This window comes from Pogoniulus pusillus, chromosome 21, assembly GCF_015220805.1.
Source record: "Pogoniulus pusillus isolate bPogPus1 chromosome 21, bPogPus1.pri, whole genome shotgun sequence".
In the NCBI taxonomy this organism is placed as follows: Eukaryota; Metazoa; Chordata; class Aves; order Piciformes; family Lybiidae; genus Pogoniulus; species Pogoniulus pusillus.
This window is the reverse complement of record NC_087284.1, coordinates 15,792,174-15,864,262: the sequence shown is the minus strand read 5'-3', so window position 1 is coordinate 15,864,262 and position 72,089 is coordinate 15,792,174. Positions and strand designations below refer to the sequence as shown.

The 72,089-nt window shown below is 41.7% G+C and overlaps 2 long non-coding RNA genes across 2 annotated transcripts; both read left to right on the top strand.

The window, feature by feature from the left end:
* Positions 1-19,224: 19,224 nt before the first annotated feature.
* LOC135184880 (uncharacterized) lies at positions 19,225-26,351 on the top strand. The gene is made up of 2 exons (XR_010306248.1): positions 19,225-19,292; positions 26,038-26,351. It is a non-coding gene; the product is annotated as an uncharacterized LOC135184880 (long non-coding RNA).
* LOC135184879 (uncharacterized) lies at positions 22,307-25,639 on the top strand. The gene is made up of 2 exons (XR_010306247.1): positions 22,307-22,485; positions 25,215-25,639. It is a non-coding gene; the product is annotated as an uncharacterized LOC135184879 (long non-coding RNA).
* Positions 26,352-72,089: the final 45,738 nt, after the last annotated feature.

Genomic DNA, 72,089 nt, shown 5'->3' with positions numbered 1-72,089 from the left:
CTGCTAACTCAAAGTCAGTCATTGGCAGACTCTAAAATTGCCTGTCTACAATGACTTTCTCAGTCCAACTCCAGAGCACATTTTCTCCTCCTCCATACAATCAATGAAGAAATAGGAAGTTGGCCAAATAGAACAGCTGAGAGTACAGGTAGGAATTACTCCCTGTGTTCACATCAAAGCTTTTACATTGGAAGACACAGAAAGACCTGAGCTTATTTTGAATGCTGCCTTGACAGATCATTAGTAGAATATTTCCCCACACCAATTTAACACCAGCATTTGAGGATCTCTTCTCAATCAGCCATAAATCCTACTCTGTATTTGCTTGGTGCTACCTTAGGGATACACTAGCTACCTTGCATATGGGCTTTGGAACAAAAGATTCAGCAGCAGAATAGACTCTAGATCAACTGAAGGTTTACACCAGCATACAGGGAGCTCAGAATAAGCATAACTCATGAGAGCTGAAAGGTTATTGAGTTTTGTGGAGTGACTTTTTGATGCTTTTCAAACCCAATCAGCATACCTTTTCATATAGCTAAATTCTGCTTGGTATGGTGCTCCACTACAGCATGGATGCCTGGGAATCTACTATTAATTAAGCATTATTTAAAATTATTAATTAAGCATTATTAAATATTAATCTCAGAATTATCAGGGTTGCAAGGGACCTCAAAGATCATCCAGTTCCAGCCCCCCTGCCATTGGCAGGGGCACCTCACACTAGATCAGGTTGCTTAGAGCCTCGTCTAAGCCTGGCCTTAAAAACATCCAGGGATGGGGCTTCTACCACCTCCCTGAGCAACCTGTTCCAGTGTGTCACCATCCTCATGGTCAAGAACCTCTTCCTAAAATCCAGTCTGAATCTACCCACTTCTAGTTTTACTCCACTCCCCCTAGTTCTATCGCTACCCAATATCCTAAAAAGTCCCTCACCAGCTATCCTGTAGGCCCTTTTCAGATACTGGAAGGCCACAATAAGGTCTCCTCAGAGCCTTCTCTTCTCCGGACTGAATAATCCAAACTCTCTCAGTCTGTCCCCACAGGAGAAGTGCTCCAGCGCCTCTTTAGATCCCAGCTCTGAGATTGTTGCACTGTTACAGAGAAGACCTTCAGGGCACCAGCTTTTCCTTTTGGGAAAAGTATCTTTGGGGCCAAAGTTCCTGAAGTCACAGAAGTGATACTACACACACTACACTTGATCTTAGCCAAAAGGCCAAGAAAAAGGAGTCATGGGCACTGCAGAGACTGGACAGAAGTGACACAACTTAAACCAAACAAGTATCGGACCCAATGGTTTAACAAACATAACTTTTGCTTCTTACAGCTAAAAACTGCCACCCCAGGGTAGCACTGAACAGTGCCACTCAGGAAGCAAGAACTGAAAAACAGCAGCCAGTTGGAGAAGCTGAAGCAGAACATCACAACTACACTTGTTCACATCAATAAAATGCAGAGCTGCTGGAGATAGAGAAAGCATTATCATTAGGGCTGAGGTTTCAGTCCAAACACCAGGCAAAACTTGATATTTCACTGAACTTCACTTCAAAATAAACTAACTTCAAGCATGGACTCAAACCAAAACAAGCATATGCCAGTGAGCAAAAGCTGCAGAACTGCATGTGGGTCTACATACAGAGCCATGCTGGTTACTGGCCAAGACATGAAGTTCCCTACACTTCGTACAGAATACCAGGAGATGTTTAGTGACCGCAGGGTATGTCTAGACACACACTGCCATGGTTTAGAGACACTCAGGTCAAGTCCCAGAAACAGTTTCTCTTCACTCTACAGAGCCCTTCTCTAGGGTAAAATACCCTCTAAGAGGTTTTGTGTGACAATAGCTAAAAACCTTTGGTACTTGATGGCCTTCTTCAAAGCCATCTTCTGATGTTGCTACACCTGAAATGAGGACTGAAATACTGCCTCATACAAAAGCAATACTTTGGTTGTCTATGCAGTTAAAAAATGGCCACAATTCCACCTTCTGGTGATTTTCAGCTGAATATGCCAGAACCCTTCCAGATCATCTTAGTGAATGTATGTCAGATAAATGGAGAAATGCTGCTTCTACATTTTCAGCACAGAGACTTGCATCACGAGAAACTGGTGAAGCAAGGTTCTAGACTTTTCCCTTGCAGTCATCTGCAATCAGACCAATTTATTTGAATTCAATGATTATTCAACACTACTCTGAAAAAAATCCCACAATAATTCTATGTTATATGGAGGCATGATGGACAGTTTATTGCAATTAGCCTCCCAGATTTTCATCTGTTCCATAGAGGACAGCACTGACCACACACATTTGTATTGGGTCACTCTTTAATTTGAGATTTTGCTTCCAGTGCTATGCTTAATAGATGAGTGGGTTTTTTTCTCAATATTCAATATTTTTTCTCGAGGTCATAGCATCAACCAGGTTGGAAGAGACCTCCAAGATCATCCAGTCCAACCTATCCCCCAGCCCTATCCAGTCAACTAGACCATGGCACTAAGTGCCTCATCCAGTCTTTGCTTGAATATTTGATCATTGTATGCTAGAAAATGACTATGCACTTTAAAGGACTAAGTCTACACATCCTAAGCCATGTTGTTGGATCCTCACAAACCATGAGAAAGGTATGAGAAAGGAGACTTCAGTACCCGTCATTCATTTGGAGCAGAAGTAGGGGAATTAAATAGGGTAGGACATGATGCATCCATGCAAATGCAACCAAATTACAATCAACACTAGGTAAAAAAGACAATTTTCTCTGTATTTGTGGAAGCTTCCTAAGGTTAATATTCCCATTATTATTCTGATTTACTGAAAACTGTTTCCTCCAGTTAAGATAGCCCTGGGGCCATGCTCTTCTCATGGTTCAAAGCAACCGACATGATGTATTTGCCAGTGTAAAAAGGGTCAGGACATAAGTTAATGTAGAGTACTGTAATTATTGTAATGATGTAGAAAGAAAAGAAATTTTGTACAGAGGATTTGGAAGTGTGCATTAAAACACATAACACTTCAACATGACTTGTAGGAATCAGGAATGCTTCATTAGCCTACTCTTCACTTAACTCCACCAATTGCAGTTGGAACAGACCTTAAAGATCATCTAACTCCAACGCCCCTGCTATGGGCATGGCCACCTCCCACTACCTTCCACTCTTCTTCTTCCCTTCTAGTTTGCTGAAAACATATAAAAACACTGTTTTGCCAAAATGATGGAACACGTAACTGCTACAAAACACATCACCTAACTTTTATTACCAAAAACATGACCACTGAAGTGCACCACAAACCTTCCATCAGATTTACATTTATTTTGCATCATGACTTTAATTCTGTAACTTGAATAGTTTGGGTGGGGTTTTTTTTAATAGTAAACCTGCACTTCAAGAAGAAAATCTAGTCTGAACACACAAATTCCTCATCTAAATAATCCAATTTCCTCAAAGAGCCTTACAGTCGTTAGTATGAGGTTGATGAACACCAGGAAAAGTGAAGCAAATTCCATAAAACCAGCGAGCTGTGTGATCTATGAGTTCTTCACACAAACCAGTCTACAAATCCTGACATGCTTTACCACCTTATGAGAAAGCTGCTAGGATGTGTGAGTAGTAGTTACATGCAGGTTAGAGCTGCATGTGTAATAGCTAGAGGTCCAGGAAAGGTCCTGAACTGCTCAGTCAATTAATACCATACCTATATAAAAATTAAATACCCAACAGATCAGGGGTTTGTGCCTTATTGTATGTTTGTTTTACTATCATAAATTATATGCCACACAAGGAAAAACACACAGAAACACATTTCGACCAACTCCTTAGTGAAACTGCTGATAGAGCAGTCAATATTTGGTCTTGGGCAAAAGATTGGTTTCCTTTTGTTGGCTGCCCAGTTTTAGATGGGTATTTGACATGAAACACATTACAAGTTCAAAGTGGAGGAACTATGTTTTTTCACCTGTACGTGGTTTCAACTTAGACTTCAGCATTACTGTAAGGAAGTCAGCTTTTCCATGCTTGTGACTGTAAACAAGGATTGTATGGCATGTCTCCAAAAGTGACAGAAGGTCAAGGACTAAACTGCAAGAGTGACAAACTTCTTCCAGAAAAATAAAAGCACAACACTGTACTGAGAAAAAGCACACATTTAAACCCTGTTCAAGGGTCTCATCACTCAGTTGCTTGAATAGCACAATGAATGCATCCGAATACAACCTCATATACATATCTTAGATACCCTCTCTGTTTTTGGTTTTTTTTGTTTGTTCATTTTATAGCAGTTGCTCTATCACCTGATGATCTCTCCCCAGCAGAGAAGGGGGTTAGGAGGAGAGGTGACCTGTGGATTGAATGAAAATCACAGAATCACAGAACTTTAGAGGTTGGAGGGGACCTGCAGAGATCAAGTCCAACTTCTCTGCCAAAAGCAGGACCACCCAGAGTAGTTCACACAGGAACACATCCAGACAGGTTTTGAAAGTCTCCAGAGAAGGACACTCCACAACCTTTCTGGGTAGCCTGTTCCAGTGCTCCCTCACCGTAAAGAAGTTTCTTCTGATGTTGAGGTGAAACCTTCTCTGTTTCAATTTGCAGCTGTTGCTCCTTATCTTATTGCTGCTGGCCAGCAAAAAGAGATTGGGCCCATTCAGTTGACAGCCATGCCTCAAGTATTTATACACACAGATAAGATCTCCTCTCAGTCTTCTCTTCTCCAGACTACACAGCCCTGGGTTTCTCAGTCTCTTTTCACAGGGGAGATGCTCATCTCCCCCAGTCATCCTTGTGGCTCTCCACCGGACACCAGGCAGAGATAAAAATACCACACTGTTTGCATGAGGCTGTGAAACCCTTCCACGACTGCATACCTTTGCAGTTTGCACATCTAGGCTGCACAACATTTCTCAGAAACAAGTATACCTTAATGAACAAACAAACATGAAAGAGAGCAAGTACAGTTTATAGTTTTTCCACTAACACTCTCAACCCTTTTTTCTTTATTTCCTATTTTGAGGTTTGGCCAAATTCAAAGACACAGAAACGTCCTACCTCTTTTGGTACACAGGGGCCCCAGTAGGAACAGAGCCCACTCTATTTTCTTCACTTACATAAAGAACAGCTGAATTTGATCCCCTGCCCACAGTATCTGCAGAAAATACATGCATCCAGCATAGAATCATAGAATCAACCAGGTTGGAAGAGACCTCCAAGATCATCCAGTCCAACCTATCACCCAGCTCTAACCAATCAACTAGACCATGGCACTAAGTGCCTCATCCAGTCTTTTCTTGAAGACCCCCAGGGACAGTGCCTCCACCACCTCCCTGGGCAGCCCATTCCAATGGGAAATCACTCTCTCTGTGAAGAACTTCTTCCTAATATCCAGCCTATACCTACCCTGGCACAACTTGAACAGCTACATGGATCCTCAACTGGCACCTGGTATAAACACATGCCCACAAGAACACGTGAAATTTGCATGATCTGGTGAGCACACTAAATACTTGTCGATGATAATGTCTGGTTTTACAGTACATCTATTTAGAGTGTTCTTCCTGAAGATCAAAATTCAATTAAAACTGTACATGGAAAAGGAGAGACAAAAAAAAAAAAAAAGGCAACTTGAATTACCCCTGCCTGAGAAAAGACTTTTAGAAAGGGATACATGGATTGGTGCTGAATGAGTGGCAGTACAGCATTCAGCTGTAATTTAAATCTAGACTATATTTAATAAAACCAGTGTGTTCTCTTGTCCTATTAAAACTGCATTCTACCTTTCTAGGTCTGAATAATTTGTATAAAAATTGATTGCTACAGTTCTTAGTAAGAGCTCTAATTGCATTCCTAGTATAACTTAAAATGATAACCTTATCTTAATTAGTAGCATGCTACAGAAATGCTTCTGAAAGCCACGGAGGATTAACCTGCATTTTTAAGCAGAAGCCTTGGGGCTGGTTTGTTGGTTGGGGGTTTTTTGTTTGGTTGGTTTGGATTTTTGCTATTGTTTTTGGTGATTTTTTTTTTTTCATTTCATCTCTAACACATGAGTCAGTGCTAATTTATCATAAACAGAAAACAGGAAATGTTCAGATTTAGGGAGAATGCACAACCTTGCTGACACCTCCTTTGCTCAGCCTTTGCTCAGTACAAGCTTCCTTGCATGGCTTGATCTCTGTGTGCAGGCACACATGCTGCTTGAGGAGCTCCTCTGCTTGGAGAGCGAAGGACCTGCTTATACACAGGGCATGGGTATTAGGAAGAAGCTCACTACTATGAGTGTGGTGGAACACTGGACCAGGCTGCCCAGGTAGTTGGTGAAGGTGCCATCCCTGGAAACATTCAAGGCCAGGCTTGATGGGGCTTTGAACAACCTGACCTAGTTGGGGTAGTCCCTGCTGAGTGCAGGGGGATTTGGACAAGATGACCTTTAAAGGACCCTTCCAACTCAGCGCATTCTATGATTCCCTATCTGCCCAGCACACAGCACTTTCATCTTGACTCTCAGGAGATTTGCAATTGCTGCAAACGAGCTGTGTGTGGGACAGGAGTGAATGAAGAGCTAGGACAAAGGGAATATACCCAATTCTGGAGTCCCCAGTACAAGAAGGACATGGACCTGTTGGAGCAGGTCCAGAGTGGCACAAAAATGATCAAAGAGCTGGCAGACCTCTTCTACAAAGAAAGGCTGAAGCACCTGGGGTTGCTTGGCCTGGAAAAGAGAAGGTTCCACAGAGATGTTATTACAGCCCTTCAGTACTTAAAGGGGGCCTGTAAGAAAAAGGGGGACTGTCTTTTTAGCAGAGCCTGTTGCAACAGGACAAGTAAAATGTTTTCAAACTAAAAAAAGAGGAGATGGAGACTAGATATAAGGAAGAATTTTTTTACAACGAGAGTGATGAAACACTGCCACTGATTACCCAGAGAGGTGATGGATGTCCCATCCCTGGAAACATTCACGGTCAGCTTGGACCAGGCTCTGAGCAACCTTAGCTAATTAAAGATATTGCTGCTTAATGCAGCAGGGTTGAATTAGGTGACCTTCAAAGGTTCTTTCCAACCAAAATCATCCTCTGATTCTATGAACTCTGCCCTTTGAGAGCCCTGGGGGAAAGCTTCACATGTATGCACAACCCAGCACATGTGGCAGAAGAAAAAGAAATATTCTGCTCAATTAAAGATTAAATTAAAATAACGAGAAAACAAAACAAAACAACCCAAACAACCCCAAATTCAAGCATGACACTATCCCAAAACAAAACTAATCCAAAACATTCACATGGACAGCGTTCTCCAGATAGCCCATCAACGGGGCCTTTGATGACATAACCAGAACTAAGTCCAAATCTGCAAGTACAACCGCCTGCTGAGCTCATTGGCCAGCCAGATGCTGTCCAGCTGATATGACCCTTCACAACGCAGCAAGGGACTGGCTGCTTTGTTACTCAGATAAATTCATGCTACTGTTTGGTACCAAGTTACTAAAAGGTCCTTATGCAAATGCTGCTTTGCACTGTGTTTAGGAGAATGACAAAGCAGTTGGCCTTTTGATATGAAACTGTAATTGACACTTCAGCGTTTTCTTTACATTTTACTGATGGTACAGAGTGGAAAGCGAGGTACTGAATGAAAATCATCAGTTATCCAACACTGACTGCCTAATGTTTCTGCTTATGGCAATGCACAAGCAGAACAATCAACCTTGCCTTTGGTGTGATCCCAGCCAGTCTGTTAGTTAGTCCTTATAAATCCATTCATCACCCCTATGAAAGTCACTGCCTTCCTTTTACCAAAGATAATGCATGTTATTGGGATTATACCACTGCATGCAGGGCCATTAAAGAAAGATAGACCACAATTTATGATGGAGCCTGTGGACAGAAGGACATTATTTTAACCATAAAATCACAATCTGCAAGGAGAGTGGCCAAACCAGAGGAGTCATTAAAGACTTATAATTAGCATCAATCAATGTGACACTACTGTTGACATCTTTATTACTTTAAATACACTAATCAAATACTTCTGCATTCAGATAGAAAGACTGATTGGCAGACGGACACAGATAACGTCCCTACAGAGAGCAATTTTAAATTATCTATTCACAAGGTAACAAAAAAATAAGCACACCAGCATAACCACATGGAAATGCAAAGCACTGACTGAAACTGTTTTCATTCATTCAAGATACTGGACATGGAGTGATCAAGACTGCACATCAAATACACCAAATCTGCTCTGAAAAAATGCATACCTGCACGTCTCAGCCGTGCAAGTTGACTACTGACTCTCCTAAACTGAGGGGAAAAAAAGTCTCACACATGAACCTTGCTTTGAGTTATTTGGCATCAGAAAAATAAATGGCTTGGTAACTTCACAGCATGGCTGCATTTTCCATCTCTACTTTTCCCTACATAGGAGGTTAGACAGAAGAATATCCTGATATTATTTCCATACCTACCATTCGGACTGTCAGTATTATCTAATTGCATCCACCTGCAGTTTCAATACTGTGCACACACCAATATACACTTACTACTGCTGTCCATGCAAACATTTCAGTATTCATGAACAAGAAGCTGTTTCATCTTTCCTCTCAGTCCACATGCTCTTGTGCCTTATTGAAAGCATTTTTAAGGCCCAGCTACTTTCTATATAGAACATCCATTTTGACCTTCACAAAAGGAGAATTCTTGAACAAGCAAGAGGAATCACAGAAACACATGTCAGTTCTTTTAAGAAAATGTGTTTTGGAAGAAATCAAATGACAGTAGATAAGCTTTTAAGAATCTGTGCTTATTTTTCTCTTTTATTTTGGGATAATAATACTTCTTTTAAAAGAAAGGAAAAGCAACGTAACTGCTGCATTCTTATTTAGACCCTATTCAGTTGTAATTAAAAGCTTGCTGGAATACAGAAGGTGACTTTGAAAGGACATGCACTGATTCCTGTCCCCCCAGACTGGCAGTAACCATTGCTTTTGCTTATTAGGAATCCCAGAAGGCTACCCTATATGTAACATGAGAGGCTTTACGCTGTGCTTATCCTGGTGAGCGCCTTCTTACAGAGAGGTCACTGGCAGCCTGCCAATCATCTCGTCCATGCAATGAGCACGAGGATTAAGTAAGCCTGTGAGAGCACACTGGAAAATGGCAACGCCCTTTCAACAGCAAGCCAAGCAGCCTCAAGCACTGAGCTGCACAGCATCTCTGTGCTACCCAGTTCCCTCAACAGCCAGAAAGCATCTGCAGTCAGTGCTTTCACTCATCCTTCTCAACTCCATTGCAGGGAACTGTATTCTCCCTTACATTATGAAAGCTTTATAGAACACTAAATAATGAGAAAAATGCAGTAGTTTGTATATCGAAAATCCAATTAGTTTAAGCCAATATTTATCAGATCACTCTCCTGAAAACATTTTACTTCAATTTTAAGTGAGTTACACTAATTTGGATCAGACTATCCTCTAATGAAACTGCCAGGCTTTTCAGACACTTTAATTCATATCCAAACACAGTGGAGCCCCATAAAACAAGCAGAAAGAGGCTGCTAAATGTACATGGGGTTCCAGCGCATTAAAACAAACTAATGTATCAAGTGACAAAACGTAATGAAAGCTTTTACAAGGGGAGGAATTCAGACTGGGGCCTGAGAGGACACTTTGCAAATCGGGCAGATGGCCATCTGTCTACCAGGATCTCCTCCGCATCCTGCTGTAAAAGCGGCTTCTGCCCAGTTCCCCGCCGTCCGCTTGAGACATTCCCGGCCGTCGTCATTTACTGACTCAGTGGGAACACATGTACCCTAACTCAAGCAGACGATTGTGAAAGATCCTGCAACTGCTTTTTTTCACTGGTTTTTCTTCCCCTTGTGAAGAACAGAGCCACAGAAAGTTTAGTAGCTTCGAGTCAGTGATGGGGCAGGTCATATCAAAGTCCAGGCAATGTGTCTGAAAGCAGCTGGCAGTAAACAGGAGTGGAGCGCAGGGGAAATGACAGCCATCAGGGTGCAGCCGCTTCCTGATCCCAGCTTTTGGCCTCTGCCAAAACAAAAACAATACTTAAATCTGAGCAAACATCCTTAGTGACAAAGGGGCAGAGTACAACTCATATTATGGTATTGTTCACAAATATCCAGCTCACTCAGCATCCAAGTCTGAAAGTGGCTGACGTTATTTTCCACAGACAGATAAATTTACATAATCACAGACTTGCTGAACTGTTGAGATTGGAAGAGCCGCCTGAGATCAAGTCCAACTGCTCACCTTGAGCTCACAATACCACCACTGTTGCCAAGCCACTATCACAAAAACACGTTCCTAAGCACCACATCCACATGGCTTTTAAATACCTTCAGGGATGATGTAGAGAGTGAAAAGCTCTCCCCTCAGCCTCCTCTTCTCCAGACTAAACAACCCCCATTCCCTCAGCCACTCATAACAATACAAGCACCAGGTTTTGTACACTTAGCAGTATACATTACACTCAACACTATTGTGTATCATAGAATCAACCAGGTTGGAAGAGACCTCCAAGATCAGCCAGGCCAACTTATCAAACAGCCCTTTCCAGTCATCTAGACCAGGACACTAATTGCCTCATCCAGGCTTTTCTTGAACACCTCCAGGGACGGTGACTCCACCACTTTCCTGGGCAGCCCATTCCAATGGCAAATCACTCTCTCTGGCAAGACTTTCTCCTAACATCCAGCCTATACTTCCCCTTGCACAACTAATTTTTGCATGCATTAGAGCTGTTTTGAATCATCATCTATGCTCTAAAACTTTGCAAGTGTTTCTGTCTGCGTTTGAGAGAGGACCCCAAGTTGCAAGGGCAAAGGCACTTACAGAAAAGGGAACTTGAGATGGCATGGGTGGACAATATGGTGGAACAGAAAGTACTAAAAGGAAAGGTAGTTGGAGAGCAGGTGAAAACTGGTGAAAGATGAGAGGAGGAGCAGTCCTAGAAAACTGAATGAGGAATAATTAGCGATCCTGTAATACCTTTGTGAATTTCTGATTCCTGTTCATGATTACACTTATGTACCTTGAACATACATGAGTAGTTCCACAGATTTAACTTTGTCATTGCCACAAAGCATGCCTGCTGCACTCCCCCTGCCTAAGTTTTTGTGTGACCCTACAGTTAGCTCAGGTTCACTTTCTCCCTCGCAAAGGTATGCTTTCCAGCAAAACCTGGTGGAAACTATGCATCTTGTCTGCTCTTCTTCTTTACCTAAGGGCACCAAATGGACTTTATCCTGTATTTTTTATCTCCTCCTGGGAAGCTTTAGGATGCCTGCAGCTAATAGATGTTGCAGAAATGCAAGGCATCCACACAATGTGCTCTCTAGTCAAACCTGAGCTCTGACCTGGTGACAGAGAAAACATGAAAAAATTATTTAGTGCATGACACCTTCTTTCTTCCTCTCAACTCTCTTCCAACCTTCACTGCCACTCCACAATGTGATGCATATCACTACTGCCACAGCAGTGCAAAAATGTATGCAACTACAGCATTGGCCTTTTAGAATTGTCTGAGGCAAAGGTATTAATCATCAGCTGGGATTTGAAAATCATAACCAGGAGACAGCAGTCGCGACAGCTCTACAGCACACTGACAAAATATGCAGAACAATGTGGAAGAGAAGAAGGCGCTCCCTGTCTGTTAGTCTCTCTGCAGTTCTGAGGCATGTTAATAGGCATGTTCATTTCAATGGCTTTTACTGTAACAATAATTTTCTTGCTCTGCTGGATTTTCCTATTATATTCCTTAGAGTAATAATATTAATCAAGATACTGCTACATGGCACTGTCAAAGAAAAGGAAAAAGCAAATCCTGAGTCAGTGTGCCTATAATGGAATCAGTAGTGAATGCTTTGGGATTTAATGCAGGCCACGAGATCATGTGTACCCATGCATGCATGTGCACACACATTTGGACATAGCTAGGGACAGTAACTGCTTCTTTTATTTAAAGGTTTAAATCAACATTTAAAGCAATCAACTGAATAATAAGACTCTCCATAAGAGAGGCTTCCTTTGAATAATACATGGGCCAGAAAGATTATATTTAACTGAAAACACATGTGCTGGGGCTTTAGCAGCTCTGTGACTCAGTGCAATAGGCTACATTGAGAAGAGTGTGACCAGCAGGTCAAGGGAGGTTCTCCTTCCCCCTCTACTCAGCCCTGGTAAGGCCACACCAAAAGCACTGTATTCATTTCTGGGCTCCACAACTCAAGACATGGAACTATTAGAAAGAGACCAGTGGAAGGCCATGAAAATGATGAGGGGACTGAAGCATCTCTCTTATGAGGAAAGGCTGAGAGATCTGGGGCTCTTTAGCCTGGAAAAGAGGAGGTGACTTATGTAGGTATATAAATATCTAAAGGGTGGAAATTGTGAGGATGTGGCTGGGCCCTTCTTAGCGATGGCCAGTGACAAGACAAGGGGCAAAGCATACGAACTGGAACACAGTAGGTTTCACTTGAACTCAAGGAAAAACTGCTTTACTTTGAGGGTGATGGTACCTTATAGAAAGCTGCCCAGTGAGGCTGTGGAACCTCCTTCTCCGGAGACTTCAAAACCCACCTGGACACGTTCCTGTGTAACCTATCTAGGTGAACCCACTTCAGCAGGGAGACTGGACTAGATGATCTCCAGACATCCCTTACCACCACTACCATTCTTTGGTTTTATGTTTCTATGATCTTCTGAAGATCTTTTTTTCGAGCCTGTGTGTGTGCACAGAGCACGTGTGTGAGCTTTCACTTGACACGCAAGTACAAGATCTTGCAGAAACAGTGTTACACTTTCAGTCCCTTCGCCTGCGCACATTAAGCCCTCTCTAGCCAGCAGCAGTCCTGCAGGCTTGCACTGCTTGTGGTGGTGTCTGCACACCCCAGTACTTATGCACGTTTGAAATTTTCCAAGTTCTGATGAAATACACACGTGAGAGAAGGTGACCTTTTGAAAACACAAGCCCCAGCTTGCTGCACACAAGCCCAGGAGCCCACGGACCAGAGCCCTGGGTGGCTGCCGGGCGCTCGTTCCCACTGCTGCTGGCGCATTGCCGGAGTCAGGGCCGGAAAGTGACCTGGGAGAGTTCAGCGCCGGGAGCTGCTCTGGCAGCCTCACCCTGTCCTCGCTTTACCCCTCGGGCTTGCCAGCGATGATGACAGCTTTGCTAGCTTTGAACTGTCTGACAGAGCAGGAGGGCCGAGCTCAGCTGGCTACTGCGCAAGGCACAGCGCGCCCTGCCTGCACCACAAAGAGCTGTGGCAGCCCAGCCACTGACTTCAAGGGCTGCGGGACCACGTCCCTTGGAGTGACTCCTTGTGTAACCAACTCGAGAAACAGTTTGTGGTTTTCCTCAAGGGCCATCAGAGAGTTTTACACAGTTTTCTGTCTAGAGCTTGAAATACTGGTATCTAAAGCAAATCCAAAGCTTCATTGCAGGATACATTTTTGTCCAGGTTTAAAACTTGCTAAACTAAACTTTCCCAGCAAACAGGGCAAACATTATGCAGCACAAAACCACTCAGCTAATCATATCATATATGCCTCCAAGAAGAGGCAAACAGGCAGCTTACAAATGAATAGCCTGTGGAGAGATGCAAATACCTTAATTCCATGCAGTTTCTAAACAGTTGTTTCAATATGGTCTTTTATGGCTTATTTCATACTTAAAAAAGGGTCGCAGAACTGCTTACTGATTAAAGGCAGAGAGTGAACTCTGTCTTTCATGCTTTCTATTTTGTTCCACCTCTGTTTATTTCAGGCCAGTGCACTTGGCATTAGAAGTTGTAACATAATTTCTCATATGAACTGCAGTTCACACAGTTGTAGTTCTTTTTTTTTGTTGTATAATACTCTTACAGCTGCCTTGGAGAAAAGAAAATGTAGCTTATTGACTGAATGTCTCTTGTTCCATCACCACTGGATAAAAATAAAACCCCCAAACCCTAGGCATCTTCATTTTAGCATCTGGAAAACATGTGCATTAAGATGTTTTGACACATTCCAGAAAGGATAAATAAACACTGCCAAGTTCTTTCAGGGGCCTACAGTAAAAGCCAGCAAAGACAAAAACAAAACAACAAACAAAAATGCACCCTGGTTTATATGCCAGCTATCCCATGTAACTCAGGCTTGGAGAATTTAATAGTAAGCAAAACTTCATCTCTACATCTATACCCTTTGCACAGTAACAGACTCCAGTAACAATCTGTCCTGTTTTGTCAGATGTATTTCTAAAGCATGACATAGATATGCCACAACATAAAGCTTAGGACTAAAGCTGTCTGTGGTGCACATAAAACTGAGGGCTAAATGTGCTCCCCTCGGCCATCACTCTGGCCCTCTCTACTTGGGAAGAGGTCTATGTGAGGAAAAAGGGCCTTAGGTCTGCTTAGAGATATTTTGCAAGTGAATGGTAAGCCTTGGGATGTGCTTTTCTCTATTAAAAAAGCTATTTCAAACTTTGAGTTACTTCTTCTACAAGCAGTTTGTGTGATCATGGTTTCATTTTGTCCTGCCTATACCAGTAAAAATTACAGTTTCTTGAAACTCTTCTGGAGTAAAGGCAAAAGCCAACTAGAAAAAGAAATCATTGTAAGCTTTTCCTATCTGTTAACAACAGAGTTGCTATGTTGTTGTGGTTAGGCTTTTTTGAATGTTTTCTTCAAGACAATGTCTGATACATGCAGGAAGAACTTTAGTGACATACTGCTAAATCTATTCAGGCAACAGCAACTAAGTAAACTTGGAGCATTCAATTGAAGTACCAGCAGTGGTGCTGGTGGCAATGTTGCTGACATAGCTACAGTGTTGCTGGGGAGAAGAGAGAGTTGTTCAGGGTTACCTGGCATGGATACTTAACTACAGACAAGTCATATGACAATACACACTTCAATATCACTGAAGAGCTTGGAAAGTTAGGAGAAAATAATGTGTAGCAGCACCACTGCAAGCCTCCTTCCAAGAGAGGGCACAGATTGAGGGGTAAAATTGGCCTGACATGCCTGCGTGAGCTTCCAAGTAGCCAGGGCCACATGGAGAATTCACCTTGTTGCTGAGTTTGTCTCAAGTTTAGTCTGAATTACTCCATTTCCATAGCAGCAAGAGGCCATTTGCCACTTAACTTAGGACACTGAAGTCTATTTACAAGCACGAAGAATTAGACTGAAATTCCTTTTATTATTATTCTGACATAAGTGGTGTTCTTGTCTTTGCACAAGTACGAGGAGCATGTGGTGTGCAGACCACTCCTTTGGAGGTGTAGAGCTAGCTGTACAGGGCAAGGCATCAATAGAATGCTGCTTTGCACAAGGAGTAACAGAATTCCAGACAGAAACAAAAATTTGGGGCTGTCAAAGAAATCATTAGCACAATGGCAAGGATCAGGGCAATAGGTTATTGTATCACAATCCCAGGAAGGAGATGTGTACTAAGGACTATAATTTATGACAATAAATCTCAGTAAGAAATAATGGCAAGAAGTTTTGCTAAAGACCTTGAAATTGCAAGTAAAGCATGACTCCTTAACATTAATGTAAGTAACAAATTGCCAGAAAAGCCTATCAACAGGCTTCAAATAATGCTGGTTGATAAATCAACTTCAGACAAAACTGGTGGGGTTTAATTTAGTGCAGGAATTATTTACTTAAGTTCTTTTGTATAGACAAATCAGTCTTTTCAGAGTGATTTTCCTTTGCTTAAAACAACATGTAGAATTTTGAATCAGTTGGCCAGGTTCACCCACTTCTTTGTGGAGAAGTAAATGACAATTACCATAATTAAGAGTCTACTGGTGTTCTTATGAGGGAAAAGATGAAGTCTGAATTCAACTCTGATAAGATTTATGTTTGAGCAAGATGTTTTAACTGGACACATCAAGAGAGATCTTTATTTGTTTCTTGGCAGATGAAACCACACAAAACACTGCAACAGGCTGCCCGTGGTGGGGTTGTGGAGTCTTCCTCTCTGGAGATGTCAGGAGAATTACCTGAAAGCATGAACAGGTATAGATGAAATTGTTTTGCCAGTAGGGCTTGACTGGATGATCTTTGAAGGTCCCTTCCAGTCCTTAACAATCTGATTCTCCACTACATCTCACCTCTCTAAAGCAGTCCCTGCTTCCCCTACACTTACCTCCTTACCTCTCACTCTGCTTGAAGAGCTCTTCTTCTCCACCTTCTGATTTTCCACTCTCCTGGTTTTTGTAGTCATCTTGGAGCTTGAGGCTAGAGACTCAAACAGCTAAAACACCCTACAAACAAAATCAGCTCCAGCAAAGACACACACCCAGCACCTGTGCACAACAATGTTGTAATGGTTGCTGAGCCTGAACCTAACCCTAACAGCCGGGGGGCCAACCAGGCCCCCCGGCCTTTGAAATCCTCCACCAACACCCGGTGCACACCATGGGGACTCACCAGGGATGCCAGGCGGAGGATCCCTTGGCCCACAATGGGCCGAAGTTGGAGCTTCTGGCTCTCCTGGGGCAGATTATAAAGGGGAGTGGACAAAGAGAGTAAAGTGGCCACACCTGGGGTGGGAGGAGACAACAACAGAGTCCAGGTGCTCTGGGAATTGGAGGTAATAGGGGAAAATGGTGCAGGTGGGGTGGAAAAAGGGGCAGAGGTGGTGTGCCAGTGTGATGTGTTCCAGTGCTCTGGGAGGGGAGCTGGACTAGAAGATCTGTCAAGATCTCTTCCGCCGCCTAACAAGATGGAGATGGAGATGAAGGGAGAAAGATGGAGGGAAAGAGAAAGAGTTAGTAGGTTTAGAGAGGTTCTCCTGCCCTTGTGCTCTGCCCTGGTGAGGCTACATCTGGAATATTGTGTCCATTTGTGGACCCCCTGGCTGAAGAATAACAGAGATCTGTTTGAGAGAGGCCAGTGCAGAACAAGAAAGATGATGAAGGAAGTGGAACATCATCCTTAAGAGGAGAGACTGAGGGAGCTGAGGCTCTGCTTCTTGGAGAGGAGATTGAGACAAGAACTCGTCAATGTTTATACATATGTCAAGAGTGAGTTCCAGGAGGCTGGAGCCAGGCTCTGCCCAGTGATGCCCAGTGACAGAACAAGGGGCAATGAGTGGAAGCTGAGGCGTAGGAAGTTCCATGGAAACAGGAGAACTTCTTTCCCTATGAGGGTGACAGAACAGTGGAACCAGGGTGGGCTGTGGAATCTCTCTCTCTGGAGATATCCAAGAGCTGTCTGGATGTGTTCCTGTGTAATCTGCTCTATGTGACCCTGGTTGGACCAGATGATCATTCGAGGTCCTTTCCAACCCTTAACATTCTGTGATATTGTGAAACCTCACTCCAGTACTGATACCCACAGAAAATCCACAGAACTTCTCTTCTCATTGATAAAGTCACAGTGGTCCAGAGAGCAAGCTAATGTCACTGCCTTCCAGTCTTGTGAAAACAGGCTCTGACATACAAAATTTCCCCATCATGCAGATTAGCATCATGCCTATTAGCCTGAGTAGGCAGCAGCAGCTTAGGTCTGCACAGAAATCCCAAGTAGGATTGAAATAGGAGTTCAAGCTGTTAGGTTTGTCTAACTATAAAGTGGCTATATGCAGTGAGGCATGGTCACAGGAGTAAGATGACTGAGATCAGCATTTTTCCTTACATCTGATCTTGGAGGGTGACATTCTCATGTGGCAGACCAAAAGCCATTTCTCAGCAATCCCTGTCCTCCAGACATGACAATTCTCAGAGCCCCCAAGTCTTAGAGGTGACATTAGGACAAAGCAATGCAGCAGCATTTATCTCTGGAGATTGAAAGAGAATTTGTTCATGTCTTTTGCTGGTTTTCCACTTTGTGCTGTGAATTCTAAGCAGAATCACAAGCAGAGAAGTCCCTCACTTTTTTGTTTCTCACTTACATTTTCACACTCAGAGCATACTATGACAAGTTTGGCATGAAAGTGTCAGGATCACAAAATTTACTATAAATATCTAGTAAATATATTTGGTAAAGACTTCTTGCTGTAAATGCACAAAGGTAGAAATAAAAAGAGAGAAAGAGAAAAAAACTTCAGTGACTTTGAGTTTCTTTTCCCTGCTATTTTCACAGGCGCACACGTTCCAAAGCTCAAACTGCCACTGAATGTAGCCAAGCTGCCAATGCAAGCTCAGACTTGATGCTCTTAGGAAACTTAGGGCTCTAACTATACAGTGACCTATATTGTTTCAAAAGTTTCTCCTGGGATGCACAATTTAAGGATGATTAAAGACATCAAATCTGTATAAGTTCAAAATGCTTTTTCTATGAAGCATGGAATGGTTTAGGCTGGAAGAGACCTCAAAGAGCATCCACCATGGGCAGGGACACCTCCCACTAGAACAGGTTGCTCAAGGCCTCATCCAACCTGGCCTTGAACACCTCCAGGGAAGGAGCATCCACAACCTCTCTGGGCAACCTGTGCCAGTGTCTCACCACCCTCACTGTAGAGGACTTCTTCCTAACATCCAGTTTGAATCTCCCCTCTTCCAGTTTAAACCCATTATTCCTCATCCTGTCATAGAATCAACCAGGTTGGAAAAGACCTCCAAGATCATTCAATCCAACCTAGCACCCAGCCCTGTCCATTCAACTAGACCATGGCACTAAGTGCCTCATCCAGGCTTTTTTTGAACACCTCCTCTGTTAACACAAAGGGTATTTTCTCAGTGACTGTATTTCATCAGGAACTTCAACAGATAAATTAAATGATGTGCTTTAGCCATCATTATTTGTTCAAGTACATATCTTCACTGTGCTATTTGGTCTGGGCATAATGTAATCAGATTTGGTTACAGATATTGCTATCATCTGTTGCACCTGTAATTCATTAATCACCATTTAATTCATTTCCTATTGTAACACATCAGTTGCCACCATGTGATGCCATTTACCATTAGCTGGCTCCTCCCACCCCAGATGTGGCCACTTTGCTCTCTTTGTCCACTCCCCTTTATAATCTGCCCCAGGAGGGCCAGAAGCCCCAAATCTGGCCCATTGTGGGCCAAGGGATCCTCCTCGAGGCATCACTGGTGAGTCCCCATGGTGTGTACCGGGTGTTGGTGGAGGATTTCAAAGGCCGGGGGGCCTGGTTGGCCCCCCGGCTGTTAGGGTTAGGCTCAGCAACCATTACAACATTGTTGTGCACAGGTGCTGGGTGTGTGTCTTTGCTGGAGCTGATTTTGTTTGTAGGTTGTTTTAGCTGGTTGAGCCTCTAGCCTCCAGCTCTGAGATAACAGCAAAAATGGTGGTGGAGAAGAAGAGCTCTTCAAGCAGAGTGAGAGGTAAGGATATAAGTGCAGGGAGGAGCAGGGACTGCTTTAGGAAGGTGAGATGTGGTGGAGAGTCAGATTGATAAGGATGGGAAGCAACCTTCAAATGTCATTTAGTTAGGGTTGACATCAAAGGCCATTGCCATACCATGCACGGGTGATGGATGTGTGTCCTGTTGGAGCTGGGCTTCTGTGGCTGATATTTTTGCTGGTTGGTGTTCTTGCCTCTAGTTCTGGGTGGGGTTGAAAATCGTGGTGGTAGAGCAGAGCTGTTTAAGCAGAGTGAAAGCAGGGGCTGCTTAGGAGAGGTGAGGGGTTGGGTGGGAGCAAGAGGTGCTATGGGTAGGTGAAGAGTAGGGGAGCAACAGAAGGAACTGTTTTGGGCAGGTGAGAGGTGGTGGAGGAGGAGTAGGAGCTGCATAGAGACAGTGAAGGCTGCAGATACTGTCTGCCTAGGCTTTCCAGAAGTCTTTGACACTGGCTTCCCCAGGATTCTTGTGGACTAAGTGGCTACTCCTGGCTTGGAGAGGCATGGTTGTGCTGGATAAAGCACTGGCTGAGTGTCCAAAGAGTGGTGGACAGTAGAGTTAAATCCTTAGATCTCAGTGGAGGGACCACTTCTGTTTAACATCTTAATTAATGACTTAGATGGAGACATAGAGTGTGTCATTGGTAAGTTCAGAGATCGCATCAAGTTACATGGCAGTGAGTCCATCTTTAAGCCATGGGCATTGTCCTGCCTGCACCACAACGAGCTGTGGCAGCCCAGCCACTGACTTCAAGGGCTGCGGGGGGACCACGTCCCTTGGAGTGACTCCTTGTGTAACCAACTCGAGAAACAGTTTGTGGTTTTCCTCAAGGGCCATCAGAGAGTTTTACATAGTTTTATGTCTAGAGCTTGAAATACTGGTATCTAAAGCAAATCCAAAGCTTCATTGCAGGATACATTTTTGTCCAGGTTTAAAACTTGCTAAACTAAACTTTCCCAGCAAACAGGGCAAACGTTATGCAGCACAAAACCACTCAGCTAATCATATCATATATGCCTCCATGAAGAGGCAAACAGGCAGCTTACAAATGAATAGCCTGTGGAGAGATGCAAATACCTTAATTCCATGCAGTTTTCTAAACAGTTGTTTCAATATGGTCTTTTATGGCTTATTTCATACTTAAAAAGGGGTCACAGAACTGCTTACTGATTAAAGACAGAGAGTGAACTCTGTCTTTCATGCTTTCTATTTTGTTCCACCTCTGTTTATTTCAGGCCAGTGCACTTGGCATTAGAAGTTGTAACATAATTTCTCATATGAACTGCGGTTCACACAGTTGTAGCTCTTTTTTATATATTATACTCTTAGAGCTGCCTTGGAGAAAAGAAAATGTAGCTTATTGCCTGAATGTCTCTTGTTCCATCACCACTGGATAAAAATAAAACCCAAAAATGCACCCTGGTTTATATGCCAGCTATCCCATGTAATTCAGGCTTGGAGTATTTAATAGTAAGTAAAACTGCATCTCTACATCTATACCCTTTACACAGTAACAGACTCCAGTGACAATCTGTCCTGTTTTGTCAGGTGTATTTCTAAAGCATGATATAGATATACCACAACATAAAGCTTAGAACTAAAGCTATCCATGATGCACACAAATTGGAGGGCTAAATGTGCGCCGCTCCGCCACCACTCTGGCCCTCTCTACTTGGAAAGAGGTCTATGTTAGGAGAAAGGGCCTTAGCTCTGCTTAGAGATATTTTGCAAGTGAATGATAAGCCTTGGGATGTGCTTTTCTCTATTAAAAAAGCTATTTCAAACTTTGAGTTACTTTTTTTCTTCTTCTACAAGCAGTTTGTTTGATCATGGTTTCATTTTGTCCTGCCTATACCAGTAAAATTACAGTTTCTTGAAACTCTTCTGGAGTAAAGGCAAAAGCCAACTAGAAAAAGAAATCATTGTAAGCTTTTGCTGTCTGACTGTTAACCACAGAGTTGCTATGTTGTTGTGGTTGGGCTTTTTAAAATGTTTGCTTCAAGACAATGTCTGATACATGCAGGAGGAACTTTAGTGATATACTGCTAAATCTGTTCAGGCAGCAGCAACCAGGTAGACTTGGAGCATTCAATTGAAGTACCAGCAGTGGTGGCAGTGATGTTGCTGACATAGCTGCAGTGGCTAGCCTCTGGCTGCTCCATTTCTATGTATGCAGTGCTGTACAAACCATGTAGTGATCAAGTTTAATTACATATGCATTGCTATGATACTTAAATTGCTGTATAAAGAGAGGGAGCACATGAGTTAGGTGTTGTTTAGCTGTTCAGCTCTCAAAGGGGAAAGGCAGCTGTACTAGCCACCTCTTGAATGAACTTTGAGAATACATCAGCCTAGGGACTGCCATCTTCACTTCAGGGAGTCTCTCATGGATATTGGGGCGAAGAAAACAATACTGGAGGCTCTCTGTGGGGAGATACAAACAGCACTACACACTGCAAAAGGTAGATTGGGCAGCTGCTCTGGGTGGCCACTCTCCTTAATTGCACCAATCCAGCTTTGCTTCCAACATCACAGAAAGAAGTATAAATATGAGCAAAGCTTCAATTTGTCTCTTTTATGAGCACTTTAGAGATCTAGTGTCAACAAAGACATGGCAGTTACACAGCAGATGCACACATCTATATCTTTAAACATGCCATATCTCATGTTGGATTTAAAGCAGAATAAAACATTGTTCTAGTGGAAATAGATATTGGAATAAATCAACCTGGTATAAACACTACCTGTATGTCAACCATATTTAACTATGGCACTCTGCCACTCCCTGTCACTGAGGGCACCCTTATAATAGCCCAACCCTACAGCATGCCAAGCGAGCCTTGGCATGGGCCCAGTCTTACCGATCTACATTTCTTGCCTGACTGGAGTTGAATGTGCACTTGTGTCAAGAGGATGAAGAGGACCTAAGAAACAAGTTTAAATGACTGCAATGTTCACATACATAACTAAAGACTCTGTTTATCCAGAACGAGTGGTAGTACAACAATGTCTAAACACTGGCAGCAAGGTGCTGGCAACGCCTGCTGCCAGCAGCTGCCTACAGGCATCCTGCAAGGACCAGCTGAACCCCATGGCTCCTCTTGCAGAAGATGGAAAACTTGTAATTAAGCAAGGTAACCACAGGGCCTCCACCTCGCTACGCTCTTGGAACACAGGTATGGTCTTGCTGCAATATGTCATTTCTATGTCACAATAATGGGCTCATGATATTTCCATTCCTTTCAACAGCAGTTGGCCACAGACTGTGTTAAGTGGCCTTGTGACTATGCCAGTAAGTGGATGTAAGTAGAAATCTTTGAACAATCCACTTTAGAAAAAGTAAGTTGCATTTTGCACCCAGAAACATTTGCCCCAACAATTCAAGAAATCATATGTACTTTTTTCATCACAAACTGTAGTTGCTGAGCAGGGAGGAAAAAATTGTTTTAAAAAGTTATGTCAGGAGAAAGTGATTAATAATCAAAGCAAGCAAACAAATACAAAACCCAAAACTAAACAAAATACAACAACAACAAAAGCAAACTAAGACGAGCAAATAAAAAAACCTCCACCAAAAAAACCCACAAGTATCAACCCAAACTCAAGAGCAATGGTCTAGCTCTGGCAAAAGTTATCTTCCACTTTTCAGCCTCAGCTCTAAAAACTTACTTTACAAACACAGATGTGTATGGAAAGGGTCTTGTCTCAGCAGGCAGTTATCTTGTGCAGTTATTCACAGGCAGTTTTTCACAGCAACATTTATTCTATTGCCTTTAGCCTGAAAAAAGATTGAGAGACCATATCCATCCAAGTAGGCTATAAATTGTGGTGACCAACTTTACAGCTTTTAAATCCTATTAGGCTCCCTTATACATTTAAAGCTCCTCTATGGAATTTATCCCTAGAAACACACTTGTGCACCACATGGAAGACATAAGGATTTCTCTTGAAGTATTTGGTCCTCCAGTCACATTGCAAGTTCCCTGCATGTCAGTTTAGCAGGGCAAGATCCAAATCCCAGTATTCTAACAATTGTAAATTTAGGAACTGTACTGACTGCAATTGAAAACACATGAACACCACAATGATCTGATATTTTCATAGGGACTCCTTAGACATTCTGAACACTCCACGTGCAGTAAATGTGACTTTAAAACAATGAGCTGAGGACATTTCCTAAAGAAAACTAAATGGCCCAGATATTATTGGGGATAGGAGAAGAGAAGAAAGCTTCCATGAAAGAAATCTCATGGTGTCTCACTAAAAGTAGCAGAGCTGAGCTTAATAAACAATTTTCATTGTAAGCTCTTCTTTCAAGAGCTAATGACTTCACAACTAATACAGGAATAACCCAGTTCATTTCTGAATTCAGCAGTTCTAATATATACATGTGCACCTTAGGAAGTGCAAGTCTTGGTTCAATTATGCCCAGTTGGATTTTACTTAGTTGTAATGCTTGACAACAAACCCTTTTCCAATAGGAGTTCTTTTGTAGCAGATGATCCTTTTTCTACTTTCTAAACATTCTGGATCATTAAAGTAAATGTAAATTACACAACCACAAGTAGCAGAAAGTAACAAAAAGTCAGCAGTGGGATAAACACACACGAGAGCAGAAATTAAATCTTGTCAGTTACATATGACAAATGTAAATAGGCAGTGAAGTGATTATCCAAATAAGTGCAAGTATAAGCTTTCTGTCATTGATATCGTGCTGCAGTTATCATAGATGCTGTTATTGGAATTATATTGCATTTAACAGGATTAATATGCATAGGCATATTTATCATTTCCTGATGGCACTCCCAAAGATGGCAAATTAGATGAGCTTGTAACACATGAACAACTTAGAAAACAGTGTGTTAAGTTCACATACCAATTAAACTATAAGACTAGCAAATCTGCTAACAGGTGTAGTTTTAAAAGCATATCCTAACCACCCTGCATTGCTCCAATTTTGCAGCCAGTGTTGCTGGGGAGAAGAGAGAGTTGTTCAGGGTTACCTGGCATGGATACTTAACTACAGACAAGTCATATGACAATACACACTTCAATATCACTGAAGAGCTTGGAAAGTTAGGAGAAAATAATGTGTAGCAGCATCACTGCAAGCCTCCTTCCAAGAGAGGGCACAGATTGAGGGGTAAAATTGGCCTGACATGCCTGCATGAACTTCCAAGTAGCCAGGGCCACATGGAGAATTCACCTTGTTGCTGAGTTTGTCTCAAGTTTAGTCTGAATTACTCCATTTCCATAGCAGCAAGAGGCCATTTGCCACTTAACTTAGGACACTGAAGTCTATTTGCAAGCACAAAGAATTAGACTGAAATTCCTTTTATTCTTATTCTGACATAAGTGGTGTTCTTGTCTTTGCACAAGTACGAGGAGCATGTGGTGTGCAGACCACTCCTTTGGAGGTGTATAGCTAGCTGTACAGGGCAAGGCATCAATAGAATGCTGCTTTGCACAAGGAGTAACAGAGTTCCAGACAGAAACAAAAATTTGGGGCTGTCAAAGAAATCATTAGCACAATGGCAAGAATCAGGGCAATAGGTCATTGTATCGCAATCCCAGGAAGGAGATGTGTACTAAGGGCTATAATTTATCACACAAAGTCTCAGTAAGAAATAACGGCAAGAAACTTTGCTAAAGACCTCAAAATTGCAAGTAAAGCATGACTCCTTAACATAAAATGTAACTAACAAATTGCCAGAAAAGCCTATCAACAGCTTTCAAATAACACTGGTTGATAAATCAACTTCAGACAAAACTGGTGGGGTTTAATTTAGTGCAGGAATTATTTACTTAAGTTCTTTTGTATAGATAAATCAGTCTTTTCAGAACAATTTTTCCCTTGCTTAATACATGTGTAAAACAACATATAAAATCTCCTTGTAATCTGCAGCTTTGATCAAAGATGAAGCCGAGGGTCTGCTACTGAGGTGGTACGCCTTTAAATCTCTGCTGCTGATGTACAAGTATGCGCTCACCCCTCTGATGTTTTGAATAATTGTCAGCACAATGTCATTGGACTTATATACATCTTAATGAGAAATTACTAAAACAGGAACTCTGCTTCTGCTTCTTAATCTGTTGTACTCGCATCAAAGCCAGACCCTATATAAACAGGAAACTGGATTTGGTCGGATAAAGTAAGACTGAAGATTTAAAGGAGACTGGACACACAAAGATAACTACGATCACTTTTGCCTTTCCACTTATTCCCCAGCAGATCATCATCCTTCATGAAGACAAGAACAGAAAAGATTCCTAGGATAGTCTGATACATTTAAATAGCTGTATTTAAAACCAAGTTTCAGTCATACTGAACTATACCTAATTTTTCAGCAAGGCTGAAACCTTGAAGGTGAAACTGACAAAAGAAGCTGAAGTCCCATTTCTAGAGCTACTTGGTTCCAGGAAAGTTAATTTTGGTAACTGTCATCCAACATCATCATATCTTTGCTTCTGAAAAATTAATCTTTGGCCTTCTAGGTGTGCAGTAAGGTCATTGCAAAACCAAGTGTCTGAAATGACTAAGTGTGGCCAAGAAAGGAACTATGCAAGCACTTGTCTCTCACTTACTTTAATATTTTGTCATTACAAACAGTTTCAGATTGTTTTCAGAAACAGGCTTGAGAGGAAAGCAGGTGTTCCTCCCATCATCTCCATTTACCTCCAGCCACTTTTATCAGAATGAAGATTTCACTTTTCCTCTCTTTTTACAGTAAGACACATGGGTCCAGCCTTAATTCTGGTGCCCTCAGACTTCAACTGGTTGCATCACACAAGGATTTTGGATGAGTATCAGTAGCGCAAGATAGAACAGTTTCAAGGCATGTTCAGTTGCATGGCAAGAAACTCTATTTTGTGTCTTTTCTTAAGCACATACAAAATGTTTCCTCAGTATTTTACTTGAACATTTGTTTTAATAGATATGTTTGAAGCTATGTGTAAAAACAAGTAGAAAATTATTCCTTATTCCTGCCAATACAATAACAAAAATAAAGAAATGAGCCAAGCCTGGTATTGGAAGCAAAATGGGAGGGAAGAAAGTATTTGATGGAAAATTTACCTGAAGTCTTAACATTATATACATTTACTGTGCTATACTCTCTTGCTGTGACACTTACATGCTCACTGACCAGTCCCTTAAAAATACATGGTACTTGAGACTGGATCAAATTGCTGGGTCTTCCCCAGGGCCAGGACAGTATCTCAGACATATGGGTGCCTATATGGTTTATCACTGACTCATATATCCTTTAGTTTCACTTGTGTAAGATTTTAAGTGTGTTGCTCAATGGAAAACCCTTACGTGCTTCCATTCCACAATTTCTGTAGTATCCTCCAGTCACAGCAGACTACAGGAAGTCTTTCTTCCTCACTGCTTGTTAGATTTGTATCTCACTTCTTTTCTCTTCTCATATTAACTAATTAACTCAACATGATAAAAAAGCCAAAAGCAATCTAACTGGCCAAAATCTCTTAATTGCACAGACTAGCAGGTTAGCTGCATGTGAAAGAGCTCTTCTTCAAAAGCATAGAAACCAGAACTTTTCTAGTGCCACATAACACCTATGACTCCCTTCCTACTTCAAGTACGTGGAAGAAGAGATGCCATGGTCTAGTTGACTGGATAGGGATGGGTGATAGGTTGGACTGGATGATCTCAGAAGTCTCTTCAAACCTGGTTGATTCTATGAGTCTATTAATAACATGATCTTCTAGAACCACAGCAGGATGTGATTTTCACTGTTAATAAAAATCATGCCAATAACAACAAGCAGCAAATGTATTCAAATAGTGTTCCGTGGGGTAAAAAGAGACCTGTTTTTCCTTCACCTGCTCTTGCTCTTGTTTCATTGATTATCACTCCTATTCAGTAACAACGCTTTTACCAGTTGTCAGATCTTAACATGCATTGTATTTTGATTTGCAAAGGGCTATCAGCATGATATATACTATACTAGGCAAGATTCTTTCTTCTCATTATATTAAATATTATAAATCTTAATCAGTTACAAAACTCCTCTCATGACTTGAGGTGTTTTACTCTCAAGATTCAGCTCTTGGAATCATAATCACATCTTGGTGAGAACCAGTGTCATCTCTTGCTTAATTTTCTCTTCTAATGTCTGTGCCATGTCTCCACACAATTACAGAATCTTTTAAGTATCATTCAAAGGAACAAGGAGGTGGACAGAAATATGGTTTGTAGGAAATGAATTCCAGGTTGAAGCAACAGTATTTGTACTGATGTAAAATTATCATGAAATACTGAAGAGTAGGTGATTACTGTGGCAACTTTGGTAGGAGTGAAAAATCAATGTGTAGGTTTATAGTAGTATGCTGTTCCACAATAAATATAATAGGTATGTTTAGTGAATGCAAATAGACTTTTTGCTGTGAACAGTACAGTTACCCAGACACAGTAACAGCAGAAAAATTTCCCAGGAAAATGTTGCAGTGTTATCTTTTGCAAGAAAGCAAATTAATTTTTTTGATTTAAGCCTCAGTCAGTACATTCACAGTAGTAATTCCCCTGCATAACTCTCAGTTTAATGACTTTCCACTTACTAACACAGCTCTAAAAGAAAAGACTATGTTCTTCTTCTGGCTGACACATGGGGAACAAAAGTATTTGTTAGACTATGAATCATGAGAAGAGACACACTGATGGCAGGCTGAGCATCCAAGGACAGAGCTAAAAGTCTTCCCTTACTTGTACCCAAGTTAGTGTGGAATAGTGCCATAGGCTTTGTCTAGACTAAGTTACAGACGTGGCACTTTGGGACATGGTTTAATGGCCATGATGGTTTTAGGTCAATGGTTGGAATTGATGGTCTTAGAGATCTTTTCCACTGAAAATGATTCTATGATTTAAAAGTGAGCTGTTAACATATCTGAGCTAACACATGTGCCAAAGGCATCTAATGATTGCACATGTGTACTTTGATGCATCTTAAGCTCATCAAAATGTAGGATGGTGGGAAATGAATCTTAATCAAGGTAAGAGGATCTACACTAGGTAATGCCAAGCAGAATTCTAAAGTGCAGCAGTCAGAAATCAATAGCTAAAGGATTTTTTTGTCGAACTTCAAGTCATCCACTAGAAAAAAGCTAGAGAGGAGAAAGCTAAATTAAGTGCTATTTAAACCAATGATCAGGTAGAAATTCCAATTTTCTTAACATCAAAGTTTAAACAGTAAGGCATCACCCCATCCCATGTTAATTTAAACTACAATGCTCCCTTCATCACTACAGTAATCAGATCCAGAAAGAATATGAAAACTAGGAAAAACCTAACCCTTCAGTCCTGTGTTTGAAGTTAAATTAGTATAAGTCAAGAAAACCAACAGAAGTCTTTCCACAGTTTGATAACACTTAAAACAAAAAGGCGTAAAGAATCAAGTAACTTCTTTGGCTCAGAAGGTTGAACTATGGTCTTTGAAATCCAAAGGAACTATTTAAATATACTAAAAGATTACTATTAACTATATCTCACTTTCCTATATTAAAATCACAAGAATGCAATTACTCAGACACAATGACATGCAGTCTAAACATTTGCAGTTTAATAACAGCACAAGGATCAGTACCTACTTGCATGATTTAAGGTACTTCTATAAGCAGTAAGGCACAAAATAACATGGCACACATGTCAGGAGGCAGAGCAGAGCTAAATCTGAGTATAATGCAAAACAAAGCTAAACATTTTTAACGAGAAATGACTTTCTGATCACTACCATTGTCTTGCACAGAAGAGGAGTTTTCCAGCCAATCAAAAAGAATTCTCTTCTGGTACACATACATGCGCATAGATATGTATGTAATAACTATGTGTCTCAGAACACTGGTTTTAACATTAAATGTTACCAGCAGACAGAATAATATACTATAAAACAACAGCTGAATTTTCACCTCTTACTGATGTGGCTGTAATATTTCCTCATAGCCCTCAAGTTTCTCAAATAAGGCATCAGTTGCATTGGTAGCACATCTCCTTAGTGAGATATGAGCTTATGGGAGATACAGATAATTGAAAAGTGGAGGACTTCTATCAAGAAAGGAGCTTTTTTGGTGGCACATGAGGTGCAAAGATCTGAAAACATGTTCTTTGGTGCTGATGCAGCGAGCAAACAAGGACAAATAATTCTTCATGTCTGGAAGTGAAAAGCAATGCAATGCCATTCTCTGGCTAGGAAGGCATATTTGTTATTTCAATATGAAATTTATTATGGTTGATGGATGAAGACCGAGAAGAGAAAAATCAATAGAGTCCTGCATATATTCATTTTGAGCTATGTGAATGGCACTCTAAGCAAGGACAGAGAAGTGAGAAAACCTAGATTCTGGATAACAGAAACAAGAGTTTTACTCACTAATCAATTAGCTAGAGGATATTATCAACCAGATTCAGCATGGGAAAGCATATAGTAAGGCAACTTCCCTTCTGTAAACAACCTTTACTTATTCATCTTTTAGTCTCTCATTTCACAGCACAACCTGCAGCCGCTGGAAGTTTATAGCAGGATACATTAAGGAAAAAAGAAATGCATTGTTTCCTAGCTATTGTCCATAACTTTACCTTTTCCATACAACAAGATAATGAAAACTCATAAGGTTTACAAGATGCCCCTTGCAAGTTCAGAACAATCAAAATATGCCTTCCTTATTGTCTTTTACATAGTGTCATTTTACTGCCACGGCTCTGGTCATGCTTATTCCAGGGGAACACCAATGTAACTCATCTCCTTGAGAGCTTCTGCTGTGTTCCTTGGAATACTAAGAACATGGGTAGAAAAAATGACACAGGGGAAACCTTGCCTAAACCTAGGCCAGGCAGTAAAACTCCCCAGGGAAAAATAAAACCATGTTTATTAAGTCACTCCCCTTGTTCAGTAAAGGTTAGCAAGCATTTCAATGAATTTCCTCTTGGGTCAAATAAAGCTGAAGAGGGAATGGATGTGACACCACCTGACAGGCCTTGATATTTAGCTGGAAGCTACAGTACTATTTTGGACTACTAGGTTCTGGATCTTGGTTTGCAGTAATAAAACAACATCTCTGTGCTTATTTTGCCAAATTAACAGCAGTCATTTTACTTCTGAAGTGCGTTTTTTCTTCAGTGCTCCATCACTATGTGTGAATCTAGTGCAGGCTGGCAATAACAACTGTTTAATCATGATGGCTGCCAACTGTGGGGAGCTGCAGACAACTGCATCTGCTCAAGCTTTGAAAGAACCAGATCCTTTCCTTATTTTCTCTCTGCCTTATGAAAGTGCATTCCTGTGAGAGGTTCATTGTGTTCCTCTTCAGGAAAATAAAACCACTGTATTTAGAGAGAAATTCATTCCACAGATGATCTACTATCTTGTTAAGATGATTTTACCCCATATTATTCTGGCACACAGACTCTTGCAAACAACATTTTCAATTCTCTGCTCTTCAGGTCTCATCACAGTCCTAAACTAGGTCACTTGGAATGACAGTATGGTACATAAACAAATAGATCCAATCCAACTTCTCTCTTTCTTCAGTATCTGATCTTCAGAGGCATTTTTCTTGAAATGAAAGTTTAAGAACACACACCAAATGTTTTAGATGGGCATTTACCAATAGCAGGCACCTCAAATCAAGCTCAGCTTGATGATGAATGACAGTAGCTGTTAGTCAAGCATTGTTTGATGGTTTTTGCAACACTGAACATTTAATTCCTAGCAGACTGGGGCATGGATTCGCACCTCAAACTGATGAGGGGCTAAGACTAGAACAGCTCTGGCACATGAGCCATCTCTGCACCCCAAGACAGGGAAGCTCCAAGTCACAACTGAGGTCATTCCTGTTGTGGCAACAGGCAGCAAGACCTATTTTTAGTGCACATTAGCTGACATTTGGTAAAATCATAACAAAGGCAAGGGAGTTTGTGAATACTTTGCCACGAGGCCAAGAGTCACGTCATCCTGATAACTCATATTGCAACTACAGCTTGCCTCATGTTAGTTACTGCATGTTACCTAAGACATAGGAAAAAAACACATTCATTGTCCAGTAAAGACAAGGCAGCTGAAAATTAATGATAAGATGAACTTGCTATGAATAAACAAAGGAGTCTAACATTTCAAGAGATATCAATCTAATGGTATTGTTCAGTTTCTGATCAGTTTGCACAAATGCAACCTCTTAATGGTTGGTATCTTGGAAAAAAAAAAATGCATTTTTCTTTCTAAAACACACCCCAAAGATTACTTTAAATGGACATATACCCAAAGGTATTTATTTTAGCTATCTCACTCTTTTTACTCAAAGTTTCAGGAAAGAGGAGAGGGATAGGAAGAAAATGATAAAGGAAAAAATAAAACATTTAATCTGAATTCCAGGACTACAGAAGAAAATTGCCAAATCTGAAATTAAATCAGTGCTAGCCACTATCTGAATCTTCAACACAACTTAAATTTAAATACATGCTCTGATACATGGTCCTAAATGGAGAAACAACTAATTCAAATTCCTTGGTCTCCACCTGTTGTAAATATTTGCAAAATGCAAACCATTTTCTTTACACCTATAACTTCTGCTGAATTCAGTAGTTCAAAAAGTCTCATTATTGCAGCAGATAAGACAGAATGATGACTCTGGGCTTGACACGGTGGAGTGCCTCATTACACACTGTCACAGACATCACAGGATGCGCCAGAGATTCCCCCATCAAGGAGAAATAATGAGCTGTCCAGGGTCCACCGTGTCTTTTGTAGCCCCCCAGATGTTTGCATCTATTTATTTATTGCACTTAAAACACCCTGAACCTAATATCAACTAAGAAATGAAAAAAAAAGAAGCCTTTATCAGCATAAACCTGATAAAGATCAAAACACAAAGACTGCTGACAGGACGCGGTAATGGAAATAACCTGTTTATTCAGCATTCTGTTTTGATGATATGGGATGCACTCCGATTCCTTCCACAATTCCCTCCTCATTAACATCCTGTCCAGTTTGCTGCAGGCCATGACGTAGTCTCTGATAATAGTTTTGGCATATGTTTCCTAAGGAAAGGCCCAGCCACCCTTCTGCTGAGCGGATGTCGATTGTGTTAATGCTGGAGATGTCTATGCACCACCTCCTGCTGGGCCCAAGCCTCAGCACTCATGTGACCTGTCACCATCACTTAATGCCAACCACCAAAAATCACACACAGACACTACAGATCTCCTCCACAGATGCGCAGTGCACATGTACATGCACACACACACACACATATACCAGGCCTGCACTAGAAGCACGCAGCAGAAATGCACTACACATGTGCATACATTCATAATAATGAAGGTGAAAAGAAATCACTATAATCCCCTGAAATGTTAAAGGAAGGACAAAATGCATCTCGGGGGAAAGGGCAAAAAAACCCTCAGGGAAAAAGAAAGCTTTTGCAGTCCCATCATCACAGAGCCTCACGTACAGTGGCCAGTGTTACACTTGCTTTAGGCTGCTTCTTCCATTCTTATTTTGTTTCCAAGGGATACTCAAAAGCAGCATGAGTGTCATTTTAATGTAAAGCCATCAGTCTTCAGAAGGAATAAGACAAAATGACTTCCCAAAAGCATGCCATGCAGCAGTTGGGGTGTTGATCCTCAAGGAACAACAAAACCAGAGTCTAACAGCCAAATATTCCTTTTCGATCACTTTTAATCAGTAAAATAGTATGAAGAAGCAGTCCCAGACAGTAGACTTCAACTGTCACTGCAGCCCAGTTAATGGACAAATCCTTGGCACTGATTTGGCACAGGGAAGAAATACAGCTCAGGTATAAATCTCCTAAGACAGTTTAGATGTGGTCACCTTCCTTTGTAGTTGTATGACATGGGCATGGGCTGCCTGCGTCTTCAGTGCCAGAGGGTACTTCTAGGCACGTTTAGCTTCTTGGTAGAGATAAAACCTTTCTGTTCACAGACTTCTGGTTTAATACAGGTATCAGATTTCTCTCAAACATGGGATAACATCATACTATTGTTATTTCTGACTAGAATTTCACAATTTCCCCCACCATGGGAAACAAAACAGGTCTTAGCTTCATCATGTAGCCCCATGAGAAACATCCTACTGGGCAATACACAAAAAATTGCTATATCCCTTGCATTCTTTGCCCAACATTCTCAAAAGATGCAGCAAACTGATTCTGGAAACAACATGTAGAGGAATACAAAGACATCAAATGCACAATGCCAAGCCTGTGTGCTCCTCATGAAAAGTAATTATGGATAGATAAGCATATACATATACATGCAACTTAAACGCCTTAGCACAGCATTGTAGAAACTTCTGAGTTGTTCTTCATGCCTATGAAAGGACTGGCAATAGACTTTAGCAGGAGCTAGTGTCTCACTGAGGGAAAGGAAGATTAATTTTTAAGGCTCAAAAGCAGTGTCCAAAGGAAGGACTTCCCAGCTGCTTTCATGCTGGAATTGGGACTTCTGTTCATCCATTGTGCACATTTCCCCTGACAACACCCAGATCAGGAGAAGTTGGAGATTAATCATGTAACTTTGACTCCCATGTGCTGCTGAATCAGAAGATACAGCAAGCTGAAGACAGAAGTTATAGAAAGCTGACAAACAGCAGTCTAGATTATTTTCTAGAGGTATGCAAAAGGAATGAAAAATGGGCAGTGAAGTACTATGTTTCAGAATTTCACATTTTTCCAAGTAGAAAGAGTACAACTTTTCACAGAAACCCAACTTTAACTGCTCTGTTCCAGTGTGCCTTTGAACCCATAACTTTGAGCTCTCATCTTCAGTTCATGGATATCTCATTGCACAGGCCAAAAATAGGAGGTGGCCTTGACTGTTTCTGCATTCTTCCTAAAGAATTGCTCATGACCACATTATCTCATTAAATGGATTAAACAATTCAGTAAAGCAACAGATACTTGTGTGACAATATTGATATTGCTTCTCATCTACAACCTTAACTTGTGTTTACAATGGTTTAGTGTAGCAGCACTGCTAAACAAAGTCAGGCACAAATTCTCTATCTGTTGTTCTTTCCTGGGTTCACTCATACTCCTTTTCTCACTTTGCTCTTCACAGAGTGGGTAACTAGCACAATTTGCACTGTCAAAATAAGTTTTGACAGAGACAGGGCAAAGGCTATAATCTGGCAGAAAATCTTATAAAAACAAGCAGGGTGAACACTTCTTCCTAGCACTATCCACCTCAAGATTGCAGGGTGCTGAAGGCTGCTGATTTTGCTGTTTTACCTAAAGCCACATTTTATACATTCCCATGTTCAGCAACACCCTTGTGAACCACTGACCTTTCTTAAAATGACCATAGATTATACCCAAAAGCAATGCCCTTTTCACTGAGAACAGTTGTTCCCTCACATCTATAATTTAGAGAGGAAATGCAGACAGGAAGGAAAGAATGGGGAGATACAGCACCAAACCTTATAAAAACGTAGAGAGTCTATGTATTAATTCTAGACCTAACCAAAAACTTGGTTGGTTTTTTTTTTTTGCAAAGGTAGAAGATTTTACTTTTGCCCCCTCCACCTTCCCTGCACCTCCACTCCACCACACAGAGAGCTTGAGCTCCTGGCCAAAGGCAGGTCTGGCTCATCATGGGCAGGGACAAGAGTGAGGCAGCAGTTTAAAACCCCTGCACACAGGCATTTCAGCAAAGGTGCTGAGGCAAGGGGCTCTGGAGTGGAGCATGGAGATGGAGAAACCTTTAAACAGCATCAAAGCCACGGCAAAAGAGTGAAGACAAAAGCAGATGGAGAGCGAGGATATTCCCAGCCCCTCCTCAAACCATGAAGCATATGAATTCCTGGCTGGAGTAGGCTCTGATTCATGACAGACAGGGACAAGAGTGACACTGTCACGTTGAAACCAAATATACTGCCCATTTCAGTGAAGCTGTCACAGAATCAATGGACTTTAGAGGTTGGAAGGGACCTCCAGAGATCATCAAGTCCAACCCCCTTGCCAAGGCAGGATCTCCTAGGGTAGTTTGCACAGGAATGCATCCAGACAGGTTTTGAAAGGCTTCAGAGAAGGAGACTCCACAACCTCTCTGGGCAGCCTGTTCCAGTGCACTGTCACCCTCACTGTAAAGAAGTTTCTCTTTATGTTGAGGTGAAACCTTCTCTGTTCCAATTTGTAGCCATTGCTCCTTGTCTTATTGCTGCTGACCAGCGAAAAGAGATTGGCCCTATCCATTTGACACCCACCCCTTAGATATTTGTATACATTGATCACATCTCTCAGTCTTCTCTTCTCTGGACAAAACAGCCCCAGGTTTCTCAGTCTCTCCTCACAGGGGAGATGCTCAAGTCTCCCAATCATTCTTGTGGCTCTTCAGTGGACTCTCTCCAGCAGGTCCTGTCTCTCCTGAGCTGGGGAATCCAAAACTGGACACACTATTCCAGGTGTGGTCTCACTAGGGTAGAGTAAAGAGGGAGAAGAATCTCCTTAGACCTGCTGGCCACACTTTTTCTGATTCGCCCCTACTGAGGCAAAGGGCTCCAGAGCAGCTAAACTACAGCAAAAGAGTGAAGGCAAAAGCACAGGAAGAAGGATGGCATCCCCAGCCCCAGACCAGGAAGAGTGTAAGCTCCTAGACAGAGTCAGCTCTGAGTCACCATGGATGGGGACAAGAGTGATGGTGGCAGTATAAATTCCAGTTTAGCCACCATTTCAGTAAAGTTGCTGAGACAAGGGGCTCCAGAGCAGAGGATTGAAGTGAAGGGACTCCTCAAAGCAGCAAAACCACAATAAAAGAGGAAAAACAGTCTAGGCAAAAGCACAGGGAGAGGGTGGATGTCACCAGCTGTCTGCCCTCAGAACAACAAGAATGAAAGTTCCAGAGACAGGAGTGATGGCAGCAGTTTAAAATACAGTGTACCTGCCCATTCAGTGAAGTCACCAGGGCAGGGGGCTCCAGAGCAGAGGATTGAGACAGAGGTACATTCTGAAAGCGACAAGGCCACAGCAAAAAGCAAAAGCACAAGTGCAGGGAGAACAGGGGTGTTCCAAGAAGCTTCCCCAGAGAGTGGGAAGTGTGAGTTCCTGGACAGAGGCAGCTCTGACTCACTATGTGCGGGGACAAGAGTGATGGCAGCACTTTAAAACCCAGTACACCTTCCATTTCAGCAAAGTCACCAAGATGATGGACTCCACAGTAGAGAAACATTCAAAAATCAGCAAAATCAGAGAAAAAAGAGTGAAGGCAAAAATTTAGGGTGAGCAAGTGTGTCCCCAGCCTCCCACCCTCACAGAGTGAAGAGTCTAAGCTCCCAGCCAGAGGCAGCTCTGACTCATCATGGGCAGAGACAAGAGGATGGCAGATTGGAACCCGAGGCACCATTTCAGTGTGCTCACCTCACTGAGCCAAGGGGCTCCAGATATGAGGATTTAGGTAGAGCAGCAAAACCTTGAAAATAAAAGTGCAGGGAGAGGGAGGGTGTCCGAAGCCTCCTCTCAGAGCAGGAAGAGTGTGAGCTCCTGGACAGAGGCAGCTTGAACTCACTGTGGGAAGGGACCAGAAGTGGTAGTGGCAGTTTAAAACCTGGTGTAGCCACCATGTCAATGAAGTCACTGAGACAAGGGGCTCCAGAGCACAGGATTCTTGCCAAACCAGTAAAACCACTGCAAAAGCACAAAGGCAAAAGCACGAAGGCAAAAGTGCAGGGAGAGCAAGGGTGTCCCCAGCCCCACTCCTCAGTGCAGGAAGAGTGTGAGCTCCTGGCCAGAGGTGGCTCTGACTCACTCTGGGTGGTGACAAGAATGTCAGCAGCAGTAGGAGAGCAGCCCCCAGGGAGCATGGCAGTCTGGAGTGTGGTGCAGTTGATTGCCTGTAGTATTTGCTCTGCAGGGAGTGCAGGGCAGGCAGGTCTGACAGTGGTCATCATCTTCTCAGTAGAGGAACCAGGCATGGTTTCCACTACCTTAAGGCCTATTGCTGTAAGGATTTCCCATGGAAACGTACAGCTGTCCAGGTCTCTGGCTGCAAGGAGTGCCTGGAAGCCTAGGGAGCAGCACAGGCAACGCTTCTGTGTGCAGTGTGCCCAGGTGAAGAGTTAGATTGGTAGATCCAGGTTCTGCCATCCTTGAAAACATTAAAGGGAACACCTGAAAGCACCCAGCATCAGGGGCCCCTGTATCCTGCCCCAGTCAGACCAAGGACAGAAGCATAAATGAAAAGAGTGAATGGAGGCAAGTTTGCAGTTAGGGCAGTAGGCAGACTTCCTTCCTTGCCCCTTTGCAGTAGGCAAAATTTCTTCCTTGACCCTTCCTAGGTATCTCTGGAAAACAGGTATAAGGCTCTGGTTGAGAAAGACCAATCAACTGAGGATGTGGATGATGGGCAGTTTGCACCAGAGGGGGCTTTGCAGACAGAAAAGCCTACAGCCTGTATCTCTCCCACATCCACAAGGGAGAAAAGAAGGGTCATACCTTTAGGTGACTCACTCCTGTGGGGAACAGAGTGTCTAATATGTCAGGCAGACCCTCATAGGGAAGAAGCCCAAGTTAGGGATGTCACTAAGACACTTCCTAACTTCTGATCTTCCATGTAGGTGGAGAGGAAGCCATGTCTTCTAAGGGCAATCAAAGGCAACTTCAAGGCCTTGAGATGGTTGGCACGGGAATCTGGGGCACAGGTTATTTTTTCCTCCCTCCTTCCTCTTGCAGGCAGTGACACTGGAAGGAACAGACTAATCCAGTCTACTAATACATGGCTCCGTGGCTGGAGTCACTGTCACAGTTTTGTTTGGGTTTTTTTTGACAGTGGGATGGTCTACACAGCACCAGGCTTGCTGACATCTAATGGAAGACACCTTTCTTAAAGGCAGAAGAGAGTCTCAGCTAAAGAAGTTGCAGGGCTGACTGACAGGGCATTGAACTAGATGTAAAGGGGGAGAAGGATAACAATATTACACTTATCTATGACAAGCTGTGGAATAACATCTCATGGTTAGACAGACAAGGTCCTAGTAAGGGCCTTCAACCAGTTGTCCTGAGGCATGCCAGGGATACTGCAGCCCAGTCCAAGTTTTACAAAGATGAGCTCCAGATATGGGGCAAAAAATGATTGGAGGGCTGGAGCACTTCTTCTGCAAGGACAGGCTGAGAGAGTTGGGTTTTTTCAGCCTGGAGAACAGAAGGCTCTGGGGAGACCTAATAGCAGCCTTCCAGTGCTTGAAGGGAGCCTACAAGAAAGCTAAGGAGGAACTATTTACAAAGCCCTATAGCACTAGACAAGAAGCAATGGTTTTAAACTAGAGAGGGGGAGATTTAGATTGGACATTAGGAAAAAGTTCTTTACTATGAAGTTGGTGGAACACTAGAAGAGGTTGAGCAGAGGGTTAGGTGGAGGCCACATCCCCAGAGACATTAAAAGTCAATCTTGAAGGGACCTTGAGCAATCTGATCTAGTTGGGGATGTCCCTGCTTACTTCAGAAAAGGAGAAAAAGGTTGGATTAGATGACCTTTAAAGGTCCCTTCCAACCCAGTGCATTCTAAGATTCTATGATTTCAAAATATGCCACTCCCCAAACTGCATGTACCTTAAAGGACAATTTTCTCCTGCTCTTTACAGTCCAGTATTGCAAAGAATTATAACTGGGAAATATATTTTAGATACAAGACAATATATGCTGAAATGCCACAAGGTAAAATATCACAGCAAGCATGCTAAAGACCTGGTTTCTTTGCCCTTTCATGTATGTTGCAACATCTCTAGAGTGGCACAGAAAACCAAATGCAGAAAGATAGGCATGAAAAGTGTCACTCACAGATGTCTGTTTTGGTTACGTTTCACATCACCAAGCAGGCAGGAAACATTCTCAGGCTCAAAAAGAGATAAAAATAAGTCAGAAACTCTTTTTTTGTTCACATGCACTCCACACAGCCTTACTGTGAAAGAGCAGAAGGGATATGTGAATTAGGTTATTATTCAGTTACTGCCTTCAGGTGGCTCCAAATTAAAAAGAAAGATTGTCAGCAGATGTACCCATCTACTCCCTTCTTCATAGGGCATGCTAAGATATTATTACACCTACATCCATCAGCATGCTCTAGACAAAGTTATACCAGCATTGTGCTATATGACCTTTTTTCTTCCCCTCTCACCCTTTAGAAACTCAATACCCAAGTTTTAAAAATATGGGTTTCATCACCACAATTTAAAAATTATTATTATTTTAAAGGAATTATCCAAAAGAGTCTCAGATTTGTTTTCTTAAGCTGCTGCACCTGGAAGACAGCAATTACAGCATGGATAACTTCCCAAGAGCTTTGTCATCTACACACCTGTCTCTGCTATAACCACTGCAATACCACTCTTCTATTGTCCCTGGGGGTCATCAAATGCATTTTCACTTCCATGGGTCTTAATGTCCCACTAATCTTAAGGGAATTTTCAAAGGAAGCTGTCACCAAAATGAACAACTGTTTCAGTTTTTGAAGATTAATTAACATCTAGCCCAGTATTTCCCTTTTCAGACTTAAGACTGTAGGTGGAATTACTGCTCAGGGAGCAGGTTGTCACTAACAGTGAATTTCTAGCGTTGAACAAAGAGGCACAGCCAGTAAACATGCAATAGTGACTAGCACTCTCTCCCATTTTGCTTCTCATTTGTGGAAAGATGGACAACATGAGAAAGAGTGCTTTGTAAACAGTTTTCATATCAGATACGTGCACAAATAAAACAAGGCAGACCTTTTTGTATGTGTATCTTACACATATATTAAACAAACAATATGCAAAATGCCTCAAAGACACAGAATAATTGACGCAAACAGTTTCCTATAGCACTCATATGAAATTTGCATCCACTTTATGACATGAAAAAAGATTATGTAGAAAAATATAGGTATAACACTTCAAATTCATGAACTTGTTGGCTTATTTTCTGTTGTCATAACTTTGTGGGCTGATTTGCAGCTACTGTGATTAGCAAGAGTAGTAAACTAAATGTAAAAGCAGGTAAAATACATCCAGAAGAATGACTTCAGGACATCTCAATGTAAGCATTACTCTGTTCAGTCATGCAAACATAAAGAGATTCATCACTAATAACTGGTGCAGTTGAAAACCAGAAGCACAGCTGATGTTTTGAAAACTGTTTTCATGTACATTTGAATTATTTGACATTTTCTTGATACAAATACTGATATTTTTTCCCCTCTACCTTCTATTTTTTCTAGCTCTGACTTAATGGAAACACTTCAGAATTTTGCTTTCCTTCTACTGTAACAAGAATTGTTGTGCTAAAAGACAGAAAAGTAGTAAATATTATATCCAATGTTGTTCATTATAAAACATAATCTATGAATTATGCTACAGGATACTGAAGCTTAAAGTTAAATTTGGCAACACAGCAGGAGAATTTTTCAGCTGTGAATACTGAGGCAGCTTCCTCCTGAATTAATACTCTTCTGGTATTTTTTGCAGAGGCTTCTGAACTTTCCAGAATCTGTGTGGAACACAAACTAGAGAAGACTTCATAAATATTAAAATACTATTTTTAACTACAAGAAAAACAACTTAAATTAAAAAAAAAAATCATGTCAATATTATTTTCAAGATGAACTGTTTGTTCTTGCCCATTCAAATCAGCTTTGAAATGTTCTCCTCCAGACTCTATCATCTGGTTCCCAATGTTGAAGCATCCTTAAAAATCACTCAGAGCAATTGAAGGCAGCCCAGATTCTGCAGAAGTGTCCTTATACTAATAAGGGCCTTGAATTGATTTGGAAGGCACTGTCTCAGCCAATGTACGCTTTACAGTGGCACAGCATTAGTTCATGGCAGTATTACATGAAATTGGACCAGGACACAGGGATGCACTCAGATTTCCCTACGTGTGTGAATGCGTCCACACACATTTATTATAAGATCCTTTTAGAGGACTTCTGCAATCCATTTCAAAGGCTTGTGGAGATTTTCTGGGTTTCAATACACTTCATCCTCCCTAGTGATTACAATCAGCCCCCAAACCTCCAGCAGTGCCCGTAGCATTGCTAAACTCCACTCGCCAACTGCAAGATTTTTATTGTACCATGAAGTAAAAAGGACAGATACCTGGATTGTGTACCTGAGTTGGAAATTTTCAAGGCATTCTAATTTCCAAACATTTTAATGCTAACAAGACACTAGTACACATCTACAGAATACAGATCTGCAGAATTTTATTGTGACTCAGGCTTACAGGAATGTACTTCTAATACTGTATTTTAAAAACTCATTAAAATACAATCATAGAATCACAGAAGCAACCAGGTTGGAAGAGACCTCCAAGATCATCCAGTCCAACCGAGCACCCAGCCCTAGCCACTCAACTAGACCATGGCACTAAGTGCCTCAGCCAGGCTTTTCTTGAACACCTCCAGGGACAGTGACTCCACCACCTCCCTGGGCAGCCCATTCCAATGCCAATCACTCTCTCTGGCAAGAACTTCCTCCTAACATCCAGCCTATACTTCCCCTGGCACAACTTGAGACTGTGTCCCCTTGTTCTATTGCTGGTTGTCTGGCAGAAGAGACCAACCCCCACCTGGCTACAGCCTCCCATCAGGTAGTTGTAGCCAGCAATGGGGTCACCCCTGAGCCTCCTCTTCTCCAGGCTAAACAACCCCAGCTCCTTGAGCCTCTCCTCATAGGGCTTGTGTGCCAGCCCTTCCACCAGCTTTGTCGCCCTTCTCTGGACACGTTTACATAACATTTCCTTTCTAAACTGTCATTAAAATTAAATTACACTTGAACATGTCTGCCTAAGTTTTTAGGGACACAGGGACCACCATTTATTTGTGCATACTTGTAGCATGCACTCCTCAAGTGCTAAAAAGAAAAGGCAGCATGTTTCAATTCCATCATGCCATTATCTACTAATTAATAAAATGCTCCCTCTGGATACAAACACAACTTCATGAAGTCGTTTTCCACTTTAAATAAAAAGCACTGCTACTGTATAAACTGAACACTTCTACACAAAGCTAAAGACACTGTATTTTGTGCTACAATACGAAATTATTCATAGAAACAACATCAAGTTCAGTTCATCAAACACCATCTTTGGATCTTTGGCACACAACAGTAACCCAAATCTGTCATGTACATTGTTCTGGTTCTACTGTTTTAAATTAACGGACTGTAGAACAGATAACTGGGTGCAGGAGGTGACTGTAGAACCAATATTTGGTGCAGGAGGTGATCATACTGACAAGCAGAAAGAGTGGTCATCCTGTTGCACTTCTGGACCCATAAGGTCCCGCAGTACAACTAAAGGTGTTAGAGATACTATGTTCTGTTCCTAAAACATCCATTTGCCACAGAACTCAAGCAAAGAATGGCTTAGGTTGGAAGAGACCTCAGAGATCACCTACTCCAGCTCTGCTGCAATACACATGGATGCCCCTTAACTGCACTTGGTTGCACAAGTCCACATTCAATCTGGCATTAAGCACCTCCAGAGAGGGGGCACCCACAACCATTCTGGGCAACCCATTCCGTAGTCTTGCCACCCTCATACTGAAGAACTTTTTCCTTAGATCTAGTCTAAACCTACCCTCCCTCAGCTTAAAACCATTTTGCCTAGTCCTGCTGCTAGACACCCTTATGAAAGGTCTCTCTCCATCTTTCCTGTAGGCTCCCTTCAGATATTGATAGGTCCCTCCAGAGTCTTCTTTTCTCCAGAATCACAGAACTGTCAGGGTTGGAAGAGACCTCGAGGATCACCTAGTTCCAACCACCCTGCCACAGGCAGGGACACATTCCATTAGATCAGGCTGCCCAGAGCCACATACAGCCTGGCCTTAAAAACATCCAGGGATGGCACTTCCACCACCTCCCTTGGCAACCTGTTCCACTTTTTCACAGCCCTTATGGTGAAGAACTTTTTTCCTAATGTCTAATATAAATCTACCTTCCTCTATCTTGAATCCATCCTCCCTAGTCCTATCACTATCTGATATTCTGAAAAATCCCTCACCAGCTTTCTTATAGGCCCCCTTCAGATATTGGAAGGCCACAACAAGGTCTCCTTGAAGCTGCCTCTTCTCCAAACTGAACGACCCCAACTCTCTCAGCCTGTCCTCATAGGGGAGGTGCTCCAGCCCTCTGATTGTCCTCATGGCCCTTGTCTGGATTCATTCCAACAGTTCCAGGCTGAACAACCCTAGCTCCCTCAGCCTATGCTCATAGCCGTGGTGTTCCTTCTGAATGGCATCCCTTCTTTCACATGAGTCAATCACACCACACAGCTTGGTGTCTTCAGCAAACTTGCAGAGAGTGCACTCGGTGCCACTGTCTGCATTGCTGACAAAGCTGTCAAGGAGCACTGGACCCAGTACTGAGGCTGAGAGAACCAGACACTGCAGAATCATCACTGGACATGGCTTCTCAAGGTCATTTTATCCATCCTGCTACTTCAGTGGCCAGTAAATCAATGATCTTGAAGTGGCCCTTGGACAGTCCTAGGTCCTCCCTGTCCCCTGGTGAAATCTTCTCTTGAGTACAAGTTGCCTAGCCTACTTTCCTCCCTGCTGTCACACAGCCTCTGCAAGAGGGAATTAGATGAGCTGCTTGAGTATCCTAAGCTTCACAAGGGGAGGGAGAGTCATCCAGGAATGGTTATCTCTTGGACCTCTCAGAGGAAAGGGCTGGGGAGAAAACAGACTCCACTAATCAGTCAGTCATTTCCACTGGCTGACAATATGTGATATTCCTATAAATCCATCTTCTGCAGGACAAGACAATCACCTAAATAACTAAAATCTATATATGATACTCAGGTCACAAGCAAGATTGAGGTATCCAGATAATATCAGAGGCACAATTACCCATATAGAGGATGCAGCGAGAAAGAGGATGATAAGTAACAACAATTTGCTTATATAACAACAGGGGACAAAGAGCCATGTATCTTGAGCAAAATAGCATCTCACATCTTCCAAGAAACTGAACTATAATCTCAGCTGACAAAATATGAACATTAAAGTACTATTTTAGTGTAAGGAATAATTTTACTGCCAGCATTGCTTCTATGCTATGTCTGTCTGGCTTTCCAGTTCCTCCATCTGGCTGTCCAGAGATGGTCAGGCAGACTATGTTCAAGCAGAGACAGAGCTGGAAGGGCTCTTGTGGCAAAGCCTGCATGAAGTACAGGTCTCTGTTCATTGCCTCCTGTAGAAGCAACAGAATTAGTTATTGAGCTACTCATGGCCTGTGAACCTCAAAGGATATGATCTGAACAAGAATACATCCCCTTACTGAAGTTCACTGAAGTGCAGATGCTGAAACTATAAGGCTAATTCCCTTCCTTAAAGGGAATCAAAACACCCCAATGGCAGCTGGTGAACATTAGAGTCAGCTTTGGTTTCAAAGTCAGAAGCTCAAGGGAAAAACAGAGGTCACATTTGTCAGGTCACTCTTTGCTCTCCAAACACTGCTTTCCTCCTTCCTTTCTTCATGTTTTCACTAACACTATCAAGCCTGACAAATATTTTTCCTTTTTTTTTTTCTTTTTCTTCCTCCTCTCTCCCTACCCTCCTTCATTTCTCCCATCATCTGTACCAGCCTGGATTAGGAGACCAAGGCTATTTGTATGATACAGTAGCAAAACAGAACTAATAAAGCCAAGCCTGTTATGACCCTTCTGTGACCACGGTGAGGTTATTCTCCTTTGCTTCAGCCTGCAGGTCAGTATCCATCCAGTGTTAGCCAAGTGCACAGGAAGCAGCTTCTACATCTTAAAGCAGAGCCACAGCTACCCACATGGCTCCAGAGTGAGAAACAAGAGCTAACTTATACATGAAAGGCAGAAAACATAACACTGTGTTTCAGCTTAAGCCCCTTCGTGGTGGGAGCACAGTGTCTCTGGCCTCTGCTAGAGGGAGGACCCCCAGGTCAAAGTTTATCCCACTCCTACTTCCCATCTGAAACCCTATTTAAGAGGTAGACCAGATTCCTGTTCTCTCTCTGCTTCCTGCCTTTGCCTTTGCAACATCTCTTTGCTGCAGCTGCTCCTCATAACCATGTGGCCAACCCAGCTACCTTCTGAATCCAAGAACAAAATCCATCTCCATGCAGAGAATCCACTGCCATCCAACCTGGTTTTGTATATGTGTTTGTATCTGCTCCCTTCCCTTATACCTCTGCAACCCTCTTTTACATTAAATACCTTTCATTTCTTGTTAAAGTTCTCTTTTTAACTTCCAAATCAATTTAAGGTTGTTTATTTGGGTGTTCTACTCCTTTTACTCTTCTACTTAATTTCTATCATACAGGGAGAGGGAAGGCATCCCAAATTTTGTTCCATTGGGTTTTGGTCTCCGGGAAGCTTAAACAGTAACACACTGAAGCAGCTGGTCTACAATGTTGTTGTCAAGAGAGCCTATTGGCACAAACCAAAAAGAAAACAATGAGAGAGGAGTGAAGTGGGAAAAGAATACTTCTCAAATATTTGGTTGATAGTAAGTTCAAATCCCAAAGCAGACACAGATCCCTTTCTGCAGAAGGCACAGCAACTAAGTTATGTAATACAGATAATGAGACCATCTTCAGCTATGTAAACTAACACTCATGGCAACATTCCACTATGTACTTGCTAAGTCATTACCTTTCATCACCAAACCAAACAAAAACAAACAGTGTTTCAATGCTGGAAATATCTTGTAGAAGTCAGAATTGCTTTTCTATATCTAAAACTGTGCACAGCAGAACTGAAGCCGCCTCCTTTCCAGGGTCTAGCCACCTATCTCTATTATTATCTGCAGGTAAAATAGAGCAGCAGCATGAACACTGTTGGCTTGGCAATATAAGGGGAATTTGTTCCCAGCTAGGCTCCTACCATGTAATTTTTATAATGTCTGTGAATACACTGAATCGGGAAGGCTTCAATATTTTAACAGATGAAAAAATACTTTTTTTCCCTTAGGTATCTGTAATGATTAACACCATTTTGTTCTCAAAATCTTGCATTCTCTTGCCTACATGTAAAGATAAAATTATTGTCTAAGCCTTTTAAATTCTCCAAATTTCTTCATACACATGTTAATAAGCAAGGTTTGGAGAGCAACTGGCCCAAGGCACTGAGAGGGCAGAGTGCTGTAGGCAGATTTTCTGAAAGATGCCCTAAACTCCATTTTTGGAGATACTGAACTTTTGAAGCCCCACCTCCAAATGTCAGAGACATCACCCTACCAACTGTCTAAGGGCATGCCATTTCAGTGATGCTTTCATCTCCTCCTCTGGCACATGCTCCCAAAAGAACTTGTTCCAATGCAGTCCATTCATCTATCAAAATAAAGGTTATGTACAGAATGTATTTGAATGGCCAGATGCTAACACCAAATTCATCTCTCACATATACCCACACAACCCAGAGCCACTAATTAAGTCCATGATGTACTTCACCTTTACCTGGACACAGAGGAACACAGTTTAGATCAAACTTCATAACAGAGGTGGTCTAAGTAGATATGGTTTGGAACAAAACATCAGCTGCACTTGAGAAAGCAGAGAGTATTTAAACTTTGCACAGTTTATTTACAGGTAAGTGTTGGTATACTACAAACTCTGAGACACTAAAAGAAAAAGAGTTGGGTAGGGTGAATGTGTATTTATTCTAGGTTCATCTCTCATGGAAAGAAAACAAAGTGCAGTACTGGTGCTCTGAGTAAGCCCAACACTACATGGACATGAATGCAGCAGATCTGCAAGATCTTTTTAAGACACCCACCACCTGTGCTTCAAGAACTTTCCAATCCCTGGGTTATGACTGATCTAAGCTAGTTTCCCATTTGGCTGGATACAGCCTGGTCTTCCCTTTCTCCCTCTGCAATGTTTGTATCTGACTGACAATTTTAAGAGCATGGCTCTAGGTGGGCTTTTTTGTACAGAGATTTCTATCTCTTTATAAAATCATTCTCACTCTTCTTTCCCTCTGTTTTACCCTAGAGCTTCCACGAGAGAAAAGTCTGAGTATTGATGCTCTCATGTTTTGGCATCAATTTATTTTGGGAAGTAGACCATTCTGCACACAGAAGATGTGCCAGGCACTGGTGGATGCCTTGCGGCAATGTGACAGTCATCTGCTATCATCCTGAGTTCGTGCACCTGCTCCAACGGCACACAGAGATGAAGGCTTTCCCTGACTGATGTGTGCAACTGCTTCATGGGGCTGTGTGGGTGAAGGATGTGGGCTAGCCCCAGCAGCACATGAGCCTGAGCTTCCCCTCTGACATTGCACAAGGAGAAGACAGACCAATACTCGTACCTGCCCACCCACACAGAAAAAACAGCAGTTATAAAAAACTATGACCTTAAAGACCAGGACATGAGAAATGGGAGGGAAATGTCTCTCCCTTTTTCTTCCTTTTCTCACCAGCACTGTAAATAAGTCATGCACGAAAATACCAGCATAAAAGCAGAAAGCTGGCCATACCTCTGGTGGAGCACTGCTGACTCAAACCAAGTTATACACATAAACCAGGCTGGCCTATTGCCTTCAGCATGTTTGCTACCATGCTCCTATTGCCACCCTCCTAGACATTGCCTCAGACACTTCTACTTGTCTATTTAACTCCAAAACAACAACAACAACAACAAAAGACAAGGAAAAGCAAACTACAAAAATTAAACACATGTCCATGTGAAAAGTTTGGCTGTTTGGCTTAAGAAAGTATCTGGAAAGTGCAGAAGGACCAACTTCTTGAGGCTACAAAAACAACCACTTCTACCACATATACTCACCTATCTCGTGGGAGGAAATTCACTACTCAGCAACCTGATATCCTGCATGTTCTAATTATGGAAAAAGGAAATAGCTTTCACAGTCTCTTGTGCAAGGGCCAATAAACATAAGTCAGATGCTCACCAAAAACCATGAAAACACTTTGAAAAGAGGTAAAACAAGCTTTTTTTTTTTTCATTTCCAGACATACATCCAGTAATATTTCTGACATAATGCATAATATGTAGGAAAGAGGAAAAATAATTTAGTGATGTGGGAGAGATGTATCTTTGTAGTCCATCCTCAACCCATTTTATGCATTTGTGATGAAGGGATTTACTCTGAGCTGCTTCAGCAGGGCTGCTAGCATGGCACAAAATGCATAGTGCCACTCTCAAAAAGTTACTTTCTGAGAAGCATTATGATGAGCATGATGGTTCCCTAGTCACATTTACTTTTGTAACACATATTAACTGCTTAGGTAAATCTATCAAGGGTCAAGGGATGCACAGCCCAGTAAGTCTTCATCCACCTCCTGAAGTTTCAGGAATAAAGTCTGTCTCCTGCAAATATTTAAGAAACTCCAAGACTTCTCTCACATTTTTCACTTTCCAGCCATGGTGTAATATTCCACCCACTTTCAACCAGTTTAGTGACAGTGATTATTCCTCATGTTTGTACCAAAGAAGGAGGGGGGTAAGGGGGAACTGCAAGCCAAAAGTAACATTTGTGTACGCATTTTAAGTTCCACTCAGCATCATAGTTACCTGCCTGAGTCTGGCTCTCTGAGCTCAGCAACAGGAGTGAAAGAAGGCAAGTGAGCCCAGCAACCAGTTCTGAGATTAGAGATTGCAATCACTAAACAAGCTAGCTACATTGCTTTTTTTCCAAATCTAGATACTGCTAAGACCATGCTTCAGTTTTCCAGTGTAACTGCACTTCATTTTATTTGAGCCAGCCTCCTGAAAAGGAGCCACTCCATGGGAAAGGCATTACTAGTCTAGAGATAAGACCTGAGCACTGCCACTCCTGATGCAGAGGTGGCCACACATTCTTTCATGCACCTTCTGCCTAAGACTCAGCTACAACAGTAATTAGGATGCAGTGAGAAGAAATAAGTTACAAGATCTGGCTTACTCCATATTGCTTTGCAAAGTACAAGACAACTGGTTTCCTTTTCAAGTGTATTCTATTTGTTGATCATTTACTGGGAAAGTACTAAATGGTTCTGCTGAAATACACTGATCTGAGAAGACTTTACTGCTACAGGCTATGTTACGTGCCAAAGCAAAGCAAAAATCTTTCCATGTTGCTTCCAAGAATACCTTCAGAGAAATTGAAGTATTTTTGAGCCTTTGTGCATCTTACCCTCTTTACAGAAAAGCAGTAATTATGTCTGGTGTAAAAATCATGGTGAGAATAAATCAATAGCAATGCTATTAGCAATGCTAAACCTCAAATTTTATAAGGTGCTTTTAATCCCTAGAACTCAAGGCATCCTGTGTATTGCCCCATTTCAAACACATTAAGACCTTTGAGATGCAGTTTCTTTCTTAAGGCCGTACAACATGCTATTGACAGACCTTGGGACACAGCTCAGGCTATGCACTCCCTTCAAATGGCAGGCAACAAAACAAGTTAGCTTGGTTTTCTTCCTTAATTACCAGCTATACCTCCATTTATTTTATCTACTTCATTCACCATAACACTGCTTCAGATCCTGGCTTTCCAGGAACACAATTGGGTTTTTTCCCTCTGGAATTGCCCTTCTACTTCTCACAAAAGTGAGCAGCTACATGTAAAAGCCCCTCACAATCTCAATTTGTGCCAGAAAGGCCAGCCTTGCCCTGCACCTCCAAGCACCAGAGGAATGCATATTTGGGGAAATGAGATGAAGCACTGTAATGGCAGGTAGTGGGGTGAGATAGGATTTTAAAGAGATTAATATAGTTTATTAGTGTTGATATTCAGGAATCTCACTGCCAGCCACAATTTTGAATAATAGGTTCTTTGCAACGGTCATGAAAACATTATGCAGATGAAAACAGAGTCTAGAACACTTAGGAAATAACTCGCAATAACATAACAAACATTAAACTGTTAGAACTGGAAAGAGGTTCTCACACTGCTTGACCACTAGAGGGACTTGGATTCTCTTACAGGAGGTTTTAAGTATTTACTCGCACAATAATAGTATCTCCAGATCCTCAGGGCTAACTACAGTTTCCAGACAGTACCCAAACACTTGCAGGGAGTTCTCTTGGTAGCGGCTGGAGCTTTTAGTTCTTCCTAGGCTCTAACAAGGTGCTGGGAGAGAGGCAGGCACTCTCTGACCTGATCCTAGTTCCTCTTGGCTCCAGACTTGGCACAGAGTTTTGCAGAGGTGCAGGCAAGATGTCTTGCAGATATGCGGATGGGCATAACGTCATGCTGGCTAAGTAAGCCTATCATGTGAAGGCACTTAAAGCCTAAGTAAACTTAAGGCACAGCAGGCTTCCAGGTAGACAAACCCAAAGCATCAGGGCTTGTTATTATGCAGCAGAGCTAGCTTACAACTTAGAAGCGCATGGTAGAATGCAATGGCAGAAAGCCATGAGGCAGAAGCTCACTGAGGCAGAGCACACTGTGTTTACCTGTTCATCTTTTTTAATCAATGTACCTGAGATTAATGGGCCCTTGGCCACAGATCAGCCAATCAGAATGACAGTTTTCCAAGCTTAACCATATTAGGTAAAGTCAGGGCTTGCTTTTACCTTTTAGGGCAGAACACAAACAAGTGCATAAACACAGTATCCTCACTTCTTTACAAGTTGGAAAGAGAGAAGGAGACTCTGAAGCATCAGGCCTTTTGTTTTCCTTTCCCACCCTTGCTTGCCCCAACAGCAGAAGAGAGGGAGAGCAGAAAACATGTCTGGACAAGCCAGAACATGTTTAGGCTTATTTTGGCCTTCCATGATAAGCATTACTTGAAAACTTGAAATACTGGCCTGTCTTCCTGGCAGGGTAAAAACATTAACTACTACTACTGCAGTTTTTCCTCTTGAGAACTGAATTTGCTTTGAGGATTACAAGCCCACAGTAATGCCATGATCACAGCTACAAAAGTACCATTTTTTAAATCACACAGATCCTCAGATTGTCTTTGTTATGTATCCATTCATGCCAACATCAATGACATGAGCTGCAAAAAGGCCAAATGCCAGGTCCTGCACTTTGGCCACAACAACCCCAAGCTTAGGAAAGTGTGTCTGGAGAGCTGGCTGACAGAAAGGGACCTAGGGGCTGAAATAGAAAAACAACTCAATATGAGCAAGCAGTGTGCCCAGGTGGCAAAGAAAACTAGTGGCATCCTGGCTTGTATTAGGAATGCTGTGTCCAGCAGGAGTAGGGAGGTGATTGTCCCCCTGTACTCTGCTCTGGTGAGGGCATACCTTGAGTACTATGTTCAGTTTTGGACACCTCATTACAGGAAGGTGCTGGACTGAGTGCAGAGGAAGGCAACAAAGCTGGGGAAGGGCCTGGAGAATAAATCTTATGAAGAATGACTGAGTGAGATGGAGCTGTTTAGTCTGAAAAAGAGGAGGCTGAGGGGAGACCCCATCACTGTCTACAGCTACCTGAAAGGATGTTGTGAAGAGGCTGCTACTGGCCTCTTCTCACAGGTAAATAGTGATAGAACAAGAGGGAATGGCCTCAAGCTGCAACTGGATGGGTTTAGACAGGACATCAGGAAACATTTTTTCCCTTTAGAGTGGTCAGGCATTGGAATGGGCTGGGCAGGGAGGTGGTTGAGTCACCTACCCTGGATGTGTTTAAAAGTCATTTGGATGTGGTTCTTGAGGATATGTCTTAAGAGTGAACTTCACATGTAGAGTAGGGATAATGCTTGGACTTGATGATCCTGGAAGTCTTTTTCAACTGGAATGTTTCTGTGATTCTGTGATTCATTGTCCCTCTTAGAAAGCAGCACTTTCACCTCTCACACTCACCCAATCCACTTAATGCATCCTCAGCACCCACTATAGATAGCAAAACAGGCAAAAAAAACCAAGTCAACCAACCAAACAACCAAAAAACCCACCACCACTTCCAAATACATAGTCACACATTTCAGGAAATAAAAAACCCCAATGGCCACTCCATAGAAGATGATATCAGCAGAAATATCATAGTCATCTCTTTTCCCCCACACCTCCATTTTTCATCTTTAATACTCAGCACAGCAAGAATTCCCTTTAACAGAGCAGAGATGTCCCTGTCAGCCACAGCTGTCAAAAACTCGAGCCAACCAGTCCAACACAGTTGGACAGATTATAATATGATTGTAACTAAGTGAAGCACCTCCACAGCTACATCTAATCACTCCAGAGGTGCTTCTGCAAATAGAAAAGTTGTACCTGCCTGGACCAGTCTGGCCACCCACAATCTGGATGAAGCAAGCAGGAAAAATCATCTGATCAAAAAAGAACCCTCTAATTGTCATCATGAACTCCACAACATGGTCTTTACATTACACTGCACAGCGTAAGGTCTTCTTCTTGTCCATAAAGTGTCTCCTATGCCAGAGAGCAGCTTTCAGATTTTGAGGTCCCAATAACTTGGCACTATCCAGTGGCTGTAGTAATCACTCCACACAGACAACCTCTTCCTAAGCTAGATGTTTTCCTACACATAAAATGTCACCAAGCTTGAGAAAAGCAAACACTCTGATGTTTTTTACTGTGTGGCTGGTGCCAGAATGGGGGCAATTGTAGATGGAAATTCAAGGCAAAGATCTAGGAAAGCTCCTCTGACTATAAAGTTTGCTAAACTTCCATTTTTGAGACTACATAAGCAGGTTCCTCATCTATTGCTTTTAAAAAAACCTCACAGAAACAAACACCAACCAACTCAAGTTCCTCCATAAGTGCAGCACTCAGTAATTCGGAAGTACTGCTCTAACGTTTCATTGTGCATTTTCTGGCAATTAAAACAAGAAATCACAAGCTTTTTCAGTCCTGGAAATAAGTATCAGTTACTCAGACATGACTCTGCAATTACTGGTAGCAGGACAATAAACACCATGTAACTTTATCTTGCCAAGCAAAACCCAAACTGAATGGATGCAATAATTATCTTAAATCAAGCACACAGATTCTAGCTCATTTTCCTGTTCACATCTCCACACACTCTCAATGGAGAAGAAATCTCATCTCTTAAGTAAACACATAAAGGCACCAACCAAATTAGAAGCATGAGAAGCATGGAGTTGACAGATTATGATCTCTCTCTCTCTCTCTCTCTTTTTTTTTTTAGCATTTCCTTTCCACACTGAGTTTAATTCACCTGAAAAAATGTATGCAGAGAATGTCTCAAACTCACAGAACAGTTGCTCAGTTATGGCTACATTGCCCTTTTTGGTCTGGTTTTAATTTGACTTGAAGCATTTTATTAATTTGATTTAAAGTAAACACAGGAATCTGGTAAAAGTGGATGCAACAGTATTAAACAGAGCACTATTCAAAACCAGCAAACATAAATGCATTTTAAAGGGGAAAAAAAACCTGGCTAAATGTGATGTATAAAGAGTTAAAGTTACAACCACAAACTATTTTTCCCCCACCCCCCACCTTTTTTTTCTTTCAAAGGAAAGACCTTGTAATTAACCCTCAGGCAAATCATCAAGCTCCACAGTGCTCAGTTTTCTATCCTTGGGACATTTATGGCAAAAATAAGCCCTGCGAGGCCCCATGATGCAGAAACACCCAAGTGCAGGTGTGTCTATGGATATTTGTCTATTTTCTTTCAACATTTCCACCCTGTGGCTGCTTATCTAGACTGCCCTCTCCTTTCCACATTCATCTCTTGTTTATTCTTCTGTTTGGCAGCGAGAGAAGGAAGAACATTCACACACTTGTGTTTACTGTCTTCTGAACCGCTCCTTGTAGCTGTGCCTTGACTCAAAGGATTTCAGGAAAGTCAGTGCTGAGAAGAAATGTGTAACTTCCCAGCCACACATCTCTGGAAAGAAATGAGCTATGTTTTGTAGGGAAAAGGAAATTGCTTTGGAAGTCTAGACCGAACCCTTCCTTTTCCATCCCCCCTCCTATTTCCCCCTTGGATATATTTAAGACAAAACAAAAGTAAGGTGAAGAATAAAAAGGAATCATTGGGCAGAGTTTCCATCTCTGCCTGTAAAAAACACAACTGGTTGTGGATTTAAGCACCAGCAAAACATTAGTTAAAGGATAAGGAGGAGAGACACAGGACTAACAAAGTGTCTAAGAGACAGGGATGTTGGCAGCATCTGGTGTGACAAAATGGGAACCAGGAATGTGGTGAAAGGCAACATACTGCAGGCAGTCACTCTGATCCTCCTATCAGGTTGGATTGGAGTTTAAAACACAGTAAGCACTGAAGCTGTGGCTCTAGTTGCCTAGAACAGCAACACTGAAAGGGAAAATCCTGCAAGGTGTTCATCAAACTTGCTCTGTTTTGGGATTACCTCCAAACCAAAGACACAGAAAAGCAGCTGTGAAATAGGATTGGAACAGCAGAAAAGCTTGAAACAATCAAATGAACTTGGATTAATTTTAAAAGAAGCCTGTAGAGACTCCATGAATAGCTTAAGCAACATGGCTTGAATTTGGCACCAAAGCCCAAGAATAAAAATAGGAACCAAAAAAATGAAAAGAGGTGGGGGGGAAATACAGATTTACACCATATATATATAGAGGGGGCTGTGTGTGTATATACATATATACATCTCTGTGTGTATATATGTGTGTGTGTGTGTACACACACAAAAAACCCCAAGAAAATCAAGCCAATACCTCCATCCCTTGGCAATATTTGATTCAACTGCAGAACAGGCAAGACAGGATGAATCTCTTCTGACTTTTCTGATTCAAGGAGCAAAAAAGGGACCAAGGGAATGGATAAAGAAGCTGCTAGGTATTGAGGGACAATGAACAATTGGGGGGGGGGGGGGGGGGGGGGGAGGGGGATTAAAAATCAGAGTATAAACTTTAAAATGTTAAAGATTATGTCAGAGAAATCTTTAATTAAATTGACAGGAGGAGCACCAAGGGAAGCACTTTTACAAGGGAGAAAGGAAGAAAATACATGTGTATGTATGAGCATTTAAACTAACCTGCAGTATTGACAAGCGCTGAGTCTCACTACCTTGTTTTAATTCCAGCCTTAAATGGAAAGATGCATTTTGGTTAAGTTTACTTGATTTTGCTAAGGAGCAACAAATGGAAAAAGAGTGTGAAATCAATCCATCATAAAGTGATTATTTGTGCCCACCTGGGGAATTTTGCATGTTCTCAGCACTCTTAATTCTTGCTGCAGAAAGTCAGTCACTGCAGCTTATATGACCTTCCCCCTCCACCCCCATACAGGAAAAGGAAAACAGAGTTACATCAAGAGAGCAACAGGGCTGCAAGATCACAACTTTCTGTTCCCCAGAGGCAGAGCTCAGGCAGAGCCCTTGGTCTGTCTTCTCACAGAAATTCAAAAATCAAGACACACAGCAGCACTTTCAGGCCCTTCTGTCCCACTCCCTATGAAAAAAAAAAGGGGGGGGAACACTCTAAAGCACCCTTTAGCTCCTGCTGGCACATGTTTCCATATGGAGCAGGAGAGAGGAAAGGGAAGGAGCAATCAGACAAGGCATCAGTCAAGAGCTCACAGGGAGGAGTGCTGCAAACGCCTGCTGAAGTCACACTGTTCATATCCTGAGGTTATACTGGACTGCAGCCTCTGCCAGGGCTTAATGTTAGGTTTATTAGTTGTCTTACTTTCCAGTCAAAGGCAAAAAAGGAAAAAGAGAAAAGGAGAAGAGGGTTTGGTTTTGTTTCTGACCATGCATAGGAAAAAAGTTCTATTACTTAAGGAAAATTCTCAGGAGTGGGAATGAATATGAGGATTATATATCTGAATCATCCTGTTAATTCCCTAAATCCCACAGCATGTGGGTTTCAGCTAATGTTTTTGACTAGGAAACTAAAAAAAAAAAGAAAAAGAAAAAAGGAAGGAAAAAATAAAGTGGTTTAGTGCTCCTCCCTTTCTAAATCACAGTTGGACCCAGAAAGATGAGCTCTGTTTTTAAACAAAGTTAGCAAATTGCCCTTAAGCTGCTCAATTCCAGTAATCAGCATCAGAGTAATGAACAGTCACTCAAGTCGGTTTCCCCTTTGCCAGACCAAAAATAATCATTCAAGCTAAATTCTTCCCAAAAGTGTTTATTTCAGCTCCAGTGAGTGCAGTTAGGTTGCAGACACATATTTCTTACAGTTCAGAAATGCATGCCTCTATAAATAATGTTGTTTAAGTAATGCCATGTTATGTTATCCCTCACTATATACTCAGAGATACCACTAGACATATTACAGGTCCTAGGGAATGCATCTTCAAAATGAAGCAAACTCCTGTCCTACCTTTCTTATTAGACTTAACAGCAAAAGAATGAGTTATTGGGCTAGCTTGAGCCTATCTAGAATGTTTTGGTGAGGAGAATTAGATTACAGGCTGGGAAAAGTAAACAATGCTGATGTCTACTTCACTCACAGGCTTGCTGAGATGTATAAGAACAAGAATAAAAACATAGATAAGGCAGTCGCTGTCTGGGCTTTGGGGCTGCACTTCTCTTTCTAACCTAACCTGCCATCTGTGTGACTAAATCCATCTACTTCCTAACCCCCCTGGCCAGCCCTCCAATCTTCCTTAAGCATAAGGCAAGATCTGGGGTAAGGGAGAGGGGTGGGAGAAAGGTGAAAGGGCGGTTGGAAGCCCCTCCTGGGGACTCAGGTTTCTGGGAGGGCTGTTGTGTTTCTGTATTACCTTTTACCTTGTATATTTCTGTCTATAACTGTATATACTGTAAATATTTGCTTGTATATTGTGCTAAGCTGTAAATAGAAAGCTTCATTTAATTTCCAGAGCTGCTGAGTCTAGTCTGGGTGATTTTCCAAAGGGGAGGGGAGGGTAACACCCAAACCATCACAGTTATATCAGATGCTGCCTGTCACTCAGAGACTTTGTGCTGTTTAGAACATGCTTCTAACACACTTGAGGAAATATACTGATTTCCCTAGCAGTCATGGAAATTTCTGCTGCCTATCAGGACTAATAAAAATCAAAATAAAAGAACCTTTCATAGTTGAGCCAGATACAAAATTTCATCCACTTAAAAAAATCATAAAATAAGAATAAATTCTCAACATGTTAAGTTCAAAATGCTCCTAAACAACATTAGCCATGACTTTATATGGTGTACTTACAGCACACAAAGCCTGAAGTGCAGGGGGGAAATGAATTTGTTCTGTGCAGACCTTCCAAGGTACCCCATCACCAAGACACGGAGGATGTTACCAAAAGCAAGGATTACACAGCAATATTTGCCTTGACAGCTGGTCAAGAGTGACCCATCTGCACCTCCCTCTCAGCAGAATAAAGACATTACCTAAAAAAAACCATAAAATTAAAGAATATTTGACCAATAATCATTTAGAACCAAAGGAAAACATGTATTTTACACCACCACAGCCACTCACACCCTGTTCCAGTCCTTCCAATCTTGAAGAACGGGAGAACCACATTTAAGATCTCAGTTTCATTCCAGTCAGCAGAAACCATTTTTTTCCCAGAGACTGGAAAGGACACTGGGGCCAAGGCTGGGAGCAGGAAAATAACATGGAGTTCAGGGGTATAAAATAACCATTTCAAAACTTGTAAAAAAAAAATCTGGAAAAGGACTGTTAACTAAAAAGAGCAGATGAAAACAAGTTTTCTGCCCATGGTCACTCAGCATGAGACAGTGGAAGGAAATAACAATGACTCATCTCGACACGGGATGGAGTACTAGATCCAAAATACAAAAGATAAAGGCCAGGCTAAGCTACTGATGAATCCTGATGAGGTCACAACCAAAGGGAATTGGTCTTTAATTCCCTTAACTCCAAAATGTTAACACCTTTTTTGAATTATATCATTTTATGTTAGATTTTAAAAAAAAAAGGGTGGGTGTGGAACCAAAACCACAAAGCCCAGGAGACAAAGCATTTTTGTTAGCATCCCAGTTCTAAAAATAGAGAACACAGATATGCAACTCTAATGCAAATGAGTCAATATTGTAGGTGTTATTGTATCTATATAAACGCATAGGCTGGATATTAAGCAGCACTTCCTCACAAAAAGAGTGATTAGGCACTGGAGTGGACTGCCCAGGGAGGTACTGGAGTCACCATCCCTGGAGGTCGTTAAGATAAGACTGGATGTGGCACTTGGTGGCATGGTTTAGCTGGTGTCAGGTTATAGGTTGGACTTGATGATCTCAGAGGTCTTTTCCAGCCTCAATGATTCTGTGATACTGCATAGGTAGCCATATATACATGTGTACACACACAGAATAATCTGATTCATTATATTCACTGACTATATAAGGTTTCAGACCTGAGAAAGGAATTGTGCTTCTAAATGATACTTTTCATCTAATGAACAAGTCCTCCCTCATCCTTACAGTGTTACACACACTCACTGACACTCTAGTAGTATTTACATACATAAAACATACTTATTCTCCCCACTTTTTTTTTGTCTCACCTACATCAATGGATTGACAATAATTACACACTATCAGCCAATAAAGTACCCACATCAGAGGAAAAAGAAAAACTCACTTCTTAAGCTGTACTTTCTAAAATATATTTCCCTGAAAACAAAAGGGTACTCTTTATGTGCGTACGTCAGCAAAGGATAGAACCTTCACACTACAGGTCTTTGCAAGCCCCATAATTTACACTCTGATGTCACAAAACTGCTCTAAAATATTTAAGAGATAGCCATTAAACTGCAATCCAAGTTCAATCTTTTCAGAAGCTCTGTTTTATTTCAGCTGTTAGGATCTGAGCAGGATTGTTTATATATGATCAGTAGCAAAGTTCACACGTGGTCCAAATTTTTTCCAAGGTTTGCCTGTTCTCTGACACAGCCTCTCAGCTCAGGTTCACCCCTATGTCTGGAATGGGCTGGAGATTTTGCTGCAAATGCTTGACTCTAAAGAGGCTTGCACCATTGAACCCAAAATACTTCATCTGAAACACACGAAAATGGGGGGCAAGGCAAAGAAAAGCAGAGCTCTCACTGAACTTTGACATGGATTTGTGGTGGGCTGCTCTTGTAGCATAGTTTGCCCTAGCTCACTGTATTTCACTGCTTCCAGAACCTGCACCCCTGAGGGGTTCAAGCATTATGCCAATTAAAAGTGAACTTTCCCCAACTTACCCAAAACATGTTAACCTGTTAAGCCCCAGAGTCTCACTCCTGCACAAATCCAGTAATCTGAGAGTGGAAACTGGAGAGAAGCCCCTGGGATCTGACTCCTGCCCAACCACTTGGGCTGCTAGAAGTTACTATCCCCAGGCTCAGAGGTCCCCAGGGCAGCAGGTCCCAGCCCCATCGGGATGGGTGACATCTGAGTGACTCAGTGGGAGGTGCTGTGACTGAATTCCAGTAACTTCTAGGTGGTCTCTGCACAGGAATGTGTTTATTTTGCCTACCTGTTTTTAAGTGTCAGGTCCAAATAATAAATTACAAACAAAATACCACTCTGGCCCAGTTCAGACTGAAAACAAAAGCTTAAAACATACAAGCAAGATGTCACACACAACAGACAGCTTATTCCAACTTGTCCTCTAATAGAACAAAGTAAGAGAAAGAATGAAACTGTTCACATTCATATCATGCTTCAGCAATCCATCACAGAATCAGAGAGTTGTCAGGGATGGAAGGCACCTCAAAAATCATCTAGTTCTTGCCCCACGGGCAGGGACACCTCACACTACATCAGAACAAACTGCACTTAAAAGTTATTTGGAGCTTGAGTCCACACTCACTGCAGTCAGATGGAGCTTTGCACTGTGTCAGCATGAATGTACAATCACACGTAGAAGAGGAAGCAGTGAGCTCTGATACTTCAATGTGCTACTACAGAAAACACCACATTTTGATCTCATATAAGGTGTTCTGACCCAGCCCATAAGCAACACCACAGTTACATTTAACTTGCAGTCAGCGAGAGAATAGCTTTGATTCAGCTACTATCTCACTGAACTGGAGCAAAGACAGCTTCCTAATAAATGTAAAGTTGTGTCAATAGGGTTCTACAACAAGTGGAAAGTAAGTATGGGGAAGTGGCATACATTACTACATAAAATAGAATCATAGAATCAACCAGATTGGAAGAGACCTCCAAGATCATCCAAGTCCAACCCATCCCCCAGCCCTATCCAGTCAACTAGGGCTGTAGTAAGACAAAAACTTGGATTTTGATTCTCCCGATGTTCAATTCTTTACTTGATGACACAGACCACAAAATGCCACTTTGTACAGTGAGAAATACTATAGTCAGGGGGTGAACAACAACTTGGTTCCTATTACTGCTTCTTTCTAGAAAGCACAAGTTCATTTTACTGAAGGTTTCCTTAAAAATAAAAACAAACAAACAAAAAAAACCCCACAAGTGTTATTTAGTTGGTTGGGTTTTGGGGTTTTTTTTGGCTTAGCACAAGGGATAAACTCTCTGCTTCCCCAACACAAAAGCAAGGGGGAAAGCAACACATGAAACTCAGGGTTGAGATAAAGAGATAATAGTTTAGTAGTACGTGAGATGTCACAAGCACAATGCAAAGTTACCTTAGCTAATAATCTAATTAATCTAATAATATAATGCATGATTATCCTATTTGCAGAAGAAGAGCAGTGAAATACAGGGGTGGGGGAGGGAGGAACCAAACCTACTAAGCAACCAAACTAAACCAGCATAAACCAGAAAATCAAAACTATCAGCTACCTATCAGCTATCTGACTCCAAACTGTTCCACCAATATGCCTGCAGACAAGAGCCAGCACTCGAGAAGTTGGAACCCAGAAGCAGCAACTGGAACAGGAAGCCTCCTGTGTTGCAACTTGAACTTCAAGCCCCTAATATTTGCTCCACTTAGCACCTTAATTTTTTGAAGGTGGCATGACTGCAGCATGGTATGAATAACTGCAGTGGATCCAACTCATAACATGACAGAACACAACTTGGTTTGTGGTTTGTTTTTTTGTTTTGGGTTGGGGTTTGGGTTTTTGTTTGTTTATTAATTAATTATGTTACAGCTACAAATATGTAAGTAACCTCCCAGAATTTGTTTGACTAGACAAGCACCACTGATGACCAGGAAACGGATTTTAGCAGGCTTTCCTGCATTCTTCACAGTAATATGATTTGGTTTTGTGTTTTACTTGCAGGTTATGCTCAGCTTGGAAATCAGCAAAGTCAGTGTTGCAGGATATTCAAGATTCCTGGAAGCCTCTAAGAAGTGTAACATGTCAGGCCCTGATTTGGGAATGCATTTACCTGTTTAACCTCAAGCACAAGACCTCACATCTTTATTACATAAAGCTTTAATCAAGCATTTAACTTTGAACATATATTGAAGTGCTTTGCTGAATCAGGAAGGATCTGGACCTTTTTAAACAGCAGCACTGTTAATTGACTGCAAAGATGTTATATCCTGCAATAAGGCTTCTAATGAACCATGCCTGCTGGCAAGCAGCATTGGTAGTACGCAGCAACCAGCCAGTCTACTGCAGCAGAACACATGAACCACTTCTTACTTCATGGGGTGACACCCCACCCCACCCCCCCACCCCCCCCCGTTACAAATGCTGTAATACAGGTAGCTGCTTGAATCAAATGTATTGGTTCCTGTGCATACCTGGCCACTAGTCACACTAAAAACAAACTGAAAACCAAACATTTTTGACTCCTCTACAAACTAATACTATAGTGATTTTATGGTTGAAGAATATAAAACACAACAAAATGTTTTTTTTTTACAGTATCACAGTATCATCAGGGTTGGAAGAGACCTCACAGATCATCAAGTCCAACCCTTTACCACAGAGCTCAAGGCTAGACCATGGCACCAAGTGCCACGTCCAATCCTGCCTTGAACAGCTCCAGGGACGGCGACTCCACCACCTCCCCAGGCAGCCCATTCCAGTGTCCAATGACTCTCTCAGTGAAGAACTTTCTCCTCACCTCGAGCATAAATTTCCCCTGGCGCAGCCTGAGGCTGTGTCCTCTCATTCTGGCACTGGCCACCTGAGTTACATCTGGTTAAGCACTGAAACTGAGGCACTTCATAACTGTAGAGGGGCTGCTGGTGAGGGTGAACATTCACATAATAAATGGTGATGAAAAATTCAGACATCATCATTATTTCCTTCATGTTGTTTCATCTTTTGGAGATGCATGGAATTGCAGCCATTACTTGCCTCAGACGTTCTGCAGAAGCTGATACCAAAGACTTAAAGTTTGGGAACAAACTGAACAAAGAAATGTTTTGAGAAGTGTAGATCTGTTTGAGGCCAAGTAAGTAAATAATTGATCAAAGCCACATCCTTATCAGAAAAGGAATGCTATGATTAGGAAATACATTTCCAAAACATTTGCCTGAGCATCTTCAGCAACCTAACTTTGAAAAGCTGAAGAGATCACACTTTGCCATAATGCAGGCATGTGCAAATTGTTTGACTTCAAAGAATTTAAATCCGCTACAGCAGCTCTGAATTCGTCCTAAGTGCTCCACTACCCATTTTGTGCATGCAAACATTATTATGCAACATTACACAAACTATTCTGAGAAGCTCAATTGTCTGCTTAAGACTACAATGCAACATCAAAAAATACTTTTGGTGGTATTTGTCATGGGAATTTTTGCTATTTCTAAGCTGTGATTGAGAAGGCTTCTTCTTTTGTCATAGACTACTGTACTACGGTACCTAAAAGTGAAAGAACCTCAAAGTAATGCAGCTCTTTTAGGTTACTTCAGCTTAAAATCAAGTTTCTCACATCCCTCTCCTTGAACCAACACAAAACTAGAAGAACTTAAGCAAATCTCCATGTGATTTTATCTGGAGTAAGATCAGTTTAACATCATTATTCCTGCTTGTTCTTCACACAACTCTTCACACGCTTTCTCAGGTCAGATTTTTACTCTCTCAGGTCAGGTTTTTACTCTCTCTCCATACACTGCATTTTGGTTTTGTACAATATCAAACGACATGGGCCCCCACTTTCAGCTGGAATTTTTTATATAGTGCTGTCATACAAATGAAAGAAAATATTTTAGCAGTTTGAGCTGGTTATTGTTTCTTCTGCTCCAGCTAACATTACTGCTTACTTTGGATGTGTGACTGGGCTGCAGTCTCTGGTTACAAATTCTTACATGACTTAGATAAAATGCAAACGATATTAAAATAAGAAAAGCTCGGGCATGTACTGTGCAAAAATGCTTTTCTACAATGTTCTGGAAACCATGGGTCAAATTCTGGAGTTGCTGTTGCTGATAGTTTTTAACATAACTCTGAGGCACAAAGTTAGCCACAGACCTATCAGCTGTAGATTTCTCATACTTCAGTATAAACTGTAGAGTTTTTACATGTTTTGTGTTACCTTAATTGTGACACCCTGTGTAAGGCCATTGGTGTTCAGAATAATTTCTTTTGTGTTTGAGAAATACTTGTATAAATTCACAACTTATGGGGCACATCAGAAGGTTATCATTTTTTGACATGATTTTCTTTTGTCCTTTCTGAGGGTGGAATTACTTTGGCTACACTGGCAGAAACTTTCAGGCAGCACACGACAAGGTGGTGCATGTTCTGTTAGTGTCACTTAATTCAAACCTGCAAATCAAGAGTCTTGTTCTTGACAATTTTCAGCTGCTTTTTACACTACAAAATAATGGTGTAGTTTTCTGGTTCTTCAAACATCTCTAGTCTCCTGCAAATGACATCTGAATGATGGAAAGAGTGTCAGCTTTTCTACCACCACATTATTTGAATTCCTGCTCACACAATCAAACAAATTCAGAGAGACTGATTTTAAACTAAACCCGAGTGCTTGTGGTTTTCTTAGCCTACAACCAACCTCCCAGACTTTCAGTTTGTGAAAGTCATCAGAACATCAATAATTATTCTCGCTTGAAACACAGATACTTGCTCATTTATTCTGCCTTCTGTAAACACATACTTTTTGCTTCAACACAAAGCAGTTGTATGCCACAAATCCAGTCAGCCTTACCACAGCACTTCAAATCTGCCTATAATCAAAACTGTAACATCCAAACTATTCCTATATGCAGCTACCACAAGTATGCACCCAAAGGAGCTTTTTTGCCTTTTTAAGTTGCAGTGAGGAAGTCTGCATTTTTCACACATCCTTTCTGACTTAGCCATGAATAATTTATCTCTGTGAATTTAACCTTCACAGATATCTAATATCTAAGACTTAGAAACAGTGGACACAGATGAGGCATGATGGAAGTAGCTCAATTTAGCATGATAGTGTTTACAGCATGTCCTCATTTAAACATTATCCCCGTGTTTAATATGATCCCTTCTTCTCTACCCAAGAGGATCTGATCTGGTGCAGCATGTCCAATTCCAGAACATTTAAAAGCACTTGCCCTTTTGTTGCATTGGTTGGTTTAGGCATCACCTAAATTCTTCCCACCTTGATGCTTTCACTGTTCTCATCTCATCTCCTTTCTTAGAGATTGTTTTTCCCCGCAATGAGACTCCAGTGGGTTTTGTGCACAGCACTGCAAACATACATTGTTTCAAACACAGAAGTGCTTGAGTGTGGAGGGAGAATCACAAAGAGAGAATTGTAAAGATAGCAGTACTCCAAGCAAGACTTTGTTTCCTCCCCCCCCACACTCCAAACAGTGGACCCCATAAAACAAGCGTCCCCTTTCTCTCTCACCCAGTCTATTTCTATGCTGCTCTCGCTCTTGACATTACTGCAAGTCTCATGACTCAGAGACACAGTTCCCAAAGAAAAAAGCTCAATGAGAATGTCATGACCAGTTGACCACAAATGTTACCATTATTCATCGTTAGGCTGAATTATTCCTGCCCAGCACAGATCACATCATTATGCAACAGCATGAGCTAAGAATATGAGGAAAGATTGGCAGAAGGCCCCTTTAAGAAGCATGCCAAATTTCACCAATTCCTTCCATGAACAAAACATGTCTATGGAGGTAATCTTCATGTAGTCCAAGCATTTCAATGCAAAAAGGAGTCCAGGTGTTTATCTGTCAGCTTCAGCACACACATTTCCTTCAGGTACATTTTCAAAAGAGGGCACTGGGTATTACAACAGCAATATGAAAAATGGAAGGGAAGAAAAAACAGAAATTCAGCTCTGTTTTTTTCATAGCTTCAGATTCACCACTGCAGTTATTTCTCTTGGCAGTGACATTTTAAAAGTTGCAAGAAAAAAACAAAGTTGACTTTCAGAATTATCAGCATTTTTTTTTAAAACTTGAATGTTGTTGGCCTCATCTTTACAAGGAATATTTAAACTTTGTCATTCCACCTTTTTTTTTTCCCTAGGACCTATTTACAGGGAAGCTTATAATTAAGAAAAAAAAAATATACAATAACAAAATACATGAAGAAAAATACCTCCCTCAAGGGAAGACTTCTTTTCAATTATAGAGGAGACTAATCAAAGAGCAAATGACAGCAACTCCTTTTCAGGGCACCACCACACGAAGGCCCAGTTAGCAGTTACATATGTACGTGACAATAAGCCACGCACAGCTTGAATGTGCTGGAGCTGGACCCACATGGTATCGCAGCTCAGTGATTTCATGGGGATGATCTCACCCTGCTGCCTAGCATCACATGGGCAGTCTGGGTAATTGTGGTCGGCTTTGGCACATGCACGACTGGGAATCTTGCAGGACTGTCATCACCCTAGCATTATGATTACTGACACAATTAAGGGCAAGCAGAGGAGACACGAATGGGTAGAGCAAGGTACAAAAAGGCCACATCTCTAGACATGTCCGTGCCTCACCCACATGAGCAGCATCAGAGGATGCTGAGACAGACAAGTTTCATGTACCTGGTTTTTCACACGAGCACAGGATTTGAAATTAAGCTACCAGAGATCCCAGTTGTGTGAAAGACCACTGCACCTTGCACTTAACTTCAAAGTGACAAGGGAAAGCCTCCTGAAAATGTCCATTTGCTTTGCCAAGGAACAAGCACAAGCTTTGCTTCCCTCGTTTCTGCCTCCACGGCCTGTGTCCTTGCCACATCCCCCATGGGAAGAGGCACAGCTGGAAACGCGCAGCAGGGAGGCAGCGTCTAGCCACAGCACTGAGCCTCAGTGCAGCTCCCCAGCCAGCTCTGGCCTTCACCTTCCATTGGAGCTCAATTTCCCCTTGGCAAGTTGTTAACAAATGGCCTGACTACAGCCAGCTTCTCAGGGACCAAGTCTAATTGTGCTCTTGCATATTTGTGCAAGGCAAGTCCCTGACTTGGAAGTATTTTTACCTAATAAAAGCTATCTTCTATTTCTAGCACTTTGAGATTAAGCTTGTATAGTTTCAGATAACTACCAACTCCCAAAGAAATGGCTTCATCCTGAAAATATTTTGACTCTATGGCACACTGCCCATAGGCCCCACAGGTTGCTTGGAAAGCTGAAGGAGGAGAAATAAATGTGCAGCAAAGACTTTTTTTAATAACATGTCCATCTTACCTACAGGTCAGTTTGATCAGCAACCTCAGGAAAGAGATAGTGGGAGGCAGAGATAAGGAGAAATGCTCTTAAAACTCTACTGATTTGGTACATCCCCAGTTTGCACTGTGCTCAGATTTGTAGTCCTTTAGCTACACTAACCTTTTGCTAGTTAAATTCGGCAATGTCCACAACAAAGAAACCAGTCCTCTTTACAGCAGCTGTAAATGTGATTTGCCTCCTTCCTCTGAAGGCAGTACCTAGGGGCTGGAGGCTGCACTGTAACCTGTGTGCACACAGAAGTCTCTGGGAGAGGACAGAAGGGAGGTTCAAAAGCAGAAGCCACTCTCCCTAACCTGGTCATTGAAGAAATGAACAATTGTGCACACCGTGAAAGCAGGCTGCACACACAGCATGCCTGGAAATTAATGTTATAGGATAGGGAAAGGGCATACTGTTATGAGGTTGTCTAAAGGCCACCCACAGGTCTAATCAATACACAACTTGGAGTTGCAAGAAGTTTCTTATGCCAAAGGAAATGAAAAAATGTCTTTTAGAGAAAACAAAACCACAGCAAACACCTCCTCCTATCCCATTTTTCTTTTGCCCTCCTGTTCTACTGCAAAGAAAAAGCATTTGGCAATCTTACTGTAAGATTTCTAAGCAAGAAGGGAAGAACACATATAGGGGAATTCCATTTACCCTAAAGGTTTAATTTTGGTTTATTTAATTTCTCTTTAGATTTATTTTTTAATTTTTTTTTAATCCTTAAGGCTTTGATTTTTTTTTTCCTTAAAATAAATATTGCAGGAAAAAAATACAGAAATCATGCTCAGCTTTAATCCTGATGTCAAAGGTCTCCACCCTGTGCTTCACACCTTGCATGCCTTGCTCACCCAGCACTCCTTCATATCTCACTACTGAGACCTAGGGGGTGGAATAAGAAATGCCCCAAGCACCTCCCAGTAATATTGCAGAGATTATTCATCTCCACCATTATTCTGACATCAAAAAAGCAGAACTGTCATACTGCAGCAAAACAGTAACATTTGGGAGTGGGGCAAAACAATTGATTGTTCTCAGGTTTTCTTGGCCATTTTCACTCCCTGCGCAATTTCCTCTTTTCCTGCAAGCCACCATCTTTCTTCTCAACACCTCCCTCTTAGGAGAGTTTGCAAAGGACCCAAGGGCAGCACAGGGCAGATGCCAACACTCGACCTCTATCTGTAGTCAGACCTGATGTGTGAATGAGGTTTGGTGCTGGTTTCCATGGCAATGCAACCACAGCAAAAGCACTCCTTGCACAGGGATTTTTTTCATAGAGGTACATAGAACAACAGAGCTAAGCTTAGGAGACATAGCTAAGCTTAAGGCACCTAAGGAGTTACCACCACTGTGCAATGCAGAGCATTCCCACTTATGTCTTCCCACGACTACCTCCTTTTTTTTTTTCCTGAAGCAATGTGTCTCTTTTAAGCACGCACTGAAGAAAATACAGAAGAACATGTATGCTCCTGCATATATGTGGGTGTATACAGTTGTACATGCAGACAAGAGACCAAGCCATCTATATATGGTCAAATAGTATTTCCAGTGACCCCTCTTTACCCTCTTATGTCTGAGAGAGTTTCTTAAGGGCTTTCCTCAGAACCACAAAGCTGGAGCTTTAATTCCTGACCTATTTCCAAAGCTCAGCAAAAGACAGCACAGATGTATGTTCACCACAGACACATCCTGTGATTTTGTAAAGCCATTGGAAAAAAAAAAAAAAAGAACTTGTAAGGCTAAGCATCCTGAAAGCTCTTAGATCAAAAAAAGTCATTAAAAATAAAGTGATCCTTTTTTAAAATATTTTCCTTGGGAAAAAAAAAAGTGATTATGAAGACTCTTAATAGTTTAAATAAGAATCTCAGGTTTTCAAACCTCCAGCAGTGGTGTAGCATCTGATAGCTAATTGTTCCCTAAGCTCGTGGAAGGGCAGAAACCCCACATTGCATAAGATGTCCCTCAACTCTACTGCCCTACTGCCTTATTCGTGACAAGTTCCAACCCTGCTCCTGAAATGAGTGAGAAGTCAGAGTGCTTTCAGAGTGCTTTAAGACATCCGACAGATAGAGGTTTCTAAGTTTAGGGCACGCAGCACTTTGTGCCAAAGCCTGTGATCCTGTATGCTGCACAGCAAGTGGCTGTACTTCAAGTCTCACTTCTGGGCTGGCCATTATAGACTGACTCTTCTAGGACCAAGGAAACAATTCATACATTCTCTTGAGTCATAAAATATTTACCTGCCTTGCCAATATTGGACTGTAAAGATCCTTTATCAACCCTGAAACTAACAAACACACTGTTCAGGGCTCTTTTGTACTCTCAAATAACTGTCTTCCACAAATGCCAGACATCAAAGACTTGTGTTGTCTGATGAGTCATAATTGACACAATGACAACCAAGTATCTCATATCATCAGATAATCTTCTTTTAAGCAGTGTGGCAACCTTTCCAGCTATCCACACTTCCTTTTAACGTTTCACTTTAAACGCAATGAAATGAACTTTAAAATTGGCAGTTTAGTATAATAATGCATTTGCAGCAGCTGTAATGTCTTTTTCTCATTTTGCTCCTAATTTGCACCCATAATTTGCACTTAATTCAGATTATCAATGCACCAATACCATAAAGGGGAGAAAATTGCATTATTTGGTTATAAAAGAAAATATTCAAAATCCTACTGAAAATCTAGCAGATAAAATATGAACTCACCAAAAGACAATAATCAGTAAACCTTCACACCTGGAAGGAAAACCTAGACATTAATATATGGAAAGTTTCCCAACGCCTTCCTCTCTTCCTTTCATCTGCTGTATGGATGATTATGCCAAACCCCAAGGAAACATTCCCACTTGGAGGAGGGGAAGGGGATAAACCACATGCTTTCCATAAATAGTGCTCTCCTCCCTTAAATAAACCTTGTGCACTCAGCCTGGGACTATGTTAGATTAAATATTTTGCTAACCTTATGCCACATTCTCAAGAAAGCAAAAAACAACACTGAAAAACATCTGCCCCCAAACAAGTTGCACATGGGTGTACTTAAAAGCTAGGTTTTCATCTCTTTAGAAAAAAGGGTGCCCTTGCTAGGAATGCAGCCCAATTCATCCTAGGTCATCTGGAATGGCTTGGCTCAAAGGTCCTGCTGTATATCCACAGCTAAAAAGACTGCCCAGCTATGTTACCTTGTAGTGCAGGCATAAGCCAGCTTAGAGAGGGAAAGAGAATAGCATCAAAAGAAACAATCTTACTGGGGATTTTAAATGAGAAATCATTTGAGCAAGCCACTATCTGAGGAAAGACGAGGAGGTTTCTTTGGAGAGATTATACTATTTAATTAAGGCACACTAACAGAAGCAATTTGAGTCCAGAACACAACTCAACTGAAATGACAGGCTGGTCCAGAGTCCCTCACCAGAGCTGGTTTGGTCACATCGGGGAAAACACAATCACGTTCAGTCTGCTACTGAAAAAGCAGACATCTTCTCCCATTAAGCTTTGCATTGCCTTAAGACAGCCACTGAGCAGAGCAAAGACCAAAGGATGTTACGACTTACTAGTAGTCAGCATCCAGCCCTCCTCTGACTCTCAAGAATGAATGTATGCATGTATAGATGTACACATGTATGGACAGGCCACACTGGAGCATACATATATAGATAGAAAGATAGATAGATATAGAGATATATGACAGACAGAAAGACAGACAGACATAGATAAGATATCCTCCTCTATCCCCTAATCAAGAAAAAAATCAGCCTTGCTTTTAAAACCTTGGCACTGGGAAGAGATTAAAGTAGGGCAATGGGGAGATTACAAGAGCAACTACATTGAGCCTTACCATACTGTATATGAATTCTGGGTTGCAAAAACTAGACTGTGGGCAATGCAGTGTGAAGAAGGCAGAATCAGAAATAATCAGATCAGTCACAAAAAAAAACCCATCCATCTCTGAATGACTAAATAAAAACAGTGGAAATTATCTTTTCATCTGTCTGTACTACAGTCACAGCTCTCAACAATCAAGCTTGCTTAAAACTTGTGGTGTTTAATGTAATTCTCTCAAGTCTGTATTTGCATTGGAGAAGGGTTCAGCCATATAATACACATAGATTGTACCTTCAGTATTTTCACCCCAAAAAAAATGTCTGGAATGTTAACATCCAAAAAATAAAAGGTAAGAATCAGTTGATCATCTAACAGGAGTGTAGCTTGATATTTAAAACAAACAAAACCCAAACAAACAAAGCAACCAAAAAACAACATAAACAAGCAAACCTCCAAAGAGCAACAACCAAAAAACCTCCAAACAGATGACACAAGTAAAACTCCCTGGAAATATTGCTGGCAAATTATCATTGGCCATCTTGGTGTAAGTTCTGAAGGGGAAAATTGCCAGTAAGCCATGCAGTTACTCTCTGATGTCAGTTGTGCATTTGGACATGTACAGAGGCACCAAAAAAGCTTTAATCATAGCTTCATGTACAATTACAGTCAACTACTAAAACTATATGGGCCTAAAACAATAGGAAGAAACGTTTGAAATGTCAAGGTAACTAATAAAAGTGCAGAAACAACACCACATCACACAGCTGGTCATCTGGCTCTCCCTGGGCTCAGATTTCTAAAATCCAGCAGCCTGCCTAAGTTCCCAACAAATTTGTCTTCATTGGTTGCACAGAACAACTTCCACTTTGCTCTAGAAATGTTTCAAGTCAGATCCCCAAATGGTGTCACTCTCCTCTATCTTCTTTGCCAATACCCTCCCAAAACCAGGGAAAGGAAATTTAAAACATCACCTAATAAAATAGCTATTTGGAAATCAAGAATGTGTTGATTTCTCTAGAGCCAACTTTGATCTGAGCTTATCCTTTGTAACTCCAGCCAGAGGTCTACACTGGTACTTGCTGTGGCAGCAAAAATCATGAGCAAAGAAAGGCATGCCTGGGTTCCTGGTTCAAAGGCTCCAACTGCCCCCTGTGAAACATCCTGAAATTTCTCTTAAAGAAAATCAAAATCAATGTTTCTGTGTGCTCTTGGTGCATGCTGCTAAGGCACATCTAACAACAGACCCAGAAGGGCACACTGCAAGTCAAATACTTCACACGTTTTAATTACAGTTTACACAAAATGAAAGACAGGTTAATAAACTCAGCTCTTAAAAAGAGGGCACTTTTGTACAGAAGATGAGGGGATGTAGTCTTCAGAGGATGATCAGAAAAAAAAGCATTATATGGAAAAGTCACCTACAGTTCTCAGCTGTGAAAGGAAGAAGAAAAGGGGGCAGGGGCCAGAGAAAGGAACAGGGTATTTTATTTAATGGACACTTTTAAAGAGAAGCATTTTTCCTTAAGCTGATCCCTCTATATTAGAGCAGCACATTCAAAAGCTTTTCTCCCATGTGTTGTTTTTCAAGAGCA